Raw genomic sequence first — 72,089 nt, 5'->3', positions numbered from 1 at the left:
AATAAACTTGTGTAACTTCGAAACTTTCTGCATCTTCTCCTGGGCCTTGACAAGTACTGTATATATGTTTGTATATGTTTTTCTTTAATTTTTCCCCTTAACCCTACCACCCCTCCCCTAATTGGAGTAAACTAATGTACAGCAACTTCCAGCTTATATACATATTAATTACATTTTACAGACAGTATATTTTACAATAGTTATAAAGATTGGCACTAAAAACAAACAAAATATATATGCCATATATTTGTAACTGTGCTGTTTCACAAAAGTTCTGAAGTTATATAAATTTTACGGACACTATATTTTACATTAGTAATCTTGTTATTTGTAGCCCAACCCTTCAACCCCTCTCATTTATCTCTGAACACATCCAGTTTTGATTTCTATTTGCCATGTATTTTTCAACTGTGCTGTGATGTTTCACAAAAGTTCTGAACATTTCTATTCTGATTGTTTCTATTTGCAGAGTTAGCTCCAGGCAAATGTTGCAATTCTTCAGCAATCCCTGAACCTAAAAGCTACATAATAGACAGCACAAAAACAAATGATCTAATGATTCTGTCTCTCCGCAGCAAAATCTGAAGAGATGTGATGGTTGTATCCCCATATATATATATAACATTCTATTGGTTGCAAGCGTTTTGTATAATAATTTACATTTAAAAACTCAACTTTTTTATCCGACGTCGTTTTGTGTATCAGTTCATAAACCATTTGCTATGCAATCAGTATTTTGGGCACGCGTTTGTGCGTTTTTTCCCCCTGGTTTACATTCGTTCTTTTGCAAGTTTTACTATATAATTTATTCCATCCTAGTCACATTTCCACATCTGCTTGCATGCAATTCCCCTATATCAAGGTATTTTGGTACTTCCCTTATGCACTACACTTTTCTGTGTGCTAACTTTTACTATGTCACAGGTCAGTACGGTCTACCAGTCTAGGTGCATCATTGTGCATGAAAGCACAGTGAAGACATGAGATACACAGCTAAAAAATATCCCCTATTGATCTTGTTTAGGGACAATACAATTATCCTACCTAGACTAGCCTAACACTACAATGCAATGAATAATAGCATTATTGTTTTCAAGCAAGCACAACATTCTACCCTACTTTAGGCTGCAGTGAAAATGTCATTTGAATAACGATACAATACCCCTGTGATTTGAATGTTTCATTTGATTTGTATCAGTAGTGGGTCTACTCTCTACCGTTTATAAGGTCTAGAAAGGCACAATAGCAGGCCAGTCTGGCTGTATTTTTAGTTCTGATAATGAATGCGCGCTGTCTGTTGCAGATCATCATTCCCCTCAAGTCCTCCTATAATAATGTGGCCACATATGCTCCCGGCAGACCCAGTTATTCAGGAAAGTTTAACACACGCTCTGCTTCCTCTCCAGTCACAATGTTTAAATCTGATTAGGCTACTTCAAAGTCTCCTGTAGGCATGAGCACATTTATTCAAAATATAATTCCTGCATACTGGCTTGACATTAATTGGGATAGGCATCCCGTCAACAGGACAGTTGTAAATCATGCAGCACTGTGTGTCACGATCACAGATTTTAGAGAAACAACAAATGTCGGTACATATAAGTGTCTTATATCAGCTGAAAACTTCTTGTTAATATAACTGCACTGTCCAATTTACAGTAGCTATTACTGCGAAAAAATGCCATGCTATTGTTTGAGGAGAGCTCCTAACAACAAAACACTTTTTTCACTGTGACAGGTTTCATAAATTCACCTCTGAAGGTGAAATGTGTACTTACATCATTTTGTTAAATAAAATCATTTTTCATATCCTAAAAAGGTCCATATAGCATGAGCGATCGATTTTGTATTTCCACTCGTTCAATTTGCAAAGAAAGGAATCTGTGAAAATCTAACCCTAAACGTAGTTTCAGCCAGTCAAATGATGTTCGTATTTATTCCTCAGAGATCCTAGAACGTAACCAGACTTCAAAATATAATTAGGAGTGTAGTATATCCTATAGGACACCAAATTTGGTCAGAGAGCGACTCCACATTGGCGCACCGATGACGCAGGTGATCTTCACTTGATTGACTGTAACGTTGTCAAATAAGTACCAATCGGGGTCAAACAAAGCTAGCTAGATAGCCAATGAGATGGGCTTTACGGGAGTATGGACATCCCGTATCTTTCGCACAATTTTACTGCTAACTTTGTGCATTGCAAGCCTTTTCCTTTTGGACAAAAATGGCAAGAATATGGAGAGTTATGAAGTTATGAAAACTGGATGTTTTGCAAATGTTGAACTTACAATATGGCTACAAATACTGGAAAAGATAAATCAAAGTCCAAGTATATAGATTTGAAGATATTCTTGCAGAAAAATGGAATGTCAATGTAAATGCATCCTTCACGATTTGCCCAAATGTACCTGGGTGAATTCACAATAAATGTTATGTAGCTTGCTCATACTTCAAGTCTGAAAGTCTGAAACTTTGCACATATGCTGCTGCCCTCTTGTGGACACCATCGGAATTACAACCAGAGTGATGGCTAAATAAGGGACCTTTCTGTTGCATTGCAAAGATGGTGGTAGAGAATTTGGTTTTTAAAACAGTTGTTTTTTTCTTTGTATTTTCCTATACCAGATCTATTGTGTTATATTCTCCTACATTCTATTTACATTTACACAAACTTCAAAGTGTTTCCTTTCAAATGGTACCAAGAATATTCATATCCTTGCTTCATGGCCTGAGCTACAGACAGTTAGATTTGGGTATGTCATTTCAGGCAAACATTAAAAATATATATATATCCCTAAGAAGTACCACGTTTCCATCCAACCTTTTTACGTGAGTAATGTAGCCTACATGTCTGATAAATATGACACCACATCATGGGAAAGCATTTAGTTATATTAGGTTACATATTAAATAAATTATGATGAACTTCACAGGGTCGTGAAAGTGCATGGTGATGAGGTTGATGCTCCTTTCGATAAATATTGAGGGTCTTATACTGGTGACATGATGATCGATGCTTGAATGCCATTTGACAAATTAAAAAGAATCTTGCCCATAATATTCTCATCATGTAGTAGGCTCTACCTGCACTGTATCTGCAAGCCAATGTGCACATTCACTATACAACCACAACATGTTTTGTGACAAAACCATCAGTGAGTCTGGAGATGAAAATGTGATTGAAACCCATTTCATTTGTATTTTTTATTCGGTACATAGGAATTTAACCTCTTATGTACACGTACACTACCAGACTTTTATCTACAACAAGTCAATTTGATAAAAACACAACTCTGATGGGGAAATGCTCCAGGGTTTCCCTTAACTGGTAATTGCTGTAATTTAGCCGATAAAAATTTTAAAGCAGATAAATAAAATTGTAGCTGCCCAAATTGTCCAGGAGAGGCTGTCTCTCATAGCCTGCACCCCGAATTCGCGCTTCAGCACCATTAATATTATTATTGTATATCATTGTTAAGCTTATTTATTAATTCTGTTGACATTTTCAATGGCTAAATTAAATTTGATCTGTCTTTTTAATTGTGTGCTCCGTATTTAATTTAAGATAGGTTATAAGTAGGTCTGTTGTAAAATAAATAACATGAGCCTATTTCTGTCATTTGTTGGGTATGGTAGGTATTTGCCTTTGTTGGTAATTTCTTCAATATAGCCTGTTCATTACCTTTGTTAAGGTTTAAATCAGTTCGGAAGTGTTTAGTGTCATTCTGTTGAGATGTTTTCTTTGGTCAAATTAAGTTCCAACTGTAATGCTGCGTTTCACGCAGTATAATAGCCTGCTCGCATTTTCCCTATTGTCACGACTTTTGCCGAAGTCGTTGCCTCTCCCTGTTCGGGCGGTGGTCTACGTCACCGGTCTTCTAGCCATCATTGATCCATTTTTCATTTTCCATTGTTTTTGTCTTGTCTTCCCACACACCTGTTTTCAATCCCATTCATTACCTGTTGTGTGTTTAACCCTCTGTTCCCCCTCATGTCTTTGTCAGAGATTGTTTATTGTCAGTGTTGTGTTTATTGTGTAGGTGCGCGACGGGTACCCATGTTAGTTTATATTTTATTCTTATTAGTGTTGTGGAGCATGCTACGTGGACATTCATTAAAAGACTCCATTTTACACTCCGTTTGTCTCTCCTGCTCCTGACTTCCCTGCCACCTATACACACGACTCGATGACAGAATCTCTGACCATAAAAATATGAAGTCAGCAGGAGAGGACACTACGCTCATGGAGGTGGAGGAACGCTGGGAGAGACAGGGAGTTTCTCCAGCGCCTCCACCACCACAACTGGGATCTCCCTTGAACGCTTTTTCCCCTCCTGAACCGAACAAGATCAACAACATTTATCCCTACCCATGGGATACAACGGAGATACTGCCGGCTGCCAAGGTTTCCTCCTTAAACTGAACTTGTATCTGGCCACGGTCTCCCCAGTACCATCGGACCTTGAGAACATTTGCCCCCTCGTCTCATGCCTCACCGGGAAAGCCCTGGAGTGGGCCAACGCTGTGTGTAGAGGAGGATGCGGCATTGGACCATTTTGAGGAGTTCACCCACCATTTCCGGATAGTATTCGACCACCCACCCGAAGGCAAAGCGGCGGGTGAGCGCCTCTATCATCTGAGGCAGGAGACGAGGAGTGCACAGGAGTATGCTTTGGAGTTTAGGACCTTTGCTGCCTGCGGCGCAGGAGGGAGCGACAGTGCCCTAATCGACCATTACCGTTGTAGTCTACGCGAGGGCGTCCGTCGGGAGCTGGCCTGTAGAGACACCACCCTCACCTTCGACCAGCTGGTGGACATGTCCATCAGGTTGGACTACATGCTGGCTACTCGTGGACGTCTAGATCGGCGTCTGGTTGTTCCATCCTCCCGCACCCTCTCTACCGAACCTATGGAATTGGGAGGGATGGTGCGCAGGGAGACCGGAGGGGGTTCCCGCTTGAGCACCATCTATGGTCGCAGATAGCACACTGCTGGTCGGTGCCGGATTGGTTCCTCTGGGAATAGAGAAGGCAGACAGGGCACTCTGGCATCACCCCAGGTGAGTAGGCACCATTCTCATCCAGAGCCCTCTGCTGCACTAATGTTTGTCTCTGTCACTTTTCTGGATTTTTCCCTGCATTCCCAGTATAAGGCGCTAGTAGATTCAGGCGCGGCTGGGAATTTTATTAATAAAAATGTAGCTCATAGTTTAGGGATCCCTATTGTTTCTGTGGATATGCCTTTCCCTATCCATGCCTTAGACCATTAGGGTCAGGGTTTATCAGGGAGGTCACTGCACCTTTGTGTATGATAATGCAGGACGGTCACAAGGAGAAGATTAGTCTTTTCCTTATTGATTCTCCAGCGTATTCTGTGGTGCTAGGCCTACTCTGGTTAGCTTGTCATAACCCCACTGTTTCTTGGCCACAGAGGGCTCTCACGGGGTGGTCGCGAGAGTGCTCAGGTAGGTGTTTAGGGGTTTCCGTTGGTGCCACTACGGTGGAAAGTCCAGACCAGGTCTCCACCGTGTGCATTCCCCCCGAATATGCCGATTTGGCTCTCGCCTTCTGTAAAAAGAAGGCGACTCAATTACCACGCAATTGACGGGGGGATTGTGCGATAGAAGGATGGCGATTTACGCCCGTGCATTGATTATCGAGGTCTAAATAAAATCCCGGTGAAATATAGTTACCAGCTACCTCTGATGAATACGGTTATTGAGTCACTGCACGGGGCATGCTTCTTCACAAAGTTTGATCTCAGGAGTGCGTACAATCTGGTGCGTATTCGGAAGGGTGATGAGTGGAAGACGGCATTTAGCACCACCTCAGGTCATTATGAGTACCTTGTCATGCCATACGGGTTTATGAATGCTCCATCAGTTTTCCAATCATTTGTAGACAAGTTCTTCAGTGACCTGCACAGGCAGGGTGTAGTGGTGTATATCGATGATATTCTGATATATTCAGCTACACGCACCAAGCATGAGTCACTGGAGTGCAGGGTGCTTGGTCGCCTGTTGGAGCATGATCTATATGTCAAGGCTGAGATATGCTTGTTCTTCCAACAATCCATCTCCTTCCTAGGGCATCAGATTTCCATTTCAGGAGTAGAAATGGAGAGCGACCGCATTGCAGCCATGCGTAATTGGCCGACTCCAACCACAATAAAGGAGGTGCAGCGTTTTTTAGGGTTTGCCAATTACTACTGGAGATTTATCTGGGGTTTTGGTCAGGTTGCTGCTCCCATTACCTCACTGCTAAAGGGGGGCCCAGTGCGCTTGCAGTGGTCGGCTGAGGCGAACACGGTGCTTTTTGACACCTGAAGACTCTGTTTACCTCGGTGCCTGTGTTGGTTCATCCGGATCCCTCCTTGCCATTCATAGTGGAGGTGGACGCATCCGAAGCTGGGATAGGAGCAGTGCTCTCTCAGCGTTCAGGTACGCCACTGAAGCTTCGCCCCTGTGCTTTCTTTTTGAAGAGGCTCAGCCTGGTAGAGAGAAACTATGATGTGGGGGACCGGGAGCTGTTAGCTGTCGTAAAAGCCTTGAAGGCGTGGAGGCATTGGCTTGAGGGGGCTAAACACCCTTTTCTCATCTGGACTGACCACCGCAATCTGGAGTACATCCGGCAGGCGAAGAGACTGAATCCTCGCCAAGCAAGGTGGGCCATGTTTTTCACTCGTTTTGGATTTACTCTTTCTTACAGACCAGGCTCCCAGAACGTCAAGGCAGACGCATTGTCTCGGCTGTATGACATAGAGGAGCGGCCCATGGATCCCACTCCCATACTCCCAGCTTCGTGGGAGCTGGACGCGGACATTGAGTGGCCGTCACGTGCAGAGCTCTCACCCCCTGAGTGTCCAGCTGGTCGTCTGTACGTTCCGTCTGCTGTCCACGACTGATTGATCTATTGGGCTCACACGTCACCCTCCTCTGGTCATCCTGGGATAGGTTGGACGATGCACTGTCTTGATGGGAGGTACTGGTGGCCCACTTTAGCTAAGGACGTGAGGATTTATGTTTCCTCCTGCTCGGTGTGTGCCCAGTGCAAGGCTCCTAGACACCTGCCCAGAGGTAAGCTACAACCTTTACCCGTTCCTCAACGGCCGTGGTCGCACCTGTCGGTGGATTTTTTCACTGATCTTCCACCTTCACAGGGTTACACCACGATCCTGGTCATGGTGTATCGGTTTTCGAAGTCCTGTCGTCTCCTCCCTTTGCCCGGTCTCCCTACGGCCTTACAAACTGCAGAGGCACTGTTTACACATGTTTTCCAGCACTATGGGGTGCCTGAGGATATAGTGTCTGATCGGGGTCCCCAGTTCACGTCAAGGGTCTGGAAGACGTTCATGGAACGTCTGGGGATCTCGGTTAGTCTTACCTCAGGTTTTCACCCCGAGAGTAATGGGCAGGTGGAGAGAATTAACCAGGATGTGGGTAGGTTTCTGCGGTCTTTTTGCCAGGACAGGCCAGGGGGGTGGGCGAGGTTCGTGCCCTGGGCAGAGATGGCCCAGAACTCGCTACGTCACTCCTCCACTAACCTTACTCCTTTTCAAAGTGTATTAGGGTATCAGCCGGTTCTGGCTCCTTGGCATCAGTCAGACCGAGGCTCCTGCAGTGGACAATTGGTTTCAAGGCGCGCTGAGGAAACCTGGGAGGCAGCCCACGTCCACCTTCAGCGCACCATAAGGCGCCAGAAATTGGCGCAGACCGTCGCCGCAGTGAGGCCCCGGTGTTCGCACCAGGGGACAGGGTCTGGCTCTCGACCCAAAACCTGCCCCTCGAACTGCTCTGCCGGAAGCTGGGTCCGCGGTTTGTGGGGCCGTTTAAAGTCCTGAGGAGAGTGAACAAGGTATGTTATAGGTTACAACTGCCCACTAATTACCGTATTAACCCCTCGTTCCATGTGTCTCTCCTCAGGGCGATGGTGGCTGGCCCGCTCCAGGAGGCTGAAGTGCGTGATGTTCCTCCGTCTCCTCTAGACATCGAGGGGATCCTGGCGTACTCTGTTCGATCCATTTTGGATTCGAGACATCGGGCTAGGGGCCTTCAGTACCTCGTGGACTGGGAGGGGTACGGGCCGGAGAAGAGATGCTGGGTTCCGGTGGAGGACGTGTTAGATCCTTCTATGTTAAAATAATTCCACCGATAATATCTCCATCCGGATCGCCCTGCACCTCGCCCTCCAGGTCGCCCCCAAGGCCGGTGTCGAAGCGCGGCTGTACTGTCACGACTTCTACTGAAGTCGTTGCCTCTCCCTGTTCGGGCGGTGCTCGGTCTTCTAGCCATCATTGATCCATTTTTCATTTACCATTGGTTTTGTCTTGTCTTCCCACACACCTGTTTTCAATCCCATTCATTACCTGTTGTGTATTTAACCCTCTGTTTCCCCTCATGTCTTTGTCAGAGATTGTTTATTGTCAGTGTTGTGTTTATTGTATAGGTGCGTGACTGGTCCTCGTACCCATGTTTGTTTATATTTTATTCTTATTAGTGTTATGAGCATGCTTCGTGGACATTCATAAAAATACTCTTTTTACACACCGTTTGTCTCTCCTGCGCCTGACTTCCCTGCCACCTATACACATGACTCTGCCACCTATAAACAATGGCTTGACTTACTTTTGATATTACATGAATAAAGTTTTGAAACTTTTGTGAAGGTTTGTTGTGGCTATGATTAAACTTTAGCTTTTGCAAGCCTATGATATGAAGGCAGGCACTTTCCAACTAATTCTGGCAGTTGATTTTGAGGTGAGGAAGAATGTTTCAGGGCTACCAGGGTTAATCCTATAATCTAACAATATAATGCTTATCTTTATTTTTTTATTTTTGTATTTTACCTTTGTTTAACTGGGTAGGCAAGTTGAGAACAAGTTCTCATTTACAACTGCGACATGGCCAAGATACATTTTATACAAAATATTCTGATAAATTATTGATATAGCCTCATTCTGTTCCTAATACAGTATAAACTTTATGTATAGCATAAAGCAACACATGTTGGTATCGTAGCAAGCTTCTGGCATATCTCCCTGGGGCAAGGCCTGAGCTTCTCTTCCTTTTATATAGGCTTATACCGTGCATTGGGAAAGTATTCAGACCCCTTAACTTTTTTTCCCAAAAAGTGTACGTTACAGCCTTATTGTAAAAAAAATATATCGTTTTTTCCCCCCTCATCAAGCTACACAAGCTACGCCCATAATGGCAAAGCAAAAACAGGTTTTTAGAAATGATGAAATTTATATAAGTATGCAGACCCTTCACTCAGTTTCTCCTATTATTCTCTGAACATCCTCTCAAGCTCTGTCAGGTTTGAGGGGGAGCATCGCTGCACAGCTATTTTCAGGTCTCTGGAGATGTTCGATCGGATTCTAGCTGGGCCACTCAAGGACATTCGGAGACTTGTCCGAAAGCCACTCCTGCATTCTCTTGGCTGTGTGCTTAGGGTCGGTGTCCAGTTGGAAGGTGAACCTTCATCAAGGATCTCTCCATACTTTGCTCCGTTCATCTTTGCCTACATCCTGACAAGTCTCCCAGTATCTGCTGCTGAAACACATCCCCACCACCATGCTTTACCGTAGGGACGATGCCATGTTTCCTCCAGATGTGACGCTTGGCATTCAGACCAGTTTCTCATGGTCTGAGAGTCCTTTAGGCGCCCTTTGGCAAACTCCAAGGGAGCTGTCATGTGCATTTTACTGAGGAGTGGCTTCCATTGCCTGTCCTGACTCTGAGTCCACCTGCCTGACCACTCTGCCTGCCCCTGACCTCGAGCCTGCCTGCCACCCTGTACCATTTTGGACTCTGTCCTGGCTATGAACGCTTGCCTGTCCCTGACCTGTCTTTTGGCTGTCCCTTGGATTATAATAAATATCAGAGCTCAAACCATCTGCCTCCTGTGTCTGCATCTGGGTCTCACCTTGTGTCGTGATAGTAATATGTCATGTTTCGTGTTTTGTGTGGACCACAGGAAGAGTAACTGCTGCTTTTGCATCAGCTAATGGTGATCCTAATAAAATACCAAAAAATGTACTAAGGAACATGACAACGCCCTGATTTTAAGGGACGTTACCAGCAGCCTGGAAACATGCCATGGTGGTGCCAATTGTGAATACAGACCCATAGTGTTGACATATGTACTGTGTAAAGTAATGGAAGGAAGGGTCACAGACTGATTAGTACATACTCTATGTTTGCGAGTAAACGTCTCTTTTCCCTGTACCAGAGCAGATTTCGGTTATGACGGTGTACCATGGACTCAGTGCTAGCACTGGACTGTGATATAAAGAAGGTGCTGGCCAACAAGGAGGGAGTGGTGGCGGTGTTTCTGGACGTTGAAAAGGCATATGCTCTGGAAAGGGGCACTGCTGCTGAACTTGTATGCTGCTGGGGTGCGGGGTCGCCTGTTTAATTGGATCCAGGAATTCTTGAAGAACCGTGCGATCCAGGTCTGAGTTGGTGGAGCCTATTTTGAGTCAGTGGAGACAGAGGATGGGACATGGCAGGGAAGTGTAGTTAGTCCAATTTTGTTAAATATAATGATGAATGACATGTTCCAGGATGTCGGGCCTATTTTTGGCCTCTCCCTGTTTGCCGATGATACCAACACATCTTGATCACTAAAGTCCGTTTGATGTCACAAAGCTGTCCAGTATTGAAAAAGATCCTCTCATGTTATCCTGGTTTCCTGAAGAAGATGTCTTCCTTAATTGACCCCCCATAAATGTAACAGACATATACCATGAGCTGTGCCAGGCCCGCCACATCTGTTGACTCATCCAGCTGTAACGCATAAAATTCACTGGCTTGTATGTGAAGCAGTAATTGTTTCAAAATATCTCCTGCCATGTCACTGATGTGTCGTGAAACAGTGCAGGTGTAGTATTTCTGGTTGTAGCAGTACTACCAGTAGAGCTGGTATGTGTCTCTATGGACACGGACCTTACTTTTCAAAAACAATTTATCAATATTCTAGCAAACGGAATGAGCAGCAGCTAATTTTGGCTACATATGACACCATTAGTGGAATTCTTGCGAAAGAGTAACAGTTAATGTGATTGGTTGTTCACCATTTGACTAGGCTACCTGTATTTGACATTGGGTTGTTATTTCGCTGAACACTACATGATTTAATTTTATTTTTGACAGTGAAATGAGGCTTACTCAGGCGAGAGAAAAACTTACCCAAATGTATAGCCCCGTTGGAAAATATAAATGGACTGTTTGAAAATATGAATCACATTTTTATTTGGCGTACCCCTGACGGCATTGCCCCAGTCTGGGAATAGCCGTCCTGGAGGATGATCCGCGATGATCCGCTTGGTGCTGGAATATGGGAGCATGGCATTTGGATCGGCGGCAGCTACAACACTGTGGATGTTGGATGTGGTACAGGCATGGGCACTAAGGTTGTGTTGTGGGGCATTTCGAACTACCCCTATCCCTGTGTTGTTGGTTGTAATTGGGGAGGTTCCGTTGAGGCTGAGACGAGCTAAGTACGGGGAATGACTCAACTCCCCTCGCAAGGTGTCTGTTGGGAGAGGCATGGGAATGGCGAGGTGAGGGAAATGGAGTGAGAAGTGGTAGGCCAAGCTATGTGACCCAAGTGCAGGAATGGTGGGAGGAGTTAAGAATGGGAGGTCTGGAAGTGGGGGTCCCTGTCTGCTGGCCATAAGTTCCTCAGTGGCTGTTTGATGAAGGTTCAGTCTTCTCTGCTGAAATGCTAGCACTAGTTTCGGCGTTGGGATGGGTGGAAGAAATGGGTCCGAAAGAGTTTTGTGTTCAGATTCTGCTGCTAGACTGGTCAAAGGGAATTCAAAGGCATGACCAGACCTGATAAGGTGGGTAAGAAAGGGTGTACGGTAGTTTTCTGTGGATCCCAACTCGTGTTGTGGTAGGGGAAATGAGGCAGCTCTGAAGAGGGAGGAGATAGATGTGGTGGTCCCATTAGGGGGGATGGAATTTCGGAGCATCACAGTAGAGGGGTTGACCCAGGAGTGGTAACATAAGTGAGAGAGAGAGAGGAGCGGGGAAGGCAGTTTTTCTCTATCCAGAATTCTGTGAGGAAGGTCAGTAGGAATCAGGGGCCTATTTTATAAATGTTGCATATGCACAAAATATGCCCCAAAACATGCATGTGCCAGTTTTCACATAAAATTGGGAAATTATAAAAAATGTATTTGACCTGAGAATGTGCTTATCCTCCTGCAAACATTAGATCATGCATATGCGCAGTGTTTGAAGTATTGCATTGCAAGAGGAAAAACTAGGCCGTCATTGTAAATAAGAATTTGTTCTTAACTGACTTGCCTAGTTCAATAAAAAATAAATAAAAAAGTAGCCTATTTAGTAGCCTTGTGCAGGAATATTCATATAGCAATCATTTGCTGTTTGTGAGAAGAGTTCATTCTAAAATAATTAGAAATAGGCATCTATTTCCTATTATTTATTTAATTTCCACGATCCTTGCAGAGTAAATGCCTCACCTTTTCTAACTGTGATGGTTTCATATTTGCAAAATAGCCTATAGGCCTACTGTAATGGTTGTCGTCTGGAGATAGAGAGGAGGACCAAGGTGCAGCGTGGTAAGTGTTCATGTCTTTTTAATAAACAAACTGAACACTGGAACAAAACAATAAACGATGTGAACAAAATGAAACAGTACCGTGTGGCCCAAACACTCACACGGAAACAGACACCCACAAACCAAAAGTGAAACCCAGGCTACCTAAGTATGATTCTCAATCAGGGACAACAATTGACAGCTGCCTCTGATTGAGAACCATACTAGGCTGAACTCAAAAACCAACATAGAAAAACAAACAGACTGCCCACCCCAACTCACCTGACCATACTAAAACAAAGACAAAAACAAAGGAACTAAGGTCAGAACGTGACACCTACAACATCGTTGTCTCTGATTGAGAACCATACTTAGGTAGCCTGTTCCCACCTGTGTTTGTGGGTAGTTGTTTTCTGTTTTTGTGTCTGCACCAGACACAACTGTTTCGGTTTCATTTCGTTCTCTTGTTGTTTTTGTCATTCAGTGTTCTGTTCTATTAAATAATCATGAACACTTACCACGCTGCGCTTTGGACCTCACCTTCTTCCTCTGAATGCCGTTACACCACCGGTCCTGGGATTCATCATTACGCAAACCTGGCACTCATAATTACGTGCACCTGGTAATCATTATAATTCACACCTGGACTTAATTACCTTCATCATCTACTCCCTTTTATATGTAACTCTTCCATGTTCACTCACCAGTTGGTATTATTCTTGTGTATCAGCGTTCTGCCTTATGTTAGTGTCATGTTCTATTAAAATGTTTCACCTGCTTCAAACTCTCCGCCCCATCATTACAGAATACCTACTCAATATGGAAACAGCAGGACAACCGGACAACCGGACATCTGACCAGACAATCGATGAACAAGGTTAACTTCTTTGTCAACACCATGATCAGCTGGCACAACTGGGGATGGCCATGGAAGATGTTCTCTACAGTCTACAACATCTCAACAGCGGAGGATATTCTAGAGCCAGTCTACCCAACAAATCAGCACACCAGCCCATCCAGCAACCCGCTCAGGTCAGCGATACACGTCTACCCTTCCCGGAGAAATATGATGGGACACCATCCAAATGCCGTGGCTTCCTCGTTCAGGGCTCCCTCTATTTCGTACATCAGATGGGAGCCCCCACCACTGACAGGTCTAAGGTTGCCACGGTTATTTCTCTGCCGACGGACATTGGAATAGACTACCACTGTCTGGGAGAGAGGAGAGGAGGAGCTTGAGTCTTATGAGGGGTTTATGGCTCTGTTTAAATGTATTTCCGATCATCCTGCGGGGGGCAGAGAGGGAGGTGAGTATCTGCATCAGCTCCAGCAGGGGAATCAGACAGCTGCTGAGTATTCTCTTACCTTCCGGACAGTAGCAGCTTCCAGTGGACGGAATGAGCCGGCGCTCAGCACGTTATTTAGAAGAGGTCTGCGTGTGGAGGTCCTCTGTGTGAGGAGGCCATGGACACACTCATTGCGATGGCAATCCATCTGGATATCCTCCTCCGGGAGAGTTGGCACCTTCACTGCTTCTCTCCCTCCTTCAGCAAGTGTTCGGGATCAGAGCCTGAACCCATGAAGATAGGGGTCACACACCTTCCCGCGGCGGAATGATGCAGACGGATACAGCTGGGGCTCTGTCTGTACTATGGCCAGGGAGGGCACAAGCACCAGCAGTGTCCGTTACTTCAGAATCCGGGATCCACTAGAGGGATGGTGCGTGATGTTACATCCCCTGGACAAGGAGTGAGTATTCCAGCTACTGCTCTTCCTGTTATACTCTTTGTTGTACCCATCACTCTGAATGACTGACCTTCATGCCATGTGTCTACAGCTTTAGTGGATTCCGGGGCTGCTGGGAACTTTAAGGATCAGACCCTTGCCTCCTCTCTCAATATTAATACACACCCACTCTCCTCTCCATTTCCGGTTCAAGGTCTTGGCTGGAGGACTCTAGGATCCGGAACCATCACACACATCACCCAACCACTCACTCTTACTGTGGAGCCTAATCACCAGGAAAACATCCCCTTCTTCATCACCAGTACACCAGTTCACAAAATCATCCTTGGGTCTACCTTGGCTTCAGCGCCATAACCCTACCATCTCATGATCGAGGATGAGAATCACTGACTGGTCACCTGAATGCCGGAGGACATGCTTCCCTGTCCCCTGTGGTTCCACGTCGGTTGCCCTCCAGCCCAATATTTCGGAGGAATATCAGGATCTAAGGGAGGTATTCTCCAAGACCCATCTTACCTGTCTCCCTCCTCATCGCCCCTGGGTCTGTGCCATTTACCTGTTTTTCCGGTGCTACACCTCTGCGCAGACGCATCTACCCTCTGTCGGGGGCTGAGACCCAGGCCAACCGGCAGAGGGTAGATGGACTACATTCAAGATGCCCTCCAACAGGGTTTCACCTGCAGGTCCACGTCCCCTGCGTTGGCTGGTTTAGTCTTCGTGGCCAAGAAGGAGGGAGGATTAATCCCTTGTATCGATTACCGGGGACTCAATGACATCACCACAAAGTATTGGTACCCTCTCCTGCTGGTGCCGTCAGCCATCGAGCAGGTTCTTCACCAAACTGGCCCTGCAGAGTGTCATGAATCCCGCTTCCTGAATCTGTGTTTGCCTGTGTTTCTGTCCTGGAGTGTGTTTCCGGTGTCCTGGAACGCACCCTGTCTAGCACCCGCACCTGTATCCCATCAGTAATCTGCACACCTGTCCTGATCATCACCTCTCCCCTTCAAAAGCTCTGACCTGACATCCATTCCCTGCCGGATCGTTAGCCATGAACAGTATGTTGTGCCATAGTATCAGCCTCAAGTTGGATAGAATTTGTTTTGTTGTTTTTTACGTATTGCTTGCCTTAAACTTACCTCCGTTTGTTCTGTCTTCAGTTACTCACCCGGATCATTTACCCCATTCCCACCTGGTCGTCGGAGGATTCCGCTACCCCATTGGATCCACCTATTTACTCCCATCAACTCACCACCGCTGCCCGCTACGCCACCTGGATATATCTACCCATTCACATTCACTTGTAAATAAATACTCACCTTCTTCCTACTCTCCTTGTCCTGGTCTGCTTCTGGGTTCGATTTTGAAAGAACGTGACACAGAGTGACCTACAATTTCCTTCACATGGGAGGGGGATCAAATCAAACTTTATCTGCCACATGTGCCGAATACAACAAATGTAGACTTTACAGTGAAATACTTACTTACAAGGCCTTAACCAACAGTGTAGTTCAAGAAGAAGAAAGAAAATATTTACAAAGTAGACTAAAATAAAAAGTAATAATAAAAAGTGACATAATAAGACAAACAACAAACTATAGTTTCAGCAAGTCGGTTAGGACATCTACTTTGTGCATGACACAAGTAATTTTTCCAACAATTGTTTACAGACAGATTATATCACTTATCATTCACTGTATCACAATTCCAGTGGGTCAGAAGTTTACATAGTTGACTGTGCCTTTAAACAGCTTGGAAAATTCCAGACAATTATGTCATGGCTTTAGAAGCTTCTGATAGGCTAATTGACATAATTTGAGTCAATTGGAGGTGTACCTGTGGATGTATTTCAAGGCATACCTTCAAACTCAGGGCCTTTTTGCTTGACATCATGGGAAAATCTGAAGAAATCAGCCAAGACCTCAGAAAAAAATGGTAGACCTCCACATGTCTGGTTCATCCTTGGGAGCAATTTCCAAACGCCTGAAGGTACCATGTTCATCTGTACAAGAAATAGTATGCATGTATAAACACCATGGGACCACGCAACAGTCATATCACTTAGGAAGGAGACGCGTTCTGTCTCCTAGAGCTGAACAGACTTTGGTGCGAAAAGTGCAAATCAATCCCAGAACAACAGCAAAGGACCTTGTGAAGATGCTGGAGGAAACAGGTACAAAAGCATCTATATCCACAGTAAAATTAGTCCAATATCAACATAACCTGAAAGACCGACCAGCATGGAAGAAGCCACTGCTCCAAAACCACCAGTTTGCAACTGCACATGGGGACAAATATTGTTATTTTTGGAGAAGTGTCCTCTGGTCTGATGAAACAAATATATAATTGTTTGGCCATAATGTCCATTGTTATGTTTGGAGGAAAAAGGGGGAGCTTGCAAGCCGAAGAACACCATCCCAACCGTGAAGCACGGGGGTGGCAGAATCATGTTGTGGGAGTAATTTGCTGCAGGAGGGACTGTTGCACTTCACAAAATAGATGGCATCGTGAGGAACGAAAAGTATGTGAAAATATTGACGCAACATCTCAAGACGTCAGTCAGGAAGTTAAAGCTTGGTCGCAAATGGGTCTTCCAAATGGACAATGACCCCAAGCATACTTCCAAAGTTGTGGCAAAATGGCTTAAGGACAACAACATCAAGGTATTGGAGTGGCCATCACAAAGCCCTGACCTCAATCCTATAGAACATGTGTGGGTGTAGCGTGGTTCGTATTGCGTTGTGTGATTTAAGTAGGACTGCCACAACTGGAGGTCTGCTGGTTGGACTGTTTTATTTGCCCTGCACACGAAGAAACAACACACAATATTTTAGCCCTTGGTGCAGTCACAGCTCTCAGGCACCTCGCTAGCCGAAGGTCAGGCAAAAGAGAGCGGCACAAAACACATTACCTCGAAGGTAACAAAGCAAAGAATGAAAAACATTTGTGATGAAAGAAATAAAAGCTGAAATAAGTCATTCTCTTTACTATTATTCTGACATTTCACATTCTTAAAATAAAGTGGTGATCCTAACTGACCTAAAACAGGGAATTTTTACTCGGATTAAACGTTTTTATTTTTACTCTGATTAAATTGTGAAAAACTGAGTTTAAATGTATTTGGCTAAAGTGTATGTAGACTTCCGACTTCCAACTGTATGTGACAAATAAGATTTGATTTGGATATTTCAAGTATTTTGCACTGTTTGATCCGATCCAACGCGCAGTTTACTGGTAGAACGGACGGTTTACCTTTTCCATTGACGTTTGTAGGCTACTGCGGCTAAATACGGTAATGTCAAATTTCTCGAGTAGACATTATTTCATATATAAACATAATACGTACACTATTATAACCATTGCAGAATAAATTCCTCACATTTTCTGGCCATTTTTAATTAATATTCCTGTAGCAGCCATACAACAAATGACCATGCTTATCTCTCATTGTGCTCTTTAGATATTATAATTTCAATGTGTTTTTTTAAAAGCGAATAAACAGTTTAAGTGGGTAGGCTACCACTGTAAGTAGGCCTACTGTAAATCAGTTTTCTTTTCGTTCCGAGTGGACAATGTTTCAGAATTCACAGGCAGTGCGGCATATTGGCACGACCCTGGGTTTATAAACTCTGATATCGATTCTGCCGCACGAGCATGCTTTTGCGACACAGTCGATCGCGCGCTCGACTGGCTAGACGGTCGAGGGTTCGAGACCTGCTTCCTCCCTGTTTCATTACAATATTTATGTTCGGAAAAAGTAAAAATAAAACACAAATATAAAACATCCAACAATGTGCAATTGTTTTTGTCTTTCAGATACACTAAATTTCACTTAAAAAAAAAAAAATTCTGCCAACCGCTCCAAAGACATTTGACCAGGTTCGTCATATATTGCGATTTCCTTAGATACAATCTTGGCCTAATTCCAATACTTCCGGAGTGTTATTGCCAGCATGAAAGGTGATTGATTGATGGTTGCTTTTCAACTGTTTCACGACAGGTCTGATTATAATGGAAAACATGTATGGCGTGCACCAAATTCATAAATCTCAATACGCATGCAGTTATTTTGTATTACATTTACGCAACGGTTATAATTGACGCCCATTGGTAGTGAAAGGAGGGATGGGGTTCTGTCCATGAGGTTGAGGTTGGGTCATTGGGTAGTGGGGAAACACCGATGGGAAATGTGAGGATTGTGGGGAGGTAGAGACTGTGAAGCATGTCCTGTTATATTGCAATTGGTATGCTGAGCATAGGAAGACATTTTCTGTGAGCTGGCTGAGTCGGGTGTAACCACATTTAAGCTTGTAACAATTGTGGACTCAAAACGACATGCAGAGAAAAATGGCAAGGAAGCTGTTGTTGTTTCCCTATTCCACCGGCCTGCACCTACGGGTGACGTTTAAAAATATATATTTAAATGTGTAATTCGCACTCCGACCTGAGAAAGGCAGCAATACAGCACAAAGAAGACGAAGCAGAAGGGGACGATGATGATACTGATACCACCGATACCCCGGCTGTAACAACATTCAGCCGATTCATAGCTAGTTGTGGCTACAACGGGGTGTACTGTTACATACAGTTTAGGGCCCGGAGTTTTAGGGGGCTTGTGCTTTATAAAATTTTCAATGATGGTGAAACTCTAAATAAACATGTTAGACACCACTAGAAGAAGACAGTGAAGTGACATTTCAAGGATAACTCTCAGAAATATTTTCGTTCCGTTCTGCCATTGCTTTGGAAACTAGCTTACGTTAGCATGCTAGCTTGTAGCTAGCATTTGTGAGGTTGTGGAGGCGTAAACGAGAGAAGGGGGATTGCAACGCTCTTTTGTTTTTTAGTTCACAGTTATCTTTCGGTTATATTGTATTTATTTTTCTAGTTTACATTCAGTGACATATTTATGTGCGATTTCAATGTTGGTAATGAAACGTCATTGTGCTAACCCAGCTAGCTATCTTTGTTAACGATAGCTAACGTTTGCGTTGAACACTAACATTAGCTAGCTAGCTAACACAAAGGGGAATTCTAGTAGCTAACGTGAGCTAGTTAACGGTGGAGTTGACTGTATTGCTAGCAATGCCTTTGTATTTTCCTCTGTTCTGGAACAATGCATAGCACAAAGGTTAATATCATACTAGGATATGGGGTGGCACGTATATCTACACATGTAATGTGACGATGGATTAATATTGGCTAGGAATAGATAGATAGCTTACATTAGAGTAATCGTTAGCTAGCAGTTCGCTAAAAATTCAATGTCGCTATTTTGTTGTTATGCTAGCTAACTAACTAGCCAGCCAGTTACAACGCACTGTTTGCGTTCAGCGGTTTGATTGCAGTATTTTGTCAAGACGGCTATATTATTGTTTCTTCATTGTCATCTAGCTAGCAAGATAACTTTATAAGATCTGTATTGGCTGTATAATTGATTGTCAATCACTGTCGGTTGTCTGGCCAGACAGGAATTGGCTTTAAATCCGTAGCAATCTCATTGGTTGCTTTTGTTTTTGTCACTGCCTAAATGTTTTTGGAACACCAAAGAAGAGAGCTTGCCTAGTTACATTTTTGGGAACATTGTAACAAGTAATAAAGTAGTAACAAATATAATTAGGCCTAGTTCATTAGCTATAATGGCCTACTACACTTTGAGCTCAAATGGGATTTCATCTTCATCATGGATCTCTCTACACATGGTCCTCCTCATATTCACTGGTAAGTATTTAATAACTAAATATTTGTTACCACTCTCATACAATCTATACCACAGCAACTCAAGCACACAGCAGGATATGGTAATTTCCATCTAAAAGGACCCATGAGCACTGACGTAGTCCTGTGTATCTCAGTTGGTAGAGATAAGCCCAGGTTGTGGGTTCGATTCTCACGGTGAACCAGAATGAAAATGTATGCTCTAAGTCGCGTGTGCTAAATGACTAAAATGTAACATGAAGTTTTTAGGAGCATGTAACATTTGGTGTCAAATAGTCTATAATTTTGGGAGATTCTCACAATGCTATATGTATTGTGATTCGATACTGGGATTTTCTTGTGATTTGATGTTCCAATCATATTGCTCACTGCAGTGCATTCGGAAAGTATTCAGACCCCTTGACTTTTTCCACAATTTTTAACTTTACAGCCTTATTCTAAAATGGATTAAATATTTTTTCCCATCACCAATCTTCACAGAATACCACATAATGACAAAGCAAAAACAGGTTTTTAGACATTTTTGAAAATGTATTCATATTAATAACAGAAATGGCATATTTGCATAAGTATTCAGTCCCTTTGCTATGAGACTCAAAATTGAGCTCAGGTGCATCATGTTTCCATTGATCATCCTTGAGATGTTTCTACAACTTGATTGGATTCCCCCTGTGGTAAATTCAATTCATTGGACATGATTTGGAAAGGCACACACCTGTCTATATACGGTCCCACAGTTGACAGTGCATTTCAGAGCAAAAACCAACCCATGGGTTTGAAGGAATTGTCCGTAGAGCTCAGAGATAGAATTGTATCAATGCACAAATCTGGGGAAGGGTACCAAAACATGTCTGCAGCATTGACGGTCCCCAAGAACATAGTGGCCTCCATCATTCTTGAATGGAAGAAGTTAGGAACCACCAAGACTCTTCCTAGAGCTGGCTGCCTGGCCAAACTGAGCAATCGGTGGAGAAGGGCCTTAGTAAGGGAGGTCACCAAGAACCCGATGGTCACTCTGACAGAGCTCCAGCGTTCCTCTGTGGAGATGGGAGAAGCTCCCAGAAGGACAACCATCTCTGCAGTACTCCACCAATCAGGCCTTTGTTGTAGAGTGGCCAGACAAGCCACTCCTCTGTAAAAGGCACATGACAGCCCGCTTGGAGTTTGCTGAAAGGGCACCTAAAGGATTCAGACAGTGTTAAACAAGATTCTCTGTTCTGATGAAACCAAGATTGAACTCTTTGACATGAATGCTAATCGTCATGTCTGGAGGAAACCTGGCACCATCCCTACGGTGAAGCATGGTGGAGGCAGCATCATGCTGTGGGGATGTTTTTCAGCGGCTGGAACTGGGAGACTAGTCAGGTTCGAGACAAAGATGAACAGAGCAAAGTTCAGAGAGATCCTTGATGAAAACCTGCTCCAGAGCGCTCAGGACCTCAGACTGGGGCAAAGGTTCACCTTCCAACAGGACAACAACCCTAAGAACACAGCCAAGACAACGCAGGTGTGGCTTTGGGACAAGTCTCTGAATGTCCTTGAGTGGCTCAACCAGAGCCTGGACTTGAATTTACATTTACATTTAAGTCATTTAGCAGATGCTCTTATCCAAAGCGACTTACAAATTGGTGCATTCACCTTATGACATCCAGTGGAACAGCCACTTTACAATAGTGCATCTAAATCTTTTAAGGGGGGGGGGGAGGATTACTTTATCCTATCCTAGGTATTCCTTAAAGAGGTGGGGTTTCAGGTGTCTCCGGAAGGTGGTGATTGACTCCGCTGTCCTGGCGTCGTGAGGGAGTGTGTTCCACCATTGGGGAGCCAGAGCAGCGAACAGTTTTGACTGAGCTGAGCGGGAACTGTACTTCCTCAGTGGTAGGGAGGCGAGCAGGCCAGAGGTGGATGAACGCAGTGCCCTTGTTTGGGTGTAGGGCCTGATCAGAGCCTGGAGGTACTGAGGTGCCGTTCCCCTCACAGCTCCGTAGGCAAGCACCATGGTCTTGTAGCGGATGCGAGCTTCAACTGGAAGCCAGTGGAGAGAGCGGAGGAGCGGGGTGACGTGAGAGAACTTGGGAAGGTTGAACACCAGACGGGCTGCAGCGTTCTGGATGAGTTGTAGGGGTTTAATGGCACAGGCAGGAAGCCCAGCCAACAGCGAGTTGCAGTAATCCAGACGGGAGATGACAAGTGCCTGGATTAGGACCTGCGCCGCTTCCTGTGTGAGGCAGGGTCGTACTCTGCGGATGTTGTAGAGCATGAACCTACAGGAATGGGCCACCGCCTGAATCCGATCGAACATCTCTGGAGAGACCTGAAAGTTGCTGTGCACCGATTCTCCCCATCCAACCTGACAGAGCTTGAGAGAATCTTCAGAGAAGAATGGGAGAAACTCCCCAAATACAGGTGTGCCAAGATTGTAGCGTCATATCCAATAAGACTCAAAGTAAACGGTCTGAATACTTATGTAAATGTGTAATTTCTGTTTTTTTAATAGATTTGCAAAAATGTCTAAACCTGTTTTTGCTTTGTCGTTATGGGGTATTGTGTGTAGATTGATGGAAAAAATAACATTTAATACATTTTAGAATAAGGCTGTAACGTAACAAAATGTGGAAAGTCAAGGGGTCTGAATCATTTCCGAATGCACTGTATATGTCTGCTGCAGAGACACAAGAAAATGAGTTTTGATCAGTCATGGAAATAATTGCTGAAAACATGTTTGCACACTTTAAAAACCTGTAGAATAAGTTATAGGATGAAAAATACCTGAATTTCGGCACAGGTACAGCCGACTAGTGCTAGCTAACGCTACCTGGCATTTTCTTTTTTTACAAATCGATATTTGAGTCTTGGTATGGGTAAAATCTTGTCCAAATTATATCGGCATTTGTAACTGCCGATTCACCCCCCCACCATCACTTTCCAAATCCCCACATATCTTTATGACATTTTCTTATTTCTCTCCGGCATGAGGGAGAATTATGAAAGTTCACAGAAGTAATAAGTATAGGTAGACCTACCGTTTAGTTTGTGTTTTTACTGATAACAATGTTGTCTATGAATCGGTAACAGTGACTGAAAAATCTGCAACAAAATTATTGCAATTGAATTGGCCACAATGGGGAAATCATAGTAATCCCAAACCACAGTTGCAGTAGAGTATGGTACAGTAGAGCACAAATGAGTAGGATACAGTATAATATATAATAATAATATATGCCATTTAGCAGACGCTTTTATCCAAAGCGACTTACAGTCATGTGTGCATACATTCTACGTATGGGTGGTCCCGGGAATCGAACCCACTACCCTGGCGTTACAAGCACCATGCTCTACCAACTGAGCTACAGAAGTATAATGTAATATACTGTACTGAACTCTACTTTTCTGTACTCTACTGTAACAGGGGTCGCATTAACACAGAATTCTGTGTATTTAAAGATAAAACACTAAATATATTTCTCTGTTGTGTAAGCACAAATCTAAAATGCTTCTTATTGTAATATCTGCTCGACTTTAATGAAATGTTGTGCTTCAGTTGCACTTTTCCGCTCGGATGAGAAATCTGTGCTCTCGTTGTCAGACTAAGAAAATTCACGTATTCACGAAGGGGCATTCTATCAGCAGACAGCTCATTTTCTCTGTGTACTTTTATCCGGTAAAATGCAAGATTAACTTCAAGCAAAGCATTAGGATATGTAGATGGTTACAATCATTCTATGATAAACATTATAAATGGGATGCACATGCTTCGTTTTGCAAAAAATACCTTGCTTTTTCATTGTAAGCTAATTTATTTGTGTGGCTGCTAGCCAAATAGCATTACACTTCTAACTGCTGAAAATGAAGCTATTTTCTGCTAAATGTTTGGCATTAATTTATTTTGTGTGATGAAAATCCTTAGTTGCATGCCCATGATCACGGTTGACTTTTAATATAAAACACCGATTCTTTTTTGATGGTCTGCTGTGCTAATGAGGTCGGCCCCCAAACAAGATCAAATTTGGTTGGTTCAGAACGGACTTAATATCTACTAATCTTAGACATGACTATGGTCAACAAGTTTGGACATCACAGTAGAATACAGCAGTGCTATACTGTGATGTCCAAACTTGTTTAACATAGTCACGTCAAGAGTGGTAGATATTAAGTCCGTTCTGAACCAACCAAATTTGATTCTGTTTGGGGTCCGACCTCATTAGAATAATAGCCTGTGTGTAGAATAATACCCAAACATGCAATGGAGGATATTACATTTTTCTACCTTTGTACATCACCATGAAGAGAATGACAGTCATGGGTCTTTCTATAAATAATAGGGCCAATGTGTCACATTGGGATCAACATTTTAAATGGGGGAAAAAAAGATTTTCATGCAGTTCCACATGTGTACTTAGAAGAATAAAAGTGAATATGCAAATTGTCCCATAAGTCCACCTATATAACAACATAGGGCTAGGATTTCAATGTTATACAATGGTATAATTCATATAATTGTACATATAGGGCCTAATATAGAATCCACCTCTCCCAGCATACAAAAAGTAGCCATTACCAGAATAATGCATTTTGTAGGCCTTACGAACGCAGGGACACATAATAAAGTCATGAATAGCGGTAGCATTAATCGCACCATTGCTGTTTTTATGATGAGAAAGTTACCAAAAAACACAGGTTCCTTTTTTAATGGAAGGATTTGTATTGAAATCCAAGTTGAAGGCAATAGATATTTTTGTCCTCATAATAACTGCATTTGGTTTTACCGCAACACCCTTCAATTGAAGCGTGGGAAACAAACGAAAGTGGTCACATCTCTCACAAAAACAGATCAAAAATTAAATCACAGATAATTCTAAGGGAGTAGGAGAACTTAAAATTGGCAAAAAAATCAATAATTACAAGGACTTTTCAAGAACTAAATTGAGGAAATTTTCAAGATCTGCCTATTCAGGGTAACGAATGAGACACCAAAATGATCTTGACATTCCTTGCAAATGCTTTTTTTCCAGTACTTAGTGCCTGCGATGCAACAACAGCCCATCACAACAGCTGTGTGTCACTTGTGTCATTCTGAAAATTCCTTCCTGGATCAGATGATGTGTGAAAATGTCAGTGTAATTATTTTGCATAATTAAGAAAGAACCACCTTAATGAAAATATAGATTTAAGTTTTAAGTATCAAGGTAAGGTGACTCGGTTAGAAGCATTTCATACAATTTCATACATCATTTGGAATTTGTGTGCCCATGAGAACTTTTTCACCTGTAACAACACAAGGAGACACAAAATGTTACGTAGTTACACTGCATTTATGGGATCTCTATACAAAAAAAACTGTTTCTTACAGGGTTCAACTATAACGTCAAATTTAACTGCTTAAAATGTATGACAACAATTTACACTATCATAAATGCAAGGACAGAAGAGTAATGTTTTATGTCACACGATTTTGGACAATCTGTCAAGGCAACCATGATAAAGGGTTAAACCGGTTTTAAATCAACTCTTGAATTTGGTTGAATATAGCTATGATCCCCCTTATATCTTCATGTAATGACGTGGAAAAAAAACGGCACATTGACTTGTCAACAGCTGCAACAAGTTGTCCAGTGTAGGAAATCCTCACTGGTACCCTAGTTTATAGAAAGGCCCTCATAATTATGCATATCTGTATAGTACAGATCAAGGACCAATGATGTCATTATTTTACTGTAAATATGTTACCGGGTGTTGATCCACTTCACTAGTTCAATAGCCAAAAATGTCCTGAACAAAATATAAACGCAAAATGAAACAATTTAAAAGATTTTACTGAGTTACTGTTCATATAAGGAAATCAGTCAATTTAAATAAATAAATTAGGCCCTAATTTATGTATTTCACCTAACTGGGAATACAGATATGCATCTTTTGATGCAGATATAAAAAAAGTAAGGTCATGATTTAAAAAAAAAAACAGTATCTGGTGTGACCACCATTTGTCTAATGCAGCGCGACACATCTCCTTCGCATAAAGTTGATCAGGCTGTTGATTGTGGCCTGTGGAATGTTGTCCCACTCCTCTTCAATGGCTCTGTGAAATTGCTGGATATTGTCGGGAACTGGAACACAACTGTCGTACACATCAATCCAGAGCATCCCAAACATGTTCAGTGGGTGACGTCTGCAGAGTATGCCGGCCATAATAGAACTGGGAAATGTTCAGCTTCCAGAAATAGTGTACATTATCATACTGAAACAAGAGTTGATGGCAGTGGATAAATGGCACGACAATGAGCCTAAGGATCTCGTGTTTGTTGTCCGTAGCTTATGCCTGCCCATACCATAACCAAACAGCCACCATGGGGCTCTCTGTTCACAACATTGGCATCAGCAAACCGCTCACCCACACAACGCCATACACGTGGTCTGCAATTGTGAGGCCGGTTGGACGTACTGCCACATTCTCTAAAACGACATTGGATGCGGCGTACGGTAAATAAATGAACATTACATTCTCTGGGAACAGCTCTGGTGGACTTTCCTGTCGTCAGCTTGCCAATTGCGCGCTCCCTCAACTTGAGACGTCTGTGGCATTATGTTTTGTGACAAAACTGCACATTTTAGTGGCCTTTTATTGTCCCCAGCACAATGTGCACCTGTGTAAGGATCATGCTGTTTAATCAGCTTCTTGATATGCCACACCTGTCAGGTGATGGTGCTCACAAACAGGGATGTAAACAAATTTGTGCACAAAATTTGAAAGAAATAAGCATTTTGTGCATATAGAAAATTTCTGGGATCTTTTATTTCAGCTCATGAAACATGGGACCAACACTTAACATGTTTGCGTTTTATATTTGTGTTCAGTATACCGTCAGGGTAGCCTAGTGGTTAGAGCGTTGGACTAGTAACTGAAAGGTTGCAAGTTCAAATCCCCGAGCTGACAAGGTACAAATCTGTCGTCCTGCCCCTGAACAGGCAGTTAACCCACTGTTCCTAGGCCGTCATTGAAAATAAGAATTTGTTCTTAACTGACTTGCCTAGTAAAATAAAGGTTAAAAAAATAAAAATAAATAAGCTACAATAAAATAACAAAGGCCAAGTTGTTTATTTTTTATTTTACATCCCTGTTAGTGTGCATTTAATCCGTCCATCTGACAGATGTGTCATATCAAGAAGCTGATTAAACAGCATGATTTCCCTGAACAACATAAGAAAGGGAATATGATCCATCATCTTCCAAAAACTTTTTCAACATGCATCTGTAAAATGATAGTCTAGTAACTAAAGCTTTGGTTGTCTGTAACACCTCCTTCTGCAACTGGATCCTGGACTTCCTGACGGGCCACCCCCAGGTGGTGAGGGTAGGCAACAACACATCTGCCACACTGATCCTCAACACTGGGGCCCCTCAGGGGTGTGTACTTAGTCCCGTCCCATGTAGTCCCTGTTCACCCACGACTGCATGGCCAAATACGACTCCAACATCATCATTAAGTTTGCTGACAAGACAACAATGGTAGGCCTGATCACCGACAACGATGAGACAGCATATAGGGAGGAGGTCAGAGAACTGGCAGTGTGGTGCCAGGACAACAACCTCTCCCTCAATGTGAGCAAGATAAAGGAGCTGATTGTGGACTACGGGCTGAACAGGCCCCAATTAACATCAACGGGGCTGTAGTGGAGCCGGTCGAGAGTTTCAAGTTCCTCGGTGTCCAACTAAATCACCAACTAAATATCATTGTCCAAACACAACAAGACAGTCGTGAAGCAGGCACGACAACACCTTTTCCCCTTCAGGAGACTGAAAAGATTTGGCATGGGTCCCCAGATCCTCAATATTTTACACCTGCATCATCGAGAGCATCCTGACCGGTTGCATCACCACCTGGTATGGCAATTGCTCGGCATCTGACCATAAGGCTCTACAGAGGGTAGTGCGTATGGCCCAGTACATGACTGGTGCTAAGCGTCCTGCCATCCAGGACCTATATAATAGGCTGTGTCAGAGGAAAGCCCATCAAATTGTCAGACTCCAGTCACCCAAGTCGTAGACTGTTTTCTCTGCTACCACACGGCAGGCAGCACTGGAGCACCAAGTCTAGGACCAAAAGACTCCTTAACAACTTCTACCCCCAAGCCTTAGGACTGCTGAACAATTCATCAAAACTTTCTGTTTATCTATGCATTCACTTCACCCCTACCTACATGAACAAATGACCTTAACTAACCTGTACCCCCGCACACTGACTCGGTACCGGTACCCCCTGCATATAGCCTTGTTATTGTGTCACTTTTTATTATTTTTTACTTTAGTTTATTTGGTAAATATTTTCTTACCTCTTCTTGAACTGCACTGTTGGTTAAGGGGCTTGTAAGTAAGCATTTCATGGTAAGGTCTACACTTGTATTCGGCGCATGTGACAAAGTTTTGGATTTTATTTGAAGGCACTTGATTCTATGTATCATGCAACTCTTAGGTTTATTACCAACCAAAAGCATCTGACACATCACTGTGATCTCTGTAGTTCTGTTGGCTGGTCTTCGTAGACTCTACACTTAAACATTGGTATACTATGGTCTATAACCTTTTTGGGAAAGCAGATGCTTTATCCCTCTTAATAGATAAGGCCAGAAAAACAATAGCAGTTACGGTCTTACTTAGTTCTAATGGTTCCTAAAATCAGAACGGATCATGTCAAAAATGGTTTTAGTTACTCCGCTCCTTGGGCTTGCAGTTCTCTCCAGACCAGCTTGAAACTCCAGGATCTTGGTTCTTTGGAGGAGGTTAAATGTCTGGTTCACTCACGTGACTGAGGAATGTGTTTGTCATTAGGATGTTTATCTATGATGCTTCTATGTTTCTGTCATTTTAATGTAGTGTATATGTATATTTATACATTTTATAGTATGTCTGTCTTTAAGTTATGTCTGATCTTAGTCTTAAACATTGTTCCACCCTGTTGCTGTCTTGGTTGGACCAGGTCTATCTTGAAAAAATAGATTTTTATCTTAATGAGACTAACCTGGGTAACAAAAAAAAACACTGCATCGTTTGGAAGGGCCACTAAGCAAGCATTTCACGGTAAAGTCTGCACACGTTGTATTTGGGCGCATGTGACATAACATTTGATTTGATTGTCATTGGATGGGTTACCTTTAAATATTAATCAGCAGCACCAGGGCTCTGTGATGGTTGTCACCTTTCTAATTCTGTTATTTCAGCCCATGTGAAAGGCAGCTATTACATTTAAATCCACATTTGTGAACTGGGTCGTTCCATGTCATTTCAGCAAGCCGTAACACCTGTCATCTCAGATTGTTCTGGAATCATTTCTGTATTTAGAAACGTAAGATAAACATTCCAGAAACATAATTTTGTTGAAATATCATTTGATCTTATGCTGATTGATAGCACCAAAATTGGCCATTTTAATTCATAGGATTCATATAATATTGAATAATTATAGTATCTAACATCCAATTTGGACCGAACTTTTGTTTCTAACAATGAGTTAGACATGAGGAATCCAAAGGAGTGTTGAAAAGCCATCCACGGACTCCCCCACATCCCACCCCAGCAACAAGTGTATATGGTATCAGTTCTCTATGGCTGAAAAGTAGTATGAAGATACGGCTCGGAATATTGCTTCTATATCCTATGAAATGTAATGTTTCTTCCCCCCCTGTTCAGAGAAGTTAGTAATAGTAATTGAAGTTGTTGGTTTTCTGCCCCATTTAAAGAATCTCCCCCATTGTTAAAGGGATAGTTCACCCAAATTACATAGCATGTGCTGCTGTCATACCAGGTCAATGGACTCTTTACAGGGTAAGAAAACCAATATGTAATTTGGGTGAATTATCACTTTTGACAAAAAGGGGGTGGGTTCTTTAAAGAATCACCTAATATGAGGAACAGCACCATTTTAGTGGTCAGAACCTGGTAATATCAGGATGTAGGGTGGGACATAAACCCAACATCTTAATTTACTAATTTCTCTGAACTGGGGGAAAACAACATCACCAATTTACTGAGAACACATTACATAGGATGAAGAACCGATACTCAGAGCCGCAGCTCCATACTACTTGTGAAACATAAAGAACTGATACTATATACTTATTGTTGGGGTGGGGATTGGTGTGGAGGGTCCGTGGGTGGCTTTTGACCATTCAAATCAGATGTTAGGTACTGTTATATCTGAATCCTATAAAATGGCCAAATTGGGTGCAATCAATTAGCTTAATTTCTCTGAGCCAAAATTATATTTGAACAAAATGATGTTGCAGGAATGCTAATCTTAACGGTTTCTAACAACAGAAGCGATTTCATAACAATCTGAGATGGTGGGTGTCAACCCTCTTTCTTGTGCTTTTTGAGGTGGAACTACCCAACTAACAAATGAATGCAATATGCCTACTGAGGTGTTTTTTTCCCACTACCATCCATAATGGGCATGTAGGCGTAGCGGCTAGCCTTAGTTCAAAGAGTTGATTGAGGCATGAGCGATGAAGTTTTCAGAATAATATGTCATAGGTTAGTACTTCTAAGTAGTTTGTGTAGTCAAATGATTCAGTCCTACAAAAACCTTGTCTTATTTACGTTTAGTCAGTTCCTAGGCTACCCCAGGGAAGGAGCAGTGGATCTGTAGTCAAACTAGTCGTTTAACAACATTGTTTCCTTTGTTAGGACATGTTGGAAGGTTTGCCTGAAGATTATTGATGCTCTGTTCTATTGCTCACTCACAGCACCACACACCCGACATTGCCTAAATGCCCTCAGCTCACAGCTTGGCTAATAACATGGCATAAGCCTAGGGCCAGGCAGCCAAGTACTTCAAGTCTTCCATTAGCCAAGTCATCCATGAGCCTATGAATTCTACATGCCTATAGAAATATATTCTTTCAGTCATATTTTTTCTTCATTTTGTGGTCCTTCTGTAGCTCAGTTGGTAGAGCATGGTGCTTGTAACGCCAGGGTAGTGGGTTCGATTCCCGGGACCACCCATACGTAGAATGTATGCACACATGACTGTAAGTCGCTTTGGATAAAAGCGTCTGCTAAATGGCATATTATTATTATTATTTATTATCATTTTAGTATCATTTATTATGATACTCATAACCTGTTTGATTGTTAAGCCTAGTTAGTTTTTTTTTTTCACTTTCCACTATTTTCCACTCAGTTGTTGACCAATGTTTGCGTGTGACACTTTGGGCAAGTGTAATCGTCCTCTCTAACTGCCAGTTGTTCCCATACACATTAGCCTACACACTGTCTCAAAGCTTATCAAATTCTCCTGCTGCAAGACTACAGATGTCATTTCAGTTGCCTGTTAATCGACGTGTTGTTTGAAGCCTATGTCTAAAGTCAGCCTTGGGTTTCATTGATTCAATAGGTCAATATTTGCATTTGCCCTAGAACCAGTGGACTTGCCTCAGAAGGGCCAGAGTTATGAATAAGCCCTGTTTACACAAAAGATGAGTCCAAAGCTCGTGATCACACAATCATTCATTAGAAAATAACCATTTTTTTTTTCATCTTTTCTAGGAATTGCAGTTTGCTCCCAGCACAACGAGAACGTTTACGTATCGGGGATTTCTAATGGTAAGTTCAGTTAGCCTAGATCACATGATTTATGATTATCTCTGAGCTTGTAGGCTGTAGGCAGTAACTTACAACTCAGCCTTTGTTTTTGTCTGCGATGAACCAAACACTACAATTGTTGCCCACAGCAGACTTTCAGAATAGTCTTTTTGCATGAACAGAACAGAACAACCAGAGTTGGACTGCAGATTGAAGGAAAAGCTGCCAACAAGTCAAGTGCTCAGCATTTTTGGGAATTCCTTCAAGACTTGGAAAAGCATTCCTCGTGAAGCTGGTTGAGAGAATGCAAAGCTCTCAAGGCAAAGGGTGGCTACTTTGAAGAATCTAAAATATATTTTGATTTGTTTAACAACTTTTTTGGTTACTTTATGATTCCATATGTGTTATTTAATAGTTTTGATGTCTTCACTATTATTATATAAAGTAAAAAATAGTAAAAATAAAGAAAAAGCCTTTAGTAGGTGTGTCCAAACTTTTGACTTGTACTGTATAGGCCCTCAGAAGCAAACAGCTTTTTCACTCACTATAAATAAGAAGATTGTGGCCTACTTTCCTGATTCCATAGTGATATTTTGGTCTTGACAAACTCACAACGGGTATTCCAGTGATGGTAGTCTACAGTATGGCTAATCTATAATCTATTGGCTACATGACTTGCAAAGGAGTAGGCTATTTGATGCAGACATAAATATAACATTTCCATTGTACAAAATGACATTCACTTACAGGCTCGAGGAAGTTTTGCCCTGGCTTGGAAACATCTCTTGCAAACTATTAGTAATTTAAAGTTAGGACTTTTTTTGTAGCCAAACAAAATTATATTACCCAACAAAAAATGTAACAGTGATCATAAATTGTATTTCCATAGCTGCACGCATCAATATCTATTTGGAATAGGACATTTATTTTGATGGTGTTTAAATTGTTTTGCCCTATCAGAAGCTCTCTGGCAGTTGAAGCATCTAGCCTAATGAAAAATGATGGTAATACATTTTTTTAATAAATCATTTATTTTGGCTTATTCAGTGCCTTTCGAAAGTATTCACACCCCTTTTCCACGTTTTGTTGTTCCAGTCTGAATTTAACATGTATTAAATTGAGATTTTGTGTCACACAACACCCCATAACGTCAAAGTCGAATTTAGTTTCTAGAAGCTGAAATGTCTTGAGTCCATAAGTATTCAACCTCTTTTGTTATGGCAAGCCTAAGTAATTTCAGGATTAAAACTGTGCTTAATAAATCACTGAAGTTGCTAACTCATTCTGTGTTCAATAATATGTGGTTAATATGATTTTTGAATTAGTACCCCATTGCTTTACCCCACACTAGAGGTCGACCGATTATGATTTTTCAATGCCGATTATTGGAGGACCAAAACACCTGATACCGATTAATCGTCCGATTTAAAAAAATATATATATTTTTTTACATTGATTTATTTATTTGTTATAATGGCAATAACAACAATACTGAATGAACACTTATTTTAACTTAATATAATACATCAATACAATCAATTTAGCCTCAAATAAATAATGAAACATGTTCAATTTGGTTTAAATAATGCAAAAACAAAGTGTTGGAGAAGAAAGTAAAAGTGAAATATGCCATGTAAAAAAGCTAACGTTTAAGTTCCTTGCTCAGAACATGAGAACATATGAAAGTTGGTGGTTCCTTTTAACATGAGACTTCAATATAAAGGTAAGAGGTTTTAGGTTGTAGTTAATATAGCATTTATAGCATATAGACTATTTCTCTATACCATTTGTATTTCATATACCTTTGACTATTGGATGTTCTTATAGGCACTATAGTATTGCCAGTGTAACAGTATAGCTTCCGTCTCTCTCCTCGCCCCTACCTGGGCTCGAACCAGGAACACATCGACAACAGCCACACTTGAAGCAGCGTTTACCTATCTCTCCACAAAAGCTGCGGCCCTTGCAGCGCAAGGGGAATAACTACTCCAAATCTAAAAGCGAGTGACGTTTGAAACGATATTAGCGCACACCCAGCTAACTAGCTAGCCATTTCACATTGGTTACACCAGCCATTAGGCTGAAAGGCTTGAAGTAATAAACAGCGCTGTGCTTGTGAAGAGCTGCTGGCAAAACGCACAAAAGTGCTGTTTGAATGAATGATTACGGGCCTGCTGCTGCTCAGTCAGACTGCTCTATCAAATCATAGACTTAATTATAACATAATAACACACAGAAATATGAGCCTTTGGTCATTAATATGGTCGAATCCGGAAACTATCATTTAGAAAACAAAACGTTTTATTATTTCAGTGAATTACGGAACCGTTCGGTATTTTATCTAATGGGTGGCATCCGTCTAAATATTGTTGTTACATTGCACAACCTTCAATGTTATGTCATACTTACGTAAAATTCTGGCAAATTAGTTCACAATGAGCCAGGCAGCCCAAACTGTTGCATATACCCTGACTCTGTGTGCAATGAACGCACGAGAAATGACACAATTTCACCTGGTTAATATTGCCTGCTAAACTGGATTAGTAGTTATGACTAGTGATTATGATTGATTGTTTTTTATAAGATAAGTTTAATGCTAACTAGCAATTTACCTTGGCTTCTACTGCATTCGCGTAACAGGCAGGCTCCTCGTGGAGTGCAATGGTTAGAGCGTTGGACTAGTTAACTGTACGGTTGTATGTTTTTTAGGTGTTAGATCTTAATCAATCTAAACGTCCAGATCTTTATTGGCGGTAACCCGCTCGATTTGAGAAACAATCAATGAGTGAATATGTAGCCCATCTGACATATTTTTTGTTTGGCCTGCATTAAGTACAAGTTTTAAATCAACATTGCCTTCATGTAATGTAACAAAATCAGCATGGTCAACAGTCATTGCAATGGCATACATAACCATATCATCTGCATACTGATTAATATGAAGGGATTAAATACATAGACCAATATTATTTATATGAATAGTAAAGAGAAGAGGACCAAAATCTACCCCTGCGGTGCACCTTTCATAATATCAAGGAAACTAGACTTGACACCATCAGAAAGCACACATTGTGTCCTGTTTGTGAAATACAGTGTAGGTGTTAAACCATTTGCAAACCATGGTAAACCATTTTGGGTGGCAGGTTAGCCTAGTGGTTAGAGCGTTGGACGAGTAACCGAAAGTTAAAGTTCATATCCCTGAGCTGACAATGTGAAAATCTGTCGTTCTGCCCCTGAATAAGGCAGTTAACCCGCCGTTCCTAGGCCGTCATTGAAAATAAGAATGTGTTCTTAACTGACTTGCCTAGTTAAATAAAGGTTCAATTTAAATAAAATATAATTTTAAAAAGTGGTTGTGATATGAGCGAACTGAGAATGGATCAACAACATTGTAGTTACGACACATACCAACCTAAATGACAGGGTAAAAGGGAAGCCTGTACAGAATACAAAATATTCCAAAACTTGTATCATGTTTGCAAAAAGGCACTAAAGTAATACTGCAAAACATGTGTGAAAGAAATTCACTTCTGTCCTGAAATATTTGGGGCAAATCCAACACATCACCGAGTACCACTTCATATTTTCGAGCATAGTGATGGCTGCATTTCGTTATGCGTATGCTTGTCATCGGCAAGGACTAGGGATTTTTTTTTACCATAGAAAGACACGGAATACAGCAAAGCACAGACATAATCCTTGAGGAATACCTGCTTTTCTTTCCAACATACACTGGGAGATGAATGCACCTTTCAGCAGTACAATAATCTAAAACACATGGCCAAATATACACTGAACATCTGCACCCCCTTTTTTCTCTCAGAACAGCCTCATTTCGTAGAAGCATGGACTCTATAAGGTGTCGAAAGCGTTCCACAGGGATGCTGGCCCATGTTGACTCCAATGCTTCCCAAAGTTGTGTCAAGTTGTCTCGATCTCCTTTGGGTGGTGAACCATTCTGGATACACATGGAAAACTGTTGAGCGTGAAAAATCCAGCAATGTTGCAGTTCTTGACACACTCAAACCGCTGCGCCTGGCACCTACAACCATACCCTGTTTAAAGGCTCTCTGCTTCTATGCGGTACCGGTGCATCAAGTTGATACAACAGTAGCTAAGACGGGAAGAAGTCTGTCCATAATAAAGTGTTGCTCTAACTTGTTAACAGCACTATCAACAAGACAGGTCCTACAGGCCCTGGTTTTGTTGCACCTGAACAACTGTTCAGTATTGTGGTCAGGTGCCACAAAGAGGGACTTGGGAAAGTTGCAGTTGGCTCAGAACAGGGCAGCACGGCTGGCCCTTAAATGTACACGGAGAGCTAACAATAATGACATGCATGTCAATCTTCGTAAGAGGTGTTGACAAGCTGAAGGTTACAGAGCTGTCTGTTTAAACTACTAGCTCACAGATCAGACACCCATCCATACCCCACAAGACATGCCACCAGAGGTCTGTTTAAACTACTAACACACAGCTCAGACACCCAGTCATACCCCACAAGACATGCCACCAGAGGTCTGTTTAAACTACTAACACACAGCTCAGACACCCATCCATACCCCACAAGGCATGCCACCAGAGGTCTGTTTAATTTGCTATGGCTGCAATCCCACTAACGGGATAAGTGTCATCAACAACCGATGAATAGCATAGCGCTACATTCAATAAATATTACAAAAAATATTTAAATTCATGAAATCATGAATTATGCTTTTGTTTACAGTGAAATGAAAGCAATCCAAGCGTTTGTGTAAGTTTATCGATCGCACGACAAAACATTAAGTACACTTCAGTACACTAAGTATTGAACATTAAGTACACTACGCATCAGGTAGCTTGGTCACGAAAATCAGAAAAGCAATCAAATTAATCGTTTACCTTTGATGATCGGATGTTTTCACTCATGAGACTCCCATTTACACAACAAATGTTCCTTTTGTTCCATAAAGAATATTTTTATATCCAAAATACCTCCGTTTGTTTGTCGCGTTATGTTCAGAAATCCACAGGAAAGAGCGGTCACGACAACGCAGACGAAAATTCCAAATAGTTTCCATAATGTCCACAGAAACATGTCAAACGTTTTTATAATCAATCCTCAGGTTGTTTTTAAAATATATATAATCGATAATATATCAACCGCAAATGTATTTCACAGTAGGAGAGGAAAAATCAATACCTATCCAAACTCTGTTGCGTGAGCAAAACTCATGTGACCGCTTGACGCGATGTTATCGTTCTGGCTCATTTTTCAAAATAAAAGCCTGAAACTATGTCTGAAGACTGTTGACACCTTGAGGAAGCGATAGGAAACGGAATCTGGTTCATATCCCTTTAAATCCAGCAAAGGTAGGCTATGGAACATGGAGTTTTCAAAATAGAAGCCACTTCCTGTTTTGATTTTCCTCAGGGTTTCGCCTGCAATATCAGTTCTGTTATACTCACAGACAATATTTTGACAGTTTTGGAAACTTTGGAGTGTTTTCTATCCAATACTAATAATAATATGCATGTATTAGCAACTGAGACTGAGGAGCTGTCCGTTTACAATGCCTTCTCCTACCCCTATGATTTCGATGTCGGCGTCAGCAACCTTCCATCCCTGCTCTGGATCGAGCGGGCCTGCACCAGGCACCGGGAGCAACTGACTTAAGTTATCCTGCCTCTCGCCCATTCTTAAAGGGTTCCCCGAATCCTGTGAAGCATTGGAGTGGGAGAATTTCCTCGTCCTTCTCGCCAGCCATGATTTTGGCAGCTCCATAAGAAATATGACTCTTCCTGGTGCAAAAAAATGTCCTATCCCGGAGCTCGAGTAAATTACATTACTAAGCTGCTCCCGAATGTACTACGTCAGGACATGGACATCGATTCTACTGTAGTCCATGTGGGTTTTAATGACATTATGAAGTCAGCTCTGACCAGTTGAAACTGGATGTCAAAGAGCTGATGGATTCTCTGCTAGACACTAATAAAATACCCATCATATCTGGCCCTGTGCCCTCTTTGAATCGTGTCATTGAATGCTTTAGCCAGATTCTTTCTCTTCACAACTGGCTACGTGATTATTGCAGCTCATTATTGCAGCTTTTTTTGTAAACAAAACATGTTTTATAAGGAAGATGGATAATAGATCATACCTTTTGATACAGTGGTAGCAATACATACATTTGACATTTTAGTCATTTAGCAGATGCTCTTATCCATAGCCACTTACAGTAGTGAGTTCATGCATTTTCTGGTACTGGTCCCCCGTGGGAGTCAAGCGCCAAGCTCTACCAACTGAGCCACATGGTTATAACATCAACAGAAAAGACAGAAATCCCAATGTATGTATTGCTACCACTGTTGCTGCTTATATTCAGAACTACATTCCTGTAAAGCTCAGAGGATCTCATGTTAAATTATGTTGGAAGTTATATGGCTACAAGTTTATCTGCCTCACCTGAAGCCCTTTCTTGTGGGAAGCTGCTATAGACCAAGTGCTAGCAGTCAGTATCTGTATAACGTGTGAAGTGCTTGATAAATATATGTAATATCAACAGAGATGTATATTTTCTTTGTGATTGTAACATTGACTGGCTTTCATCAAGCTGCCCACTTAAGAAGAAGCTTCAAACTGTAACCAGTGCCTGAAACCTGGTTCAGGTTATCAGTCAACCTACTGTACAGGGGTAGTTACAAACAACACAGGAATCATATCATAAACATGCATACAGTTGAAGTCGTACGTTTACATACATTTACATACACTTAGGTTATCAGTCAACCTACCAGGGTATTAACAAACAGCATAGGAATGAAATCATCAACATGCATACAGTTGAAGTCGTACATTTTCATACGTTTACATACACTTAAGTTATCAGTCAACCTACCAGGGTATTAACAAACAGCATAGGAATGAAATCATCAACATGTATTGATCACATCTTTACTAATGCTGCAGAAATGTGCTTGACAGCAGTATCAAAATCCATCGGATGTGGTGATCACAAAGTAGTAATAATATCTAGGAAAACCAAAGTCACACGAGGTCATACCAGAAGTTTTGTAGTGATTCCTATATTGATATAAACAATATTTGTATATGCCTGTGGTGTGTAATGAGGAGCTACCACACGCTGCACTTGACACATTTATGAAATTGCTTAATTCAGTTACGAATAAGCATGCACCCATTTAAGAAAATGATGGTAAAGACTGTTAAATCCCAGTGGATTGATGAAGAATATAAAAAATTGTATGGTTGAGAGAGCTGAGGCAAATAAGTCTAGCTGCACAACTGATTGGTAAAAGTACAGCAAATTGAGAAATCGTGACTAAACTAAATAAGAAGAAGAAATTATACTATGAAAAAAAGCTCCTGGCTTTTTACAATTGGCTCAGAACAGGGAAGCACAGCTTGGCCTTGAATTTACACAGAGCTAAAATATTAATAATATGCATGTCAATCTCTCGTGGCTCAAAGTGGAGGAGAAATTGACATCACTACTTGTTTTTTGTAAGAAGTGTTGACATGCTGAATGTACAGAGCTGTCCGTTTAAACTACTAGCATACAGCTCAGACACCCAAATCCACATCGGGTAACAGATGCAAGCATTTGAATTAGGTTTCTTCTTCATTTTTTATGATAAAAATACACCCTATGGAACAGCGTGGACTGTGAAGAGAACATCTGTCATTTTAGTCCCATTCAAATCTGCCATGTCAGTCATTTTACTTGGCAGGAAGGTTATTATCCCAGCCCTAAAAACCTACTGTTTTTCAGCAAACTTCCAGCTCTTCAGATAATAATTATCCTGTGCAAATCGTCACGCCTCTGTTTTGAGGGATATTACAGAGTTGAACAGGTGCTGCACCCAGTTTGGGTAAGACATCTGGACAATTTGAGTATGATGCATATAGCCTTCAGATTAGAGGTCGACCGATTAATCGGACTGGCCGATTTAATTAGGGCCGATTTCAAGTTTTCATAACAATCAGAAATCAGTATTTTTGGAGAGCATTTTGGCAGATTTTTTAAATATATTTTTTTACACCTTTATTTAACTAGGCATGTCAGTTAAGAACACATTCTTATTTTCAATGACAGCCTAGGAACGGTGGGTTAACTGCCTTGTTCAGGGGAAGAATGACAGATTTTTACCTTGTCATCTCCGGGATTCAATCTTGCAACCTTACAGTTAACTAGTCCAACGCTCTAACCACCTGATTACATTGCACTCCACGAGGAGACTGCCTGTTAAGAAGCCAAGGTAAGTTGCTAGCTAGCATTAAACTTATCTTATAAAAAACAATCAATCAATCATAATCACTAGTTAACTACACATGGTTGATGATGCGTATTCGCGAAAAAGGACTGTCTTGCTCCAATGTGTACTGGCTCGTTGCGAACTCTGAAGACTTTCTTCCTAACAAAGACAGCCAACTTCGCCAAACGGGGGATGATTTAACAAAAGCGCATTTGCGAAAAAAGCACAATCGTTGCACGACTGTACCTAACCATAAACATCAATGCCTTTCTTAAAATCAATACACAGAAGTATATATTTTTAAACCTGCATATTTTGCTAAAAGAAATCCAGGTTAGCAGGCAATATTAACCAGGTGAAATTGTGTCACTTCTCTTGCATTCATTGCATGCAGAGTCAGTGTATATGCAACAGTTTGGGCCGCCTAATTTACCAGAATTTTACGACATTCCGATTCCGTATTTCACTGTAAGAATAAACGTCTTGTTTTCTAAATTATAGTTTCCGGATTCGACCATATTAATGACCTAAGGCTCGTATTTCTGTGTGTTATTATGTTATAATTAAGTCTATGATTTGATAGAGCAGTCTGACTGAGCGATGGCAGGCACCAGCAGGCTCGTAAGCATTCATTCAAACAGCACTTTCGTGCGTTTTGCCAGCAGCTCGTCGCTGTGCTTCAAGCATTCAAACTGTTTAAGACTTCAAGCCTCCCGAGATTAGGCTGGTGTAACCGATGTGAAATGGCTAGCTAGTTAGCAGGGTGCTCGCTAATAGCGTTTCAAACGTCACTTGCTCTGAGACTTGGAGTGGTTGTTCCCCTTGCCCTGCAAGGGCCACAGTTTTTGAGCGATGGGTAGCGCTGCTTCGAGGGTGGCTGTTGTCGATGTGTTCCTGGTTCGAGCCCAGGTAGGGGCGAGAAGAGGGACGGAAGCTAATCTGTTACACTGGCAATACTAAAGTGCCTATAAGAACATCCAATAGTTAAAGGTATATGAAATACAAATCGTATAGAGAGAAATTGTCCTATAATTCCTATTTTAACTTCAGCCTAAAACTTCTTACCTGGGAATATTGAACACTCCTGTTAAAAGGAACCACCAGCTTTCATATGTTCTCATGCTCTGAGCAAGGAACTTAAACTTTAGCTTTTTTACATGGCACATATTGCACTTTTACTTTCTTCTCCAACACCTTGTTTTTGCATTATTTAAACCAAATTGAACGTTTCATTTTATTTGAGGCTAAATTGATTTTATTGATGTATTATATTAAGTTAAAATAAGTGTTCATTCAGTATTGTTGTTATTGCCATTATTACAAATACACTTTCTTTCTGAAATCTGCCAATTAATCAGTATCGGCTTTTTTTGGTCCTTCAGGTTAATTGTTTTGTCATATATCAACTTTCCTAGTGCCATACTTCTCTTTTAAAAGATGAAGTGGACGATATTGTGTCAATGAATTGCTACATTTCCGTACACGTCAGGTAATTAAATGTCTGGATAGGTTACAGTTCATGGTTCTTAATAATATGCATTATTATTTTGACTTTCTCTGAACTGTAGGCTAATATTAGGCTATCCTTAGATATTTGAAATATCTTCACGCCAGGAAGAGCCAATTTTGAATGAGGGAAAAAAAAGAATTGCAGCAGCAGTTTGGTAAAACCAATTCCGTCCGAATCATCCACTGAAAAAATGGACATGCTGGGCTAATAATTACCGACATTCTATAGTAGTATTAGTCCCTATGCGAATAGGGCTTAAATCATGGAAAGGAAAGAGCAGGTGTTCCTAATGTTTTGTACATTCAGTGTAGAAAATCTATGGCAAGACTTGAAAATGGCTGTCTAGCAATTATCAACAACCAACTTGGCAGAGGTTTGAGGAATAGAAAAATAAAATAATGGGCAAATATTGTACAATCCAGGTGTGCAAAAATCTTAGCTGTTTCTAACATTACCTATCTACTAATATACTAATATATTTGTTTTTTCTGTGTTTTCTGTAGATTGTTGACCACAAATGAAAATAAAATACATTTTATTCCCACTTTTAACACAACAAACTTTGGAAGAAGTCGAGGGGTGTGAATACATTCTGAAGGTCCTCAGATGTTATTATATTTTGCCCTAGTCTTTTCCGACCATGCCACAAAGTGTGATAGAAAATCAGTAGCTTACAGCAACCTAGCATGATGGACAATGTTTATTGGCAGGTGGAATCATGCCCAATTAGGTTGCAAGGTAAAAATGTTAGGCGGGATCAGGTCAGCCCAGTATTGTCCAATGAGTTTGCATAGTGGATCCAAGCACATCTGTTTAATTTACTCTCTTTGTGCACAGTGCAGGGTTCGAGAACAATGGCATGATACACATACAGTTGAAGTCGGAAGTTTACATACACCTTAGCCAAATACATTTAAACTCAGTTTTTCACAATTCCTGACATTTAATCCAAGTAAAAATTACCTGTTTTAGGTCAGTTAGGATCAGCACTTAATTTTAAGAATGTGAAATGTCAGAATAATGGTAGAGACAATGATTTATTTCAGCTTTTATTTCTTTCATCACATTCCCAGTGGGTCATGAGTTTACATACACTCAATTAGTATTTGGTAGCATTGCCTTTAAATTGTTTAACTTGGTTCTAATGTTTTGGGTAGCCTTCCAAAAGCTCCCCACAATAGGTTGGGTGAATTCTGGCCCATTCCTCATGACAAAGCTGGTGTAACTAAGTCAGGTTTGTAGGCCTCCTTGCTTGCACACACCTTTTCGGTTCTGCCCACAAATTTTCTATGGGACTGAGGTCAGGGCTTGTGATGGCCGCTCCAATACCTTGACTTTGTTGTCCTTAAGCCATTTTGCCACAACTTTGGAAGTATGCTTGGGGTCATTGTCCATTTGGAAGACCCATTTGTGACCAAGCTTTAACTTCCTGTCTAATATATCTTGAGATGTTGCTTCAATATATCCACATCATTTTCCTACCTCATGAAGCCATCTATTTTGTGAAGTGCACCAGTCCCTCCTGCAGCAAAGCACCCCCACAACATGATGCTGCCACCCCCGTGCTTCACGGTTGGGATGGTGTTCTTCGGCTGGCAAGCTCCCCCTTTTTCCTCCAAACATAACGATGGTCATTATGGCCAAACAGTTCTATTTTTTTTTTTGCTTAATCAGACCCGTGTGCAGTTGCAAATCGTGGTCTGGCTTTTTTAAATGGCGGTTTTGGAGCAGTGGCTTCTTCCATGCTGAGCGACCATTCAGGTTATGTCGATATAGGACTGGTTTTACTGTGGACATAGATACTTTTGTATCTGTTTCCTCCAGCATCTTCACAAGGTCCTTTGCTGTTGTTCTGGGATTGATTTGCACTTTTCGCACCAAAGTACATTCATCTCTAGGAGACAGAACGCGTCTCTTTCCTGGGCAGTATGACGGCTGCATGGTCCCATGGTGTTTGTACTTGCATACTATTGTTTGTACAGATTAACGTGGTACCTTCAGGCATTTGGAAAATGCTCCCAGGGATGAACCAGACTTGTGGAGGTCTAAAAATAATATTCTGAGGTCTTGGCTGATTTCTTTTGATTTTCCCCATGATGTCAAGCAAAGAGGCACTGAGTTTGAAGGTAGGCCTTGAAATACATCCACAGATACCCAATTGACTCAAATGATGTCTCACTGGTCACTGGTCACCCCCAAACCAATTCCTCCTTTGGTTATCTTTCCTTCCAGTTCTCTGCTGCCGACTGAAACAAACTGCAAAAATCTCTGAAGCTGGAGACTCATATCTCCCTCACTAGCTTTAAGCACCAGCTGTCAGAGCAGCTCACAGATCACTGCACCTGTACATAGCCCATCTGTAAACAGCCCATCTACCTACCTCATCCCCATACTGTATTTATTTATTTGTCTTGCTCCTTTGCACCCCAGTCTCTACTTGCACATTCATCTTCTGCACATCTACCATTCCAGTGTTTAATTGCTATATTGTAATTACTTCGCCACCATGGCCCATTTATTGCCTTAACTTACTTCATTTGCACTCACTATATATATACTTTTTGTTTTCTTTTGTTCTACTGTATTATTGACTGTATGTTTTGTTATTTCCATGTGTAACTCTGTGTTGTTGTATGTTTCGAATTGCTATGCTTTATCTTGGCCAGGTCGCAGTTGCAAATGAGAACTTGTTCTCAACTAGCCTACCTGGTTAAATAAAGGTGAAATAAAATAAATAAATTAGCCTATCGGAAGCTTCTAAAACCATGACATCATCATTTTCAAGCTGTTTAAAGGCACAGTCAACTTAGTGTATGTAAACTTCTGACCCACTGGAATTGTGATACAGTGACATCTGTCTGTAAACAATTGTTGGAAAGATTACTTGTGTCATGCACAAAGTAGATGTCCTAACCGACTAGCCAAAACTATAGTTTGTTAACAAGAAATGTGTGGAGTGGTTGAAAAATGAGTTTTATTGACTCCAACCTAAGTGTATGTAAACCTCCGACTTCAACTGTATGTAAGATGGAACACAATCTTTGGTGAACCGTTTTGGCTTGACTTTCAAAACTACCGGCCTTAAATTATCACTTTAAATGCTCATTTGTGTGTCTGCGTGGGTGTGCATGTGTGTGCGCACGCCTGTCTGTGTTTGTGTGTGTGTGTCCAGCCTGTGGAGATGTTGCAGAGCAGATCAGGGCGTCCAGTGGAGTGATCACCAGCCCTGGCTGGCCCTTCCAGTACCCCTCCAGGATCAACTGCAGCTGGAACATCAGGGCTAACCCTGGGGAAATCATCACCATCAGGTAGAGCTCTACACCATCTCCTCTCCACAATCTATACCGCTTCTCTCCCTCTGCACTTCGAAACATCTCTCCCTCTCCTCCCTCAGTAGCTCCCTGCCTCTGTATGTACCCTCATCAGCCTAGCTGGATGCATACATTGCCCACGCGATAAGAGGGCCTGATTAATGCAGGGGCTGATTCCTCCTGGCCCAAGCTCGTAGGGGGCACTTGAGGTGGGGAAAATGCAGAGATGTTTTTTTCTACAACCGCCAACTACAGAAAACTGCACTCAATCAGAAGATGGGGAAGAGAGGAGGTAGGGGGCCCATATGGGGGTTGGGTAACTGGGGGCCCTAAGCAAGGTGCAGAACACTTTAGTCGACCCTCTCAACCCGTTCCTAACATCCGTTCTATTAGCCAACGTACAATCACTGGATAATAAACTGGATAAACTCATTTCAAGACTGTCCTACCAACGGGACATTAAAAACTGTAGTTTCTTATGTTTCACGAGTCCTGGCTAATCGACGACACAGATAATATACAGTTGGCTGGGTTTTCCATGCATCGGCAGGGCAGAACAGCTACGTCCGGTAAGACACGGGGAAGGGTGTGTGTGTCTTTGTCAATAACAGCTGCTGTGCAATTTCTAATATTAAGGTAATCTTGAGGTATTGCTCGCCTGAGGTAGAGTACCTCATGATAAGCTGTAGACCACAATATCTACCAAGAGAGTTATCATCTATATTTTTCATAGCCATCTATCTACCACAAAAAAACGATGCTAGCAATAAGACCACACTCAACGAGCTGTATAAGGCCATAAGCAAACAAGAAAATGCTCATCCAGAAGCGCCGTACCTAGAGGCTAGGGACATTTATGCAGGCCAACTTAAATTAAATCAGTTTTACCAAATTTCTACCAGCATGTAACATGTGCAACCAGAGGGGAAAACCTCAAGACAACCTTTACTTCACACACACAAATATGTGTACAAAGCTGTCCCTCGCCCTCCATTTGGAAAATTCTATCCTGCTGTTTCCTGCTTACAAGCAAAAACTAAAGCAGGAAGTACCAGTGACTCGCTCAATATGGAAGTGGTTGGATGCTACGCTACAGGACTGTTTTGCTAGCAATTGAAATCGAATTATTTCGAACTACTTCTAGAAGGTGCCAATAATATTGTCAAGGCCGTTTTAGGATTTCTTTGTGGAATTATCTAAGATTTAGTCAATTATTCCGATTTTTTTGGTTTTGTTCAACAAAATATGTTTTAATTTCAACCGTTTTCTGGAAGAAATGGTGCAATATTTGAAAAAAGTGCAAGGGTGCCAATATTTTTTCCCGCGACTGGTCGTGCATCGATGACGTCATCCCCACAGTGACTGTGCATATATACAGTGGGGCAAAAAAGATTTAGTCAGCCACCAATTATGCAAGTTCTCCCACTTAAAAAGATGAGAGGCCTGTAATCCATTTGTAGGATTTTTAAATGAATTTATTTGCAAATTACGGTGGAAAATAAGTATTTGGTCAATAACAAAAGTTTATCTCAATACTTTGTAATATACCCTTTGTTGGCAATGACAGAGGTCAAATGTTTTCTGTAAGTCTTCACAAGGTTTCCACACACTGTTGCTGGTATTTTGGCCCATTTCTCCATGCAGATCTCCTCTAGAGCAGTGATGTTTTGGGGCTTTTGCTGGGCAATACGGACTTTCAACTCCCTCCAAAGATTTTCCATGGGGTTGTGATCTGGAGACTGGCTAGGCCACTCCAGGACCTTGAAATGCTTCTTACGAAGCCACTTCTTCGTTGCCCGGGCGGTGTGTTTGGGTTCATTGTCATGCTGAAAGACCCAGCCAAGTTTCATCTTCAATAACCTTGCTGATGGAAGGAGGTTTTCACTCAAAATTTCACGATACATGGTCCCATTCATTCTTTCCTTTACACGGATCAGTCGTCCTGGTCCCTTTGCAGAAAACCAGCCCCAAAGCATGATGTTTCCACCCCCATGCTTCACAGTAGGTATGGTGTTCTTTGGATGCAACTCAGCATTCTTTGTCCTTCAAACACAACGAGTTGAGTTTTTACCAAAAAGTTATATTTTGGTTTCATCTGACCATATGACATTCTCCCAATCTTCTTCTGGATCATCCAAATGCTCTCTAGCAAACTTCAGATGGACCTGGACATGTACTGGCTTAAGCAGGGGGACACGTCTGGCACTGCAGGATTTGAGTCCCAGGCGGCGTAGTGTGTTACTGATGGTAGGCTTTGTTACTTTGGTCCCAGCTCTCTGCAGGTAATTCATTAGGTCCCCCCGTGTGGTTCTGGGATTTTTGCTCACCGTTCTTGTGATCATTTTGACCCCACGGGGTGAGATCTTGCCTGGAGCCCCAGATCGAGGGAGATTATCAGTGGTCTTGTATGTCTTCCATTTCCTAATAATTGCTCCCACAGTTGATTTCTTCAAACCAAGCTGCTTACCTATTGCAGATTCAGTCTTCCCAGCCTGGTGCAGGTCTACAATTTTGTTTCTGGTGTCCTTTGACAGCTCTTTGGTCTTGGCCATAGTGGAGTCTGGTGTGTGACTGTTTGAGGTTGTGGACAGGTGTCTTTTATACTGATAACAAGTTCAAACAGGTACCATTAATACAGGTAACAAGTGGAGGACAGAGGAGCCTCTTAAAGAAGAAGTTACAGGTCTGTGAGAGCCAGAAATCTTGCTTGTTTGTAGGTGACCAAATACTTATTTTCCACCATAATTTGCAAATTAATTCATTAAAAATCCTACAATGTGAATTCCTGGATTGTTTTTCTTCTCATTTGTCTGTCATAGTTGAAGTGTACCTATGATGAAAATTACAGGCCTCTCATATTTTTAAGTGGGAGATCTTGCACAATTGGTGGCTGACTAAATACTTTTTTGCCCCACTGTATATCCTAACCAGAAGCCATGGATTACAGTCAACATCCACATCTAGCTAAAGGCTAAAGCTGCCGATTTCAAAGAGTGGGACACTAATCCGGACGCTTATAAGAAACCTGCTATACCCTCAGACGAACCATCAAACAGGCAAAGCATCAGTACAGGACTAAGATTGCATCCTACTACACCGGCTCTGTCGCTCATCGGATGTGGCAGGGCTTGCAAACTATTATGGACTACAAAGGGAAACCCAGCCTCGAGTTGCCCAGTGACATGAGCCTACCCAACTGGCTATATCAATTTTATGCTCGCTTCGAGGCAAGCAATGCTTTTTCAGTTCTGCCCACAAACGTTCTATAGGATTGAGGTCAGGGCTTTGTGATGGCCACTCCAATATCTTGACTTTGTTGTCCTTAAGCCATTTTGCCACAACTTTGGAAGTATGCTTGGGGTCATTGTCCATTTAGAGCACCCATTTCCGACAAAGCTTTAACTTCCTGACTGATGTCTTGAGATGTTGCTTCAACATATCCACATAATTTCCCTTTTCATGATGCCATCTATTTTCTGAAGTGCACCAGTCCCTCTTGCAGCAAAGCACCCCCACAACATGATACTGCCACCCCCGTGCTTCACGGTTGGGATGTGTTCTTCGGCTTGCAAGCCTCCTCCTTTTTCCTCCAAACATAACGATGGTCATAATGGCCGAACAGTTCTATTTTTGTTTCATCAGACCAGAGGACATTTCTCCAAAAAGTACATTCTTTAACCTCATGTGCAGTTGCAAACCGTAGTCTGTTTTTTTATGGCGGTTTTGGAACAGTGGCTTCTTCCTTGCTGAGCGGCCTTTCAGATTATGTCGATATTGGACTCGTTTTACTTTTGCACCTGTTTCAAGCATCTTCACAAGGTCCTTTGCTGCTGTTCTAGGATTGATTTGCACTTTTCGCAAAGTCGTTCATCTCTAGGAGACGACGTGTCTCCTTCCTGAGTGGTATGTATGATGGCTGCGTGGTTCCATGGTGTTTATACTTGCGTACTATTGTTTGTATGATGAACGTGGTAGCTTCAGGCGTTTGGAAATTGCTCCCAAGGATAAATCCGACTTGTGGAGGTCTACCAATTTTTCTTCTGAGGTCTTAGCTGATTTCATTTGATTTTCCCATGGTGTCAAGTAAAGAGTTTGAAGGTAGGCCTTGAAATATATCCACAGGTGCACCTCCAATTGACTCAAATGATGTCAATTTGCCAATTGACTCCGATGATGTCAATCAGAAGCTTCTAAAGCCATGACATAATTTTCCGGAATTTTCCAAGCTCTTTAAAGGCACAGTCGACTTAGTGTATGTAAATTTCTGACCCACTGGAATTGTGATACAGGGAATGATAAGTGAAATAATCTGTCTGTAAACAATTGTTGGAAAAATGTTTTGTGTCATGCACAAAGTAGATGTCCTAACCGACTAGCCAAAACTATTGTTTGTTAACAAGATTTTTGTGGAGTGGTTGAAAAACGAGTTTTATTGACTCCAACTTAAGTATATGTAAACTTCCGACTTCAAACTGTACGTACTGTGGGGACAACGTCATCGATGCACTTATTGATGAAGCCAGTGACGGTTGTGGTGCACTCCTCAATGCTATCGGAAGAGTCCTGGAACATATTCCAGTCTCTCCTAGCAAAACAGTCCTTTAGTAAAACAGTCCTGTAGCTTACTATCTGCATCATGTGACCACTTCCGTATTAAGCGAGTCACTGGTACATCCTGCTTCAGGACGATAGCGTTATGGTCAGATTTGCAAAATGGAGGGCGAGGGACAGCTTTGTACACATCTTTGTGTGTGTGAAGTAAAGCTTGTCTAGAGGTTTTTTCCCTCTGGTTGCACATGTTGCACATGCTGGTAGAAATGAGGTAAAACGTATTTAAGTTTCCCTGCATTAAAGTCCCTGGCCACTAGGAACGCCACCTCTGGATGAGCACCGATCAGAGTCCTGACAGTAACTTGCCTTTTCTTTATGGCAGTGCTGTGTCCATGGTTACATGCACAGCAATAGACCCTGTTTAGTGGTTAAGAACAAACAGAAAATGCAATCTATCAATCACCATTAATTGGCAACAGGGCTTGCATGCAAAAAACACTTGATAAATCACCTAAATTAACTAATGTGTTAATAGGTTAGTAGTGTTTATACTTAAGTCATGGTTCTACACATTAGTAATATAAGTGGTTTTACTCTCTTTATTATTTTTTTAATGAAAGCATTTCCGTTATTCGTTATGTCTCATCCATTGTATTCTAACCCTGGAGGAAAGTCAACTAGTCATATCAGGGAAATACATTGATCATCTTTATTGTTGGGAAACTTCTTTCAACTGTTTGCTTTTTTCCAGCATGTACCCTATGAAAGTCGCTCATATCGGTGACATCCAATTTACAGACTTCGACAAGATGTGTGGTTTTCTTACCTACTTCAGTTGAATGCACTTATTGTAATTCGCTCTGGATAAGAGTGTCTCTACAGCTAGAGGAGTCCTTAATTAGTGGACCTGCCACGTCCTTTTGGGATATTTCAACAAGTTACGGCAAACAACGAACACTCGATCATCAATGCACGCGCAATAGAACAGCCGAATATGTACCGCGCATTTTATTTTACCACGCTGCTTGACACCCCTTTCCATTGTTTCATCAACAAAACAATAACAAAGACGCCGGGGACGAACAGTGGTGCTGTTTCCCAAAATGCGGATTCGATCTTTAACTTACTAAATTGTGAAATGTACAGTACATGAATGGTTTTTACTGTCGGGAAACCTCTTTTAAACCTTTGCCATTTCTCCCCGCAGTTTCCAGGACTTTGAGATCCAGAGCTCCCACCGTTGCGGCCTGGACTGGATCTCCATTAGCACCTACAAGAACCTGGACGGCTACCGGGCATGTGGCTCATCCATCCCAGCCCCTTACATTTCCTCCCAGGACCACGTGTGGATTAAGTTCCACTCAGACGACATCATGACTGGCAAGGGCTTCAGGCTATCTTATATAACAGGTATCACCACTCGCAGAGTCATGCTATTTATATCTGTATCAAGGGCTACTGTACGGTCAGATCAGAGATGACATGTGGACAGATGTCTACTGGTGGTGAGGATGTTCCTACCCCCAAGAGAAAAGAGAGAAAGCAGATTTTAGTTTTTTTTGTCCTCTTTCTATGCTTTTCTCTCTTGTCTCCAAGCATTGGATTTTAAAATGTGTAATAAGACAGAGGATCAGAGGCTCACGTCTATAAATGAACGTATGAAGAAATTGATTCTGCTGATATAATGTTGATGGTGCACAGCTTGATCAATAAACACTATCATTGTACGTAATTTAACTAAATGATACCACAATCGCTTGATTATCACTAATGGTAAAACATTTTTAAATGGTCACACACTGCATTAAATGGTGGTATTTCCCCTAGGGCTGTAGCGGTGACCAGATTTCTGCTACAGCAGCAGTCGCGAGCAATGAAGGCAGTCAAATTCCATGTGACCATTTAGTCACGGTAATTAGGCTTCTCCAAGCTCTGATGCGGCTGCTGGTCATATAGTAGCCTACCAAACTTGCTACCTACCTGGTAGTCAGCACTATATTGTTCCTCTAATCACTCTGACATCAATGCAAATGTTTCAGAAAATTGAACCAAACACTTCATGAGAGCCCATGAGCTCATGTTGCGTAACATTTCTATAGGCTATGGAATGGCGTGAGAAAACAGAGTGATGGCCTCTACTAAAAAGAGGACTCCATCAGCTTCCTATAGGCTAGGCCTACTATATTTATTTCTCAACTTTCCTAATATTAACCTCTTGCTCCTACCTGGCACGCAGGCGTCCCATCTAGAGCTCTGGAAATGCAAATGCGCTACGCTAAATGCTAATAGTATTAGTTAAAACTTAAACGTTCATTAAAATACACATGCAGGGTATTGAATTAAAGCTACACTCGTTGTGAATCCAGGCAACAAGTCAGATTTTTAAAATGCTTTTCTTTCGAAAGCATGAGAAGCTATTATCTGATAGCATGTAACACCCCAAAAGACCCGCAGGGGACGTAAACAAAATAATTAGCATAGTCGTCGCTACACAAACCGCACAAATAAAATATAAAACATTCATTACCTTTGACCATCTTCTTTGTTGGCACTCCTAGATGTCCCATAATCACTATTGGGTCTTTTTTTTCGATTAAATCGGTCCATATATAGCCTAGATATCGATCTATGAAGACTGTGTGATAAACGGAAAAAAATAGAGTTTCATAACGTAACGTCATTTTTTAAAATTCAAAAAGTCGACGATAAACTTTCACAAAACACTTCGAAATACTTTTGTAATGCAACTTTAAGTATTAGTACACGTTAATAAGCGATAAAATTCATCAGGAGGCGATGTCAATTCTATAGGTGTCTGTCTCGAAAAAATGTCTTGGAGAGAGCTCGACCAAAACATCCGGTCGGAGACCGGAGGGAATCGATTCCCTTGATTCGGTTAGACCAAGAATCAAAGCTGAATCAAATGACAAGACTCTAGACAACGTGTGGAAGCTGTAGGCACTGCAACCTCGGCCTCATTTAATTCGGTTCACTTTGAACAATTCCTTGAAGTCGCGCATGGATATTTATTTCCATTTTCAGTGATCAGATTTTCATGCACTTTTCGATTAAACGCACGTTCTGTTATAGTCACAGCCGTGATTTAACCAGTTTTATAAACGTCTGAGTGTTTTCTATCCACACATACTAATCATATGCATATACTATATTCCTGGCCTGAGTAGCAGGGCGCTGAAATGTTGCGCGATTTTTAACAGAATGTTCGAAAAAGTAGAGGGTCGACTTAACAGTTTAAGCACATTGTTTATCTTTACAACAGGAGTATAGCCTACCTGGCTGGCATGAAAATAAACCACGGGGAAAAGCGTCCTCCATTCACTATTTAAGTCCATAGATGACATGTATTTTTTCCCGCTGTCCCTGTTTCCATACAGGTGCATGATAATGGTCCATACTAAATCCAAAACACATTTCACACATATATTATTTAGTATATGTAAAGACATGATTAAATCAAGAATAGTCTGATGGGTGACAATATTAGCCTATCACTTGTGAATTATATAATATCACTTGTGAATGATGCCCAGCATAAGAAACAGCATTTTTTTTGCAAATTTTTTAAATCATAATTGCACACCTCTTGTAGCCTAGCCCAAAGCCCTATATGTTTTAATAAGGTTAGTATCACACCTCATGTAGTCTAGCCCATAGTCCTATATGTTTTAATAAGGTTAGTAACACACCTCATGTAGCCCAGCCCATAGTCCTATATGTTTTAATAAGGTTAGTAACACACCTCATGTAGTCTAGCCCATAGTCCTATATGTTTTAATAAGGTTAGTAACACACCTCATGTAGTCTAGCCCATAGTCCTATATGTTTTAATAAGGTTAGTAACACACCTCATGTAGCCCAGCCCATAGTCCTATATGTTTTAATAAGGTTAGTATCACACCTCATGTAGCCCAGCCCATAGTCCTATATGTTTTAATAAGGTTAGTATCACACCTCATGTAGCCCAGCCCATAGTCCTATATGTTTTAATAAGGTTAGTATCACACCTCATGTAGTCTAGCCCATAGTCCTATATGTTTTAATAAGGTTAGTATCACACCTCATGTAGCCTAGCCCATAGTCCTATATATTTTGATACGGTTTGGATGGCCAAATAAAGTTAAAGTTGTCAAATAACTTTCTTAAAATTAAGCCACTCTACAAGGGGTGTAGAGCCTAACTGGCAGACCCAAGCAAGCAGTGTGTGAGTTTCAAGTTTTTTTTAACCTTTATTTAACTAGGCAAGTCAGTTAAGAACAAATTCTTATTTAAAATGACGGCCTAGGAACGAACAGTGGATTAACTGCCTGTTCAGGGGCAGAAAGACAGATTTGTACCTTGTCAGCTCGGGGATTTGAACATGAAACATTTCGGTTACTAGTCCAACGCTCTAACCACTAGGCTACCCTGCCATTCTAACCACTGGGCTACCCTTCGCATCCCACAACTGTACCAGACTGTTTGGAATACTTATTGCCGATGTGAAATTATCAGCATTATCAAGTGCTTGTCAAATTGTAAATGAGAGACTGATGTAATGTGTATGCAGCCTGCTCAAGAAACAAAGAAGAACTCATGCCTTTCAAGCTACTTTTTTCAAATCATCATTAGAGTCGCATCATGCAGCCTTACAATGTATTAAAAGTCAAAACATATATCCCAACATTTGTAGAATTGAAGTTACACTAATAACTCTAAATTAAGCATATAGGAATAGGTATTTCTTTGTTAACCCCTCAACACAGAATAGCCGCGCACGTGTGCACTCCCTCAAATTGTTTGGAGAAAATGTCCTTTCTATTTTATTCAGCTTTGTTCAGTTGTATTCTTCATACACTATAAAATAATGCCACGGAATTCTAAGCAAATCTTGTCTGCTAAATGAACTAGTGTAGCCCACAGCCATTTGGCATAGCCAGATCAGGACCTAAATAAGGACATTTTCTTCATATCATGCTTCTTTAGATCCATTTTAAAATAAATCATGTATTTATTAGACTTTTTAAAATGTACATGTTCCAAAGGTCTGCGTCAGTGGCAGGGATGTGTGGAAGCCAGGAGATGCGAAACGTGTTCATGTTAATTAACGGTCAATTACTGTGAGACCGACAGATATTTGCTTGACAATCACCGGCTGACAAACTTTCATGACCGCCACAGTCCTAGTATTTCCTAATATTCCTAATTTCAGGAAAATTGGAGATGATCAGCTGCGACTTGGACCAGTTCCACTGCTCCAACGGAAAGTGCATCCCGGAGTCGTGGAAGTGCAACACCATGGACGAGTGTGGTGACAACTCTGACGAGGAGCTGTGCGTCCAGCCCAACCCCTCGGCAGCATTCTCCTTCCAGCCCTGTGCCTTCAACCAGGTATCTCATTTACATACAGTACCAGTCAAAAGTTTGGACACCTACTCATTCAAGGGTTTTTCTTTATATTTATTATTTGCTACATTGTAGAATAATAGTGAAGACATCAACTGTGAAATAACACATATGGAATCATTTAGTAAACACAATAAGTGTTAAACAGATCAAAATATATTTTAGATTTTAGATTCTACAAAGTAGCCACCTTTTGCCTTGATGAAAGCTTTGCACACTCTTTGCATTCTCTCAAACAGCTTCACGAGGAATACTTTTCCAACAGTCTTGAAGGAGTTCCCACATATGCTGAACACTTGTTGGCTGCTTTTCCTTCACTCTGCAGTCCAACTCATCCCAAACCATCTCAATTGGGTTGAGGTCGGGGGATTGTGGAGGCCAGGTCATCTGAAGCAGCACTCCATCGCTCTCCTTGGTCAAATAGCCATTACACAGCCTGGAGGTGTGTTTTTGGTCATTGTCCTGTTGAAATTATAGTCCCAAACCAGATGGGATGGCGTATCGCTGCAGAATGCTGTGGTTGCCATGCTTTTCAAGTGTGCCTTGAATTCTAAAGAAATCACAGACAGTGTCACCAGCAAGCACCATCACACCTCCTCCTCCAAGCTTCACGGTGGGAACCACACATGCGGAGATCATTCGTTCACCTACTTTGTGTCTCAGAAAGACACTACGGTTAGAACCAAAACTCTCAAATTTGAACTCATCAGTCCAAAGGACAGATTTCCACCGGTCTAATGTCCGTTGCTCATGTTTCTTGGCTCAAGCAAGTCTCTTCTTCTTATTGGTGTTCTGTTCTGTAGTAGTGGTTTCTTTGTAGCAATTTGACAATGATTCACACAGTGTCTGAACAGTTGATGTTGAGATGTGTCTGTTACTTGAACTCTGAAACATATATTTGAGCTGCAATTTCTGAGGCTGATAACTCGAATGAACTTATCCTCTGCAGCAGAGGTAAATCTGGGTCTTCCTTTCCTGTGGCGATCCTCATGAGAGCCAGTTTAATCATAACACTTGATGGTTTTTGCGACTGCACTTGAAGAAACTCTGGATTGACTGACCTTCATGTCTTAAAGTAATGATAGGCTGTCATTTCTCTTTGCTTATTTGAGTTGTTTTTGCCATAATATGGACTTGGTCTTTTACCAAACTTTTAACAAGCCACACCTGTTAATTGAAATGCAATCCAGGTGACTACCTCTTGAAGGGAATGCCAAGAGTGTGCAAAGCTGTCATCGAGGGTAAGGGTGGCTACTTTGAAGAATCTCTAATCTAAAATATATTTTGATTTAGCACTTTTTTTGGTTACTCCATGATTCCATATGTGTTGTTTTATAGTTTTGATGTCTTCACTATTATTCTACAATGTAGAAAATAGTCAAAATAAAGAAAAACCCTGGAATGAGTAGGAGTGTCCAAACATTTGACTGGTACTGTAAGTATTCACACCCCTAACTCAATACATGTTAGAATAATCTTCGGCAGCGATTACAGCTGCGGCTCTTTCTGGTTAAGTCTCTAAGAGCTTTGTACACCTGGATTGTGTAATTTTTGCATATTATGATTTTTTCAAATTCTTCAAGCTCTGTCAAATTGGTTATTGCTAGACAGCCATTTTACAGTCTTTAATGATTTATTTATTGCCCTTTTACTTCCCAATTTTTGTGATATCTAATTGGCAGTCTTGTCTCATTGTTGCAACTCTCGTATGGAATCGGGAGAGGCGAAGGTCGAGAGCCGTGCATCCTCCGAAACACGACCCCGCCAAGCTGCACTGCTTCTTGACAAATTGCTCGCTTTTAACACCGGAAGCCAGCCGCACCAATGTGTTGGGGGAAACTGGTGACCGTGTCAGCCCGCCCAGCCCGCCACAGGAGTTGATAGAGCGCAATGAGACAAGGACAACCCAGCCAGCCAAACCATCCCCTAATCCGGATGATGCTGGACCAATTGTGCGCAGCCTCATGGGTCTCCCGGTCGCGGCCGGCTGCAACACAGCCTGGGATCGAACCAGGATCTGTAGTGACGCAGCTTGCACTTCGATGCAGTGCCTTAGACCGCTGAGCCATGCGGGAGGCCCTCAATGCTTTACACTTGACATAGATTTTCAAGACGATTTTAAATTTAATTTTGGTAAACTCCTGTATATTTGGCCTGCTGAAAGGTGAATTTGTCTCCCAGTGTCTGTTGGAAAGCAGACTGAACCAGGTTTTCCTATAGGATTTTGCCTGTGCTTAAATCTATTCCATTTATTTTTATCCCCCCAAAAACTCCCTAGTCCTTGCCGATGACAAGCATACCCATAACATGATGCAGCCACCACCATCCTTAAAAATATGAAGAGTTGTACTCAGTGACGTGTTGTACTGGATTTGCCCCAAACATAACACTTTGTATTCAGGACAAAAAGTTCCTTTCTTTCACACATTTTTTGCAATTTTATTTTAATGCCTTATTGCATGTCATGGAATATTTTTTATTTGGTACAGGCTTCCTTCTTTTCACTCAGCCATTTAGGTTAGTAATTGTGGAGTAACTAAATTTGACATTTTTAACATTTAGCAGACACTCTTCTCAAGATCGACTTACAGGAGTGAGTGCATACATTTTTCATACTGATCCCTTGTGGGAATCGAACCCATAACACTGGCATTGCAAGCGCCATGCTCTACGAACTGAGCCACATGGGCCATTGAGCTCTGTAACCATGGCCTCATGGTGAAATCTCTGAGTTTCTGAAGAGGTAGGAAACCTCAGTTAGGAAGGACGCCTGTATCTTTGTAGTGACTGGGTGTATTTAAAGGGTAATGAATATCATTTTGAGCATGGTAAAGTTCTTAAATGTCAGTATTTTTACTCATCTACCAATAGGTGATCTCCATGCAACTTATGTAATTTGTTAGGCACGTTTGTACTCCTGAACTTATTTAGGCGTGCTATAACAGAAGAGTTTAATACTAATTGACTCAAGCATTTTCAGCTTTTCATTTTAAATTTGTTCGTAGAAATTTTTTTCCCACATAATTCCACTTTTACATTATGGGGTATTGTGTTTGTTTAGACCAGTGACACAAAATCTAAATTTAGGCGATTTTAAATGAAGGCGGAAAAAGTCAAGGGGTGTGAATACTTTCTGTATGTATTATCCAATTTAATTGAATATAAAGTGATTATGGGGTGTCTAGTGTACAGCCAATCTTGCGCAAGCTGTCCATTATTTTGCCCACTTGATAAAAGCAAGGACCACAATTGAAAATACGTTTATAGACTTTGTTTTCAATCCTCTACAATTTGTGTTGTACTCCCATGGCCGAGACAACTATATGTATTTTACATTTGTCAAATAATATTAATATTATTAATTAATACAATTATCATTCAGTTTCCCTGCCTTTCCCGCTACACCCGCGTCTACACCTGCCTGCACGAGTCGCTCAAATGCGATGGCAGCATCGACTGCCAGGACCTTGGTGACGAGATCGACTGTGACGTGCCTACCTGCGGCGAGTGGCTGCGGAACTTCTACGGCACCTTCAGCTCACCCAACTACCCTGACTTCTACCCACCAGGCAGCAACTGCACCTGGCTTATCGACACAGGCGACCACCGCAAGGTTGGATGTAGCTAGGACTGTTAATGTTTTTTGTTTTAAATCCTCAATGATATTTTTGCGTGTGTGTGTTATTGTACGGTATTCACATGGCTGAGACAACTATGGGTTTGTCTGAAATGACACGCTATCCTTATATGGTAAACTATTTTTGACAAAGGCTCACCAGACGCAGACTATGTATTTAAAAATCATTAATTAATTCTTTAATGGACTGATTCCAGGTGATCCTGCGTTTCATGGACTTCAAGCTGGACGGGACGGGCTATGGGGACTACGTCAAGGTGTACGACGGCTTGGAAGAGAACCCTCGCCGTCTACTCCGCGTCCTCACAGCCTTCGATTCCCGTGCCCCCATGGCCGTGGTCTCGTCCTCGGGCCAGCTGCGCGTTCACTTCTACGCTGACAAGATCAATGCGGCAAGGGGCTTCAATGTCACCTACCAGGTAGGCACATGAGTTCAACCCAAGTTTCTCCAAATCGATTAGTTGCTATTGGTTTGGTTGCTAGGGCCGATTGATTCAATTAATAGTTTTCCGGGCAAAATATAGTAAGAGGTACCCACACCGTTGCATTACGAGCTTCTTATTTATTGCGCGGGAGAAAGGCTTTTAAAAAATGTAAAAAATCTAAACAAACAAATCTTGTTTATTTAAAGTGACATTTAGCCGCATCTCTGCCACTGTATATAGCATATTAACAACGTTACGTTTTTTCATAAGCATAAAAAATCTCCTCGCCACAAGCTAGAACAAGCTCATTTTCATTTCCCTGGTAGAATTAGGAAGATACGACTTCCTGTCTATTCCTCTGCTCATAGTGTACCACAAGATCCAGCATTCATACCGAATGCACGACGGGACCAGAGCAGGAAGCACTGGCCCACAACAGAGCTGTAGTATTTCTGATGCGTCAACGTGTGTATGTATCGGAATGAATCCGCTGAAAGACATCCAATGGCTCTATCGAAGAAGTACAACAATATCTACACGCACACAAATATATAGTGTGATTGGTATATCAGAGGCTTTGCGAAATGCCACAAAGCAGGACTTACTTTCGTTTTCTGATCTCGTCCGTATTGTTGTCAATGGTTGTATTGTGTATCGTTCGGCGCACGTTTATCATTAAACGCACAAAACCCAGACCCACTTTCTTTGAGGCCAAATATGTGTAAAACGCATCTCACTGACCTAGAAGTGCTTCTGATATTTCCCTTTAAACTCTCCCTTGAAAAGTCTCGATTTCATTATTTTGGAATCATTACGGATGCCCTCGAATCAACGAATTAATGAAATCTACCTCATCTCCTGCCAGGTGGACGGTTTCTGTCTGCCCTGGGAGATCCCGTGTGGGGGCAACTGGGGCTGCTACACGGAGCAGCAGCGCTGCGACGGTTACTGGCACTGCCCCAATGGCCGCGACGAGGTCAACTGCAGCACCTGCCAGGAGGATGAGTTCCCCTGCTCCAGGAACGGCGCCTGCTACCCGCGCTCGGACCGCTGCAACTACCAGAACCGCTGCCCCAACGGCTCGGACGAGAAGAACTGCTTCTTCTGCCAGCCTGGCAACTTCCACTGCAAGAACAACCGCTGTGTGTTCGAGAGCTGGGTGTGCGACGCGCAGGACGACTGCGGCGACGGGAGCGACGAGGAGAGTTGTCCGGTCATCGTGCCCACACGGGTTATCACAGCGGCGGTTATAGGAAGTCTCATCTGTGGCCTGCTGCTGGTCATCGCTCTGGGCTGCACCTGCAAACTCTACTCCCTCCGGATGTTTGAGCGCAGGTAATAAACTCAGACCCCATGCTATTACTCTTGTTATTGCACAGGTGTTAAACAGTTATACAGTGCCCACACAAAGTCATAAGACTTTGTTACTGTCTGTGTGGTTTGCTATGACAGCTTTAGTATGTTGTACACCTACACTACGATAGATGATTGGTAATCCAGACTAGTTTTTTAGGCTTTTGTAAATGCTTTCTTTCACTGATTTCTGTCTTTGATCTTCATCAAAGGACACTGAATGAACTTTTTTTTTTTGTACGTCTAACTGATCTGGTTGTGTTTGTTGCCTCCATTCCTTTGAATCCCTCTTAACTGTTTCCCCAGGTCATTTGAGACCCAGCTGTCCAGAGTTGAGGCTGAGCTCCTGAGGAGGGAGGCTCCTCCGTCGTATGGCCAGCTGATCGCCCAGGGCCTTATACCCCCGGTGGAGGACTTCCCTGTCTGCTCCGGCAACCAGGTAAGTCTACATCTAGATCACACTGCCCTCTCTTGTTCTCCTCAGAAGATGTGATCCTCTTGTCCGTACACGACTTAAGCTTACGTCTGTGTTAAGAGTGCACATTTCAAGTCCGGGCGTGAATGCCTATCTTTGTCATAGGATTGGAGACACCAAGAATCAACTGTGTAATGTCTAACAACCTGACTTCAGTATAAGGTGTATGCACCAATTTGTAAGTCGCTCTGGATAAGAGCGTCTGCTAAATGACTTAAATGTAAATGTAAATGTAACCAAAGTTGAAGCGGTTTAACTGTGATTCATTAAGTGGAAGTTGACTGGGATTGTTTAGTTAAACAGTAACTTCTGTATGGAGAACATTATGGCTGTTTACAGTATATGGCCGTTTATATACAGTAAGGTTTATTTGAGCATGTACACATTCACAGCTGAAAGCTGAATTACAGTGTACAGACAAAAAAGGGGGGGAAAAGGTATTATTCGGGTGAAATTAAATAATTGATTTAAAGCCGTTTGGAACTGGAGTGGAGGGAGGTAGCATTGTTTGTCTCTGAGTGGAGGGAAGATCTCGGTAGCAGCCAGGAGGGTCACAGTTAGTCAGCCAAACACGGACAGGTCCGGAGCCACGAATCAAGATGTCCTGCCTGCTTCTCTGTATGGCCACTCCTCCAACAAGTTTGTTCAGTACCAACTTTTCTCTCCTCATAAAGCCTTTGTCATGGAAATCCAAACAAACAGTTCCGTTTGCCGCCAGCTTACAACTATGTGGGATAAACTGTCGTCTTTCCTGGTTTCTGTTGAGAGACACATTTCCCAATGACCTTCAGATTCACATCTCAGGAGTTTGATGTTTATTGTCATCTATAATAGATTGGGTTACTTACTGTAAAGGACTGTGAAAACTGTTGATTTAAAAAGGGCTTTATTATTTGATTGATGATACTAACAGTCTTGCTGTTCTCCCTGTGTGTTGTCCAGGCGTCTGTGTTGGAGAACCTGAGGTTGGCTGTTCGCTCCCAGTTGGGTTTCACCTCTATCCACCTGCCCACCTCCGGTCGCCACAGCAACATCTGGCAACGCCTCTTCAACTTCACACGCTCACGGCGCTCCGGCTCACTGGCCCTGGTGTCTGCTGACGGCGAGGACAACAGCACCAGCAGCGGTAACGGTGGCTGCTCGGCCCACGAACCCGACAGGGCCGGACCCCACCGTGGGTTGCTGCCCCTCGACTCGGACGACACAGATACAGAGAGCGAGCGCCGGGATGTCCCTGGGGCTGTGGGTGGGCTTGTAGCCCCCCTCCCCGTAAAGACCCCTCCGGCAACTGCAGTGGAGGCCATCGTCTCGGTGTCGACAAACTCCACCACTCCCGCCCCTCTGCCCAGCCGTAGGGACAGCCACCGGGCTAGGGCCAGCCCGGCAGTGGTGGAGGCACACACCATGGAGACCCCAGGGGGAGAGGCAGCAGAGCCTCAGTGTACTGCGACCGGGAGGAGCCAGCTGAGCAGTGCCCTGAGCCGGGTCACCCGCAGCCTGCACTGGGTACGTTTCTCCCTGGGCCGCTCCGGAGGCTCCTCGGGTGGGGGAACCCAGAACCACAGCCCTCTGAGGCACCTAGAGCACGGAGCAGGGACCAGGGAGGACGAAGACGACGTGGAGCTGCTTATCCCTGTATCGGATGCTGCCTCGGACACTGACTCCACCAGCGAGACCTCCAGGCTCCTCAGCTTGGAGGTAGGTCTAGATCAGGCTGCCCCCCGCCTATCATCCCCAGCCTCTCTCAGGTCAGGCCGGGTGTCCCTGGGCCGGAACGGGCCCTGTGAACACTGTAGCATGGTTCACACCGCACAGATCCCAGACGCCTGTCTGGAGGCCACAGGCAAGACGGAGACCAATAGTGATGACGAGTTACTTCTGCTCTGCTAATAGCTCTAACCTAAATGACATTACAGTTTGACTCAACTGACTGTCAAAATGGACCATCCCTGTAAAACTTTTCCATTTATTTTCTCTGGAAGAGGGCGGGGGTAAATGTCATTTTTATGCCCTGTTTTTGAAACGTCTGTAGTTCGTACTGTATTGCAGTCTTCTTGGTGTATTCATCAGATGGTACAATCTCTGCCCAACCTCCCCCTCTTCCCCTCCAAGTTCCACCTTTCCCTCGGGAGTTCCAACTCAGCCTGGGAACTGGGGAGTAGAACTACTGAACCTTGACTTTGTCTAGCCGAGCAGAAGTTGAATTGCCTCCATAGCAACAAGACACGTGCACCTGTGAGTGTGAGTTAGGCTTAGCTCAAGGCAAGCAGAGTGGGACTGAGGTGTATAACAACGCAGGCACAGCACTTCTTCTCACACTCATTTGGGATGAAGCAGAATAAATCAGCTGTCTTTTTATGTTCAAGAATAATGGTACGAGAGAGACCAAGTATAGAGTACGGACAATTAACAAACTAGAGCCTGTGAAAAGCTAAACGAGATTTAAAAATAGCTGTCAGCTTTATTTGATGTCAGTTGTTTCTTCTTCTTCGGTACAGGGAATGTGAGGGTGAGGGCTCTGAGTATCTGTGGCTTACCGTGTGATGGTATTGTTTGTTTCATTTCAGTTCAATGGGAGGCTTTGTAACTCCTTTTCTATTGAAAGGTACTGATGTGTTCTCATGCGTGATCTTAGCAAGAGCAAGTTTATTTATGAAAAGTGAATTGCAGAGAACCTCTTTCTGAAGACGAACGTCGTATAACATCCACAGATGTTTGTTGTATTTATTGTTTTGTTACTGTTTTGGTAACTTCGGTGTTTTGGTACTGAGAATACTTGTGCCACTTGTGTATTTATTTCATTTTCAGTAGTTATTACTTGTGAAGATGCATGTCAAATTGTCTTGTGCTATTGTTTTGTTAAAGTGATACATTGAAAAACAAGTATATAAGCATAACTGTTTTCTGCATGTAGAAAATCAGAATAAAGCATTCATCCTGCTAACTTGTCTGTTTCTTTTTTGGGATATGAGGTGAATTTTGTAATACTCAAAGTCAATAGTAAATTCAGGACTAATGTTTGTACCTGTATTGCTGTCAATATTTGTTTTCTTTACTGAATCACCTGCTGGTCAACAATATCACTTGACAACTAGCCTGCAGCTAGACACAAATGCGTCAGGTAGCCTAGTGGTTAGAGCGTTGGGCCAGTAACCGAAAAGTTGCTAGATCGAATCCCCGATCTGATGAGGTACAAATCTCATTCTGCCCCTGAACAGGGCAGTTAACCCACTGTTCCTAGGTTGTCATTGTAAGAATTTGTTCTTAATTGGCCGGCCTAGTTAAATACAGGTTTAATAAAGAATGCGCATCCAAGTATACTGAACAAAAAGATTTAAACAAAATCAGTCAATTCAAATAAATTCATTCGGCCCTAATTTATGGATTTCACATTACTGGGAATACAGATATGCATCTGTTGGCCACAGACACCTTACAAAAAAAGGTAGGGGCGTGGATCAGAAAACCAGTCAGTATCTGGTGTGACCACCATTTGCCTTATGCAGTGCGACTCTACTTATCTACTTTGCATAAAGTTGGGTAGGGTGTCTCTGGCAAAAGCTCTGGTGGACATTCCTGCAGTCAGCATGCCAATTGCACGCTACTGTGCCTCAACTTGAGACATCTGTGGCAGTGTTGTGTGACAAAACTGCACATTTTAGAGTGTTCTTTTATGGTCCCCAGGACAAGGTGCACCTGCGTAATGATCATGCTATGCTGTTTAATCAGCTTCTTGATATGCCACACCTGTCAGGTGGATGGATTATCTTGGCAAAGGAGAAATGCTCACTAACAGGGATGTAAACTACTTTGTGCACAACATTTTAGAGAAATAAGCTTTTTGTGCGTTTGGAACATTTCTGGGACACTTTACATGTTGCGTTTATATTTTTGTTCAGTGTACAGTATATGTTAATGACAGCAGGCCTATAGTTAACTATTTTGGTTAGAGGCATTCGATTTTGAATTAGCATATGCCTACAATATGTTGGATTTGTGTGAGATCTGTTTTCACGGCAAGACATAATGAAAGGTTATGTAGGTATAGTTACACTTATGGTACATTTTCTGAGATCTCCAAGATCCATGATTCGTACAGGGTTTAAGTTCAATGTTCTAATTTAATTGTTAAATGCTACATAACACTAATGTAAGGAAAGAAATGTAGTGTTTTATATCACATGATCTGTGAAGACTTCAAAGCATTAACTCGTGAATTATGGACAATTCATGAACTAGGGTGCAAAACATGCATTATATTACATGTAGTCTATTCTGTGTATGTTCAAGTGTTTAACATTGCCTTGGCTGAGAGGGTAGGCTATCGGCAGTGGTGTAGGCCAAGTGGAGGGTAAAAGTTGAAGTTATTTCTTGGACAATCAGATGAAGATATCCTGACTGGTTGAGTTCATGCCACATTAACATCTACAGTTTATTATTAGGCCCTCAAGAAATATCATGCACAATACTGAGACCTTCCCAAATGTCATGGCGTCATTCACATTCTGGTACAACCCTTATATTGTACGACAACGGGCTTGGGCAGTTGCCATGGTAATACCTGGCATTGGAGTATTCTGTAAATTAGCATTTTGATGGTCATGATGCATGCAAACTGTGAGAAGATATCTCTCTAGTGGCAGGACTTTCCATTCCATGTCCACTTTCATAAGCAATATAAACAACAAAGTACATCACTGAAGAACACGTTTATTTGGGCCTGTTCAATGTGAATTGTTCAATAGCAGAACTAGTTTGATGTGTCTTTTATTGGAAACATGCTGTTGTGGTGATGTTAGGCCTATCTATCTTAAAGCCAATTCATGCTTGATCCGAAAATGTGGTCGGAGGCGCCGTATCGGATGGTGTTACGCAATTGCAGAGCCTATGTTGGCATGCAGAAGCTCCGTACGAGAGGTCCAGTATAAGCACAAACTCGCTTCCTTGACAACTTCCTTCACAACAGCGAAGTGCAAGAAGTACAGTTGAAGTCAGAAGTTTACATACACCTTAGCCAAATGTATTTAAACTCAGTTTTTCACAATTCCTGACATTTAATCCTAGTAAAAACTCAGTTTTAGGTCAGTTAGGATCACCACTTTATTTTAAGATTGTGAAATGTCAGAATAATAGTAGAGAGAATGATTTATTTCAGCTTTTATTTCTTTCATCACATTCCCAGTGGGTCAGAAGTTTACATACACTCAATTAGTATTTGGTAGCATTACCTTTAAATTGTTTAACTTGGGTCAAACATTTTGGGTAGCTTTCCACAAGCTTCCCACAACAAGTTGGGTGAATTTTGGCCCATTCCTCCTGACAGAGCTGGTTTAACCGAGTCAGGTTTGTAGGCCTTGCTCGCACACACTTTTTCAGTTCTGAACCCTCGACAACATCCACTGAAAAGGAAGAGCGTGAAATTAAAAAATATTTTTTGAAAATATTTAACTTTCATACATTTACAAGTGCAATACACCAAATTAAATCTTAACTTGTTAATCTACCCATCACAGTGTCCGATTTCAAAATGGCTTTACAGCAAAAGCACACCATATGATTATGTTAGGTCAGAGCCTAGTCACAAAAAACATAGAGCCATTTTCCAGGCAAAGAGAAGGAGTCACAAAATGCAGAAATAGAGATGAAATTAATCACTAACCTTTGATGATCTTCATCAGATGGCACTCATAGGACTTCGTCTTACACAATACATGTATGTTTTGTTCAATAAAATTCATATTTATATCCAAAATCTCATATTACATTGGTGTGTTTTGTTCAGTAATGTTGTGCCTTGAAAACATCTGGCGAATTTGCAGAGAGCAACATCAATTCACAGAAATACTCATCATAAACTTTGATAAAAGATACAAGTGTTATGCACAGAATTAAAGATATACTTCTCTTCAATGCAACTGCTGTGTCAGATTTCAAAAAAGCTTTACGGAAAAAGCACACCATGCAATAATCTGAGTACAGCACTCAGACACAAAACAAGCCATACAGATACCTGCCATGTTGTGGAGTCAGTAAAAGTCAGAAATAGCATTATAAATATTCACGTACCTTTGATGATCTTCATCAGAATGCACTCCCAGGAATCCCAGTTCCACAATAAATGTTTGTTTTGTTCGATAAAGTCTATCATGTATGTCCAAATACCTCCTTTTGTTAGCGCGTTTAGTTCACCAATCAAAATTCACAAGGCGTGGGTTCAGACGAAAAGTCCAAAAAGTTATATTACAGTTCGTAGAAACATGTCAAGCGATGTAAGGTATCAATCTTTAGGATGTTTTTATCATAAATCTTCAATAGTATTCCAACCGGACAATTCATTTGTCTTTAGAAAAATTAAAAGGAACGCAGCTCGCTCTCACGGCCCGCGCGCATGATTTAGCTCACGGCCTTCTGCCAGACCCCTTAGTCAAACAGCTCTTATTCGCTCCCCCTTCACAGTAGAAGCCTGAAACAAGGTTCTAAAGACTGATGACATCTAGGGGAAGCCTTAGTGTAAATGGGGTTATATTGCACTTCCTATCTTGGAAAGGCAATGAGCTGAAAAACTACAAACCTCAGATTTCCCACTTCCTGATTGGATGTGTCTCAGGTTTTTGCCTGCCATGTGAGTTCTGTTATACTCACAGACATCATTCAAACAGTTTTCGAAACTTCAGTGTTTTCTATCCAAATCTACTAATAATATGCATGTCCTAGCATCTGGGTCTGAGTAGCAGGCAGTTTACTCTGGGCACGCTTTTCTTCCGGACGTGAAAATACTGCCCCCCACCCCAAAGAAGATAACACATCTTCATTGCTATAAAATATAACTACTTTTCTCTGTTACTAAACATGTCAAATTTCACATTTGTGTACTCAACCTGCGTAACATGCAATTTTCAATAACCACACATTTATTTCCCCTTTACTTTTTTGATTCGCTCTCATCACTTGAGGCAATAAACATATTTTGAGTGTGTATTTATTTGTTTTTACTAAATGCAGTCTCTGTCCAACAATACTCTATTGTGGCTCTATTTGTTTTCAGATAGAAAAACATTCAGTCCAGGTTCCTGTAGTGATGTCTCGGAGTCATACATAATCTCCAGGTTTCAGTTTAAGTGTCTTGCACTTTAGTCGTGTCACTGTTTTTGTTTGTCTTTGTTTTTCCTTTGCGTGTTTGACTTTTGAGCACCTCTAGGTGTTAGCAAGTCCTGGGTAGGTTGGTTCTGATGTGATGTTCCATCAACATTTGTTGCGGTAGATTATCAGACATTTTAGGACATTCTCCTTTCCATTTGCCTTTTTCATCAGACCTTTGACAATTTTGACTGACCTCCCTGCTAAGCCATTGGACCTTGGATAGTTGGGGCAGGAGGTGTTGTATAGGAATCCCCAGTCGTTAGTGAACGATCGGAATTCCGAACTTGAGAACTGCGGGCCATTGTCTGAGTACAGTTCAGACGTAACCCCATGTCTTGCGAAGACTGATTTCAGGTAAGTGATTACAGCTCTGCTGGAGGTAGTTAACAGTGTTGCTACTTCAGGGTAGTTTGAGTTATGATCATTTCGACTTAGGCCTGAATCTCAGTGTTTTTCTGTATGTTGGCTCTCTCTTTCTTATCAAATGCTCTAGAAAGAGTGTTGTGGCGAACATGAACTTTCCCGGGGTGTAGATCATCTTCACAACACACTTTTGCAGTCTGATCAACATTCTCTGGATTCTTATTGGACAATCATTCAGTGGCTTAGACATGATCAACACCAATGGTTTGTAGTTGGTTTCTACTTTGAAGGCTTGCCGGTAGGCGTATTGGTGAAACCTTCCACACGTGTATGGGCTCGCCAGTAGTCCTTTCTCGATTTGTGCATACCTTGTTTCTCTGCCTGTCAAGGCTCTGGACACATAAGCGACAAGTTGTCATGTGTCGTTATGCTGTTGCAGAAGAACTTCTCCCAGGCCAAACTGATGCGTCTGCAGAAATCTTTGTGCTTTTCTCTGGATCATAGAACCTGAGCACTGGCTCTTTTGTGATTGTCTTCAGGTTTTGGAAGCAGTTTTCCTGCTCATGGGCCCATTCCCAATCGTTTTTCTGTTCCTGAAGACGTGAGTGGAGTGGATGGTGCTGACAGTTGAGATATGAACTTTGCAAGGTAGGTGCCCATGAAGCGTTTCACGTTGTCCTTATTCTTCGGGCGTTCTAGGTTGTTGATGGCTGATTTCCTCATGTCTCCCATGAAGAAAGTGTTTTCATACCAAACTCGCATTTATTCTTGTTTAGTTTCAGTTTGACTTTCTGTGTCAGGTCCAGCACATGCGAGAGTGAGACGTCGTGTTCTTTTTGTGCCCCCCTGACGATACATGGTTTCTACCCCTGGAATGTACTTGAAAATCTTGTGGATTGTCATGATGTTGCCGAGAGAATCACATATGCTAGACAAAGAAATCTATACCTGCCCTCAGTTGTGTTGAACGTGTATAGCCTTGAGCTTGAATCATCTAGCTTAATTTGCCAGAATGCTGATGAGGCATCAAGCTTTCTGAACTACTTTGCTCCAGCAAACTGCTACATTATCTCTTCTCTGGTTAGCAACTTGAAATGCTCTCGCTTGATAGTATTGTTGAGATCTCTCGGGTCTAGACATATCCTGAGCTTGCCGTTCTTTTCACCACAATAACCAGTGAGCTTACCCAATCTGTCAGTCCATCTTTTCCACGAGTCCGAGTTCCTCCTTGAACTTTTTCCTCAGTGCAAATTGTACTTTTCTGGTTGCACAACTGGAGTAATTTTGTCATCAGTACATATTTTGCATTCTTCAGGTAAACATCTGAGACCCTCAAACACGTCCTCATACTCAGCCAGTAGTGATTCTTGGTCATTTTCAGTCTGTAACTACATACCCTCTTCATTTGCACACAATACAATTTTTTTTAGCCATGAGCACAGTCAATGTCCAATGCATCCTCTTCAATAACATACAGAAAAATGGAAGCTTTCAATTTGTCATATCTAACCTGCTCCACTGGCTGCTAAGTAGATATTGAACCTCTACTTGAAATGTTTCCAATTGTTGGCTAAATTGCCTGTTAACTGCATAGGAGTAGAATAACTAAGCCTATCCATGACGGGAAACACTCGGGAACAGGTACAGTTTCAATTTCTCTTACTTCGGTATGTTGATCATCAACTTGCTCGTAAACAGATTCCAATGCAGCCTCGTTCTCACTGCTGTCACTCTTGCTGCTGCTCAGTGCCATCACTCTTGCTAGCTAGTATCTTCGACTACTCACGTCACTTGACTTGCCGTAGAATGTTACATTTTTGTAGCGGAAATTTGCGGAGATCATCCTTTTCTCTGTCTCTTCATAGCGACTATCAATCTGACACCATGTTATGTTTGTTCCTTGTTAAATGACAAACCGGACATAGGTTTAACTACTTTTTAATAAACAGATACTTCAGCTAGCAATATCCTTGTAGCCATTCAAGGCATACTTCAACTACCCACACCCTCGCATAGCATGCTGGGTAATGTAGTCATAATGTTATTAACACAGTGTACATTAAAAAAAATCCAAGTGAGCCTATAATTAAATCTTAAATATTAGTGCATTAAATCTCGTGAAACTACTTTATTTAATAGAGAGAATATCAAAATGTTTGTTGAATTATTTTCTTCAAAAATATACCTTTTTTTCGTCGATTATTGCCTCATTTCAGGGCTTTGTCTAGCTAAGATTCTTCAATCCTTGGTAAATGTACAACAATGCTCTTTTTTCTGATAAATGTATTTTGAATGTAAACCAATCAGGGTTTAGGCCTGGGCATAGCACGATGAAAGGAACCTTTTAGTTTATTAATTTGACCATTTAAAAAAACAAGCACACAACTTAAAGCCATACATGCACATTAATAAAATCATTGAGGATGACAAAGTCTAAAACTTATTTCCATTGTGGTCCTGTTGAGACAAGATCTAACACAGTATGGCAGTGATCACTTTAGTTATTAATGATGTTGTCAATGCTTTAGACACAAAATTAAATGTGTTGATATGTTTGGACCTGTCAAAAGCTTTTGACTGTTGACCATGCTATTTTGTTGAATAAGATGTCCTCAATTGGCCTGAGCTCTGATGCCTGTTCATGGTTTCATGATTATCTTTGTAACAATTTCTTGAAGTACATAAAGATGTTCACAGGGTGAGTTCTTTGGTGTCTAGAGAGTTGGGTAGATCAGCCTTTGGTTTCCTTGCGCCTTTGTTGTGGAATGATCTACAATGCCGTTTAAAATTCGAGGAATTGGTGCCTCTAGGGCAGGTATTCCCAAACTGGGGTGCGCGTCATGGCACAGCTGCTCTATTTGGATAGACAGTGAGAATTCCCTGCATAATTGTTTTATCAGAAATATGCTGTCCCAAAAACCATGGTAATAGAGGTGCTGATATGGCCATTATGCGTATAATGGGTATATAAAGGGTGTAGAATGTTTTAAATAGTATATTTCCGAGGTTCTCAAGGCTCCAATGTCAATATAAAACCGTTTTTATATATATACAGTGCCTTGCGAAAGTATTCGTCCCCCTTGAATTTTGCGACCTTTTGCCACATTTGAGGCTTCAAACATAAAGATAATAATTTTGCACGCCCAATTTTTCAGTTTTGATTTGTTAAAAAAGTTTGAAATATCCAATAAATGTCGTTCCACTTCATGATTGTGTCCCACTTGTTGTTGATTCTTCACAAAAAAATACATTTTTATATCTTTATGTTTGAAGCCTGAAATGTGGCAAAAGGTCGCAAAGTTCAAGGGGGCCGAATACTTTCGCAAGGCACTGTACATACATACATACATACATACATACATACATACATACATACATACACTTGTTTTCTGCCATGAAGCTCTATACACCCCTATAAAACCATCTATTTTATCAAGCCATGTCTGGTCATGGAATAACCAACATTTTATTTTCAGTTTCTGGTAGCTCAGACGTGTTATTCTGCAATTACTGCATCCAAAATACCAGTCGACTGCAGTTACAAAAATGCAATCTTTTCTTGTACGGGAGGTCTCAACGTTACAGAACGGTCACTCAATGGCACAATCAAACTATAACAACACTTCAGAATTGACCAGAAACATACCGATTTTAAGTGTAACTTTTATTGCCAGCTAATGAATGTATGTATGGCTTATACATATTGTAGCCACAGGATGTTGGTGGCACCTTAATGCAATACTCCTTAGCCGGCCCACAAGAATGGAATGGTCTACCACAGGTATTCTCCCAGGGGTACGTGCAATGTCGGGGGTACGCCAAATAAAAATGTGATTCACATTGACATATATACTGTATATACGTCAAATACAGGTAGCCTAGGCAAATAATTAACATCCAATCACATGAACTGTTACTCTCTCGCAGGAATTCCAATATCGTTCCTTATGTAGCCAAATTCAGCTTCTGCTCATGTTGGTATCTATACTAATGGGGCAAAAACCATGACAGGGAGACATAGTGGAGTGGTAATGCGTGTGTAAGCAGTAGCTCCCGATGC

The 72,089-nt window shown here is 41.8% G+C and overlaps 1 protein-coding gene across 2 annotated transcripts; it reads left to right on the top strand.

Annotated features, from left to right (window-relative positions):
- Positions 1–18,241: 18,241 nt before the first annotated feature.
- Positions 18,242–63,470, top strand: lrp12 (low density lipoprotein receptor-related protein 12). Of its 2 annotated transcripts, none has more exons than XM_035794994.2 (10): positions 18,242–18,272; positions 31,570–31,626; positions 44,544–44,679; positions 50,441–50,643; positions 54,443–54,621; positions 58,019–58,249; positions 58,471–58,692; positions 59,564–60,033; positions 60,358–60,490; positions 61,469–63,470. In XM_035794994.2, the coding sequence occupies exons 1-10, from the start codon at positions 18,266–18,268 to the stop codon at positions 62,414–62,416; spliced, it is 2,586 nt and encodes an 861-aa protein (XP_035650887.1). In that variant the 5' UTR covers positions 18,242–18,265; the 3' UTR covers positions 62,417–63,470. The 2 variants fall into 2 exon arrangements, with proteins under 2 accessions (XP_035650887.1, XP_035650886.1); XM_035794993.2 differs by lacking the exon at positions 18,242–18,272 and adding an exon at positions 18,438–20,033.
- The last annotated feature ends 8,619 nt before the right edge of the window (positions 63,471–72,089 follow it).

The sequence above is a fragment of the Oncorhynchus keta genome, chromosome 20, assembly GCF_023373465.1.
Source record: "Oncorhynchus keta strain PuntledgeMale-10-30-2019 chromosome 20, Oket_V2, whole genome shotgun sequence".
Lineage (NCBI taxonomy): Eukaryota > Metazoa > Chordata > Actinopteri > Salmoniformes > Salmonidae > Oncorhynchus > Oncorhynchus keta.
This window is presented reverse-complemented; position numbering and strand designations above follow the sequence as displayed.

Bases quoted from the DNA above. Each gene is read 5' to 3' on its own strand.
- lrp12 (XM_035794993.2), top strand. From the start codon at position 19,952: ATGGCCTACTACACTTTGAGCTCAAATGGGATTTCATCTTCATCATGG. The intron at 44,680-50,440 runs GTAGAGCTCTAC...TTCTCCCCGCAG, and splicing joins GGGGAAATCATCACCATCAG to TTTCCAGGACTTTGAGATCC. The intron at 58,693-59,563 runs GTAGGCACATGA...ATCTCCTGCCAG, and splicing joins GCTTCAATGTCACCTACCAG to GTGGACGGTTTCTGTCTGCC.